We start from the raw sequence: 61,605 nt of genomic DNA on the forward strand, positions 1-61,605 counted from the left end.
AACATTATGTTTATTTCTAAGACCCGAAACACATGAGCCAAAAGAAGAGACAGTGATTCGGTCCAAAGGACTTGATCAAAAAAGAGTCAATTTAAACCAACTCCTGGCAGCGCAAGCTAGGGACCGCAGGCAATGGGCCACTTTGGAAGTGGGTCCAGCGGTTGCCATGGTCTGTTCCTTCCTGGCTGTCTGCTTTGCCCCTATGGGACTAGCGTCCAGAATTATAGTTATATTTTTGTAGTTACAGTATCTTCTGTAAACTAAGCTCTTTAAGAAAGGCCACATCCCTGCTGTTAAGCATTTTTTATTAATAATAACAACAATAGATTACTATGTATGTCCCAGTCCTTCCTCTGCTTACAGCATATTATTTGCTTACCTGTTTACAGCAAATAAAATCCGTACTGTCCCCTGAAATGATTCCTGTTTGCTACTATAGCTTCTTTTGAAAGTATGGTACAAAAAGATACAAAATGTGCACAATCACATCACCCAAATTAACAAGAACTAAAACAAGTAACAGTACAGATTCTTTGCAGAAAATGATGAGGACCAGTAAACTTTAGTGGGCTATAGAGAAAAAACACATAAGCTTTATTAAACAGAGTGTGGTTATATTGGCTGGAATAGGACCAAAGAGAATGACAGAAAGCTTTTTGAAACTCCATAAGTATGCCAGGAGCTTATTGCAATTAAAAGAGAAACAAAATATATTAAGGAAATAACAAATCTCACTAAGGACACAAAACAGTAGTATAATTAGTATATGGAAAAGGTGCATTAATAACAAAGTCTTTGGTTTCCACACACTAAAGAACATTGTGCAAGAAAAAGGCACACACACACATCATCATCATGTGATTCACATATTGTTGCTAGAACATCTGGAAGCCACCAGGTTGGTGAAGGCACTGGTAGGTTGTGGTCCAGGATAAATTAAAGTCTAACATTGGTCACAGAAGCAGCACAACCACTGCAAAAATGTAAGATACTGTACTAACTCACAGGAATCAAGAAACTAGGAGTGACAGTAAGCAAGGCTTGCAATCCCATTGGAAAGTAGGGCTGCAGAATCAGTTTCCAAATGCCTGGAAGTGCCACCATGTCAAATCACAGTGATGGAAAGCCTGGAAACTGGAAGAAGGGTAGAGGTGGAGTGTGTTGTGTGCCTTCAAGTCGTTTCTAACTTATGGCGACCCTAAGAGGAATCTATCATAGGGTTTTCCTGGCAAGATTTGTTCAGAGGAGATTTGCCATTGCCTTCCCCTGAGGCTGAGAGCATGTGACTTGCCCAAGGTCACCCTAATGGGTTTCATTGACAAGCATGGTCTCCAGAGTCATACTCAAACACTCAAACCACACTAAAGAGAAGGAAAAGAGGTGCAAAAGCCCCTCACTTGTTCTTGTTCACTCATGATTTTGAGAACTAGAACATCATTTCTGTCTGGGGTCCACACAATGGGCTGAAGACATGTGAATGATACTGGCTGAGAAGGACAAGTACATGGACAAGAAAACCATGGTAATTTGTCCCTTCGCTGGTAGAGGCCTGAGGGTGCCCCCTCAAAAAAGCCACAGGGGCCACATGCCTCCATAGGCTGCACCTGAATGACACCTAGAAATCCAACAGGTTGACCTGGGCATGTCACACATTCTCAGTCCCAGTGGAAGGCAGTGGCAAACCTCATCAGAACAAATCTTGCCAAGAAAACCCCATCGTAGGGTCGCTGTAAGTCAGGAATGACATGAAGGCATACAACCAAAGTCTTCAAGTTGGGAAAAGACCCATTTCTTTCTACCTCTCCTATACAGTGGTACCTCGGGATACGAAATACCCAGGTTACGAAATTTTCGGGATACGAAAAAATCCCATAGGAAATCATTGTTCCGGGTTACGAATGTTTTTTCGGGATACGAAGAAAATTTTTGGTGCTTTTTTCGGCTTTTTCGCACGAAACGCGGCTTTTCCCCATTAGCGCCTATGGCAATTCGGCTTGCGAAGGCTTTTCGGGTTACGAAAGCGGCCGCGGAACGAATTAATTTCGTAACCCGAGGCACCACTGTATCTAGGCCCTTGGCTTCCCTCTCCCTCCAAATGCATCTGAGGAAGGAGACTTTAGGGCCTGAACAGACAGGCCAAAATAAAGCTGCTTCGGGTCACTTTGGAGATATGTTGTTTAAATGACACACACATTGAAAGTCAGAAACTGCACCAAAGCTGTGTTCCAGTCCTTAGGACTGGAGTGTGGCTTTGGTGTGGCTTCCGTCCTCTTAGGACACATGCATCATTTAAACAGCATACCTCCAAAGTGACCCGAAGCAGCTTTATTTTGGCCTGTCTGTTTGGGCCCTGTGAAAGCCTGCATTTATATTTCTGTGAGGGTGCGTTTGAGCTTTATGTTTGGAGGTGTCCTCCATTTTGTAGCCCTTTGCTTTTAGGACATTTTGTGGTGCCTTTGTAACCCTTTGGACCACGAAAGCCTGAGTTTATATTTCTGTGAGGGTGTGTCTGGGCTTTATGTTTTGGTCATGTCCTCCATTTTGCGGCGCCTTGTAACCCTTTGGTGTTAACTTAGTCTTAGGACATGTGGTGACCCTGGACATGACCGCCTCAGGGACTGCCTCCTGAGGAACCCAGAGAGCTCCTCGGGACTGGACTGGAGGTCCCTCGAGCCCTTAGCCCCGCCCCGTGACGTCACACGCCGTGACGGCTCACACCGCCTAGAGGGGGCGCGCGCGAGAGAGAGAGAGGGGGGGAAGCCAAATGCGCGCGAGCCCCTCTTCCTCCCATTCCTAGCCAATGAGAGAGCGAGGGGCAGAAACCAGGCGCGCGTGCTCGCTTCCGCGGGGGCGCGCGAGGGGGGTCCTTTGAGGTAGTGGAGAAAACAAAAGAGAGCGGGTGACTCACCGAAGTCCAAGAACTGCTTGATAGAGAGCGGCGAAGGGGAGAAGCGGGAGTAGTACTCTATCTGTTTGGGGACGGGGCTCTTGAGGAGGGCCCCGCATAGCCGCATGGCTGGCTGGTGGGTTTGGGTGGGTCGGTCGGTCGGTTGGTAGGTGAGGAGGGTGCGAAAGAACGAAAAAGCGTGCGGCCGGGCGCCCAGCAGCAGCAGCAACCGCCCCCTTGACGAACCGGCCGAGCAGCCCTCTGAGGCGGCGCGTGCGGAGTCTCACGCGCGCAAGGCGCCCTCAGCTGTCACAAGAAGCGGCCCCCCGCGGCATCAACACGGGCTTCCCCTGCCTCCTCGCCGCCGTTACACAAGCACACCCCGCACTGTCACATCCAAGCGCTCCCGAAGCCAGGCCTCCTGACTGGGCCCTGGTCGCCCAACATCCCCAACCACCGGGCCACCTTCTCCCTTTTCTGTTTTCCTCCTCTCTCCTCCTTCCTTCCTGAGGCTCAAGCACCGCCTTGCGATTAATAATAAGACGCCGCGCAGGCGCCGACGACGACGACCCACCGGTTGAACTTTTCCCGAGGCCTACGCTCGGGAGTCTGGTCTTCTTCACTGAGGAAACTCCATGTAGCAGCTCCTCAGATGGACCGCGCTCCTCCCTCCACACTTTTAAAAACATACACTAAAACAACATATTAAAAACCATCAACATCAACGTTAAAACGTTTTTACAGGTTTTTACGACAATATAATACCACATCAATCTTACTATAAACAAACATATCACCACAGTTTGACTTAAACATCTAAAAATAAAAGCGACTTCCCGGTCTCTGTTTCTTGAAGTATTTCTACCTATTTATATTGATTATCCATGTTCATATATATATATATATATATATTCGTACTCATCCCTCCATATTTGCAGAGTTGATATTTGCGAATTTGATTAATATGTCCTCTCTAGGAATATCTAGGTCCCCCAGGGCAACTCTGTGGTCGACTTTAACTAAAAGTTGCACTGAAAGACCTAGAGATAGATGTCATCTCAGATAAAAACATGGTGTTTTTGTTATTTGCCATTTGTCCATATTCTTGTGCCCCTAACCCTAGCAGATATCGTGGGGCAAGTGTGTGTATACACACACACACACACACATCATTAAATTTGTAATTTTTCCCCTTCATATATTTGTTTTATTTTTTTCTTATATTTCCTAACTTTATCTGTTTCTTTACTTCTTTAATCTATTTCTATATCTAATAATAATATTTAATAATAATATTTAATAATAATAATGTTTAATAATAATATATTATTATACCCCACTGTTCAGCCAAAAGCCTTTATTTTATTTTTTTATGTTCTTACCTTTCTGTCCCAGCTTTATTAGTCTGATCTTTATATATTAATTATTTTTTCAGTCTAAGTTGTATTTCTTTTATTATTAAACACCATTCATCATTAAATCTTTATGTTGTTTTATTTCTGATTTGCGGCTTTTGACTTTTGCAGATTTATATTGACTTTGGATTTTCCATAAATAATTTGTGATTATCAATGTTCATAAAGATACACACACACACACACATCCCTCCATATTTGCGGCTTTGATATTTGTGGATTTGATTATTGACGGATTTTATTAATATGTTCTCTCTGGGAATATTTAAGTGCTCCAGCACAACTCTATGGTCAACCTTAACCAAAAGTCACACTGATGAATCTAAAGATTCCCAGAGAGAACCCTCCACTAAGCATTTGTAGCTCCTCCAGTGCAGCTCTATGGGTCAGTGTTTGGCAGATGTTGATCACAGAGTTGCACTGGAGGACCTAAAGATTCCTAGAGAGGTGTCCTCTCAGATAAAAACATAGTGTTTTTGTCATTAGTGGTTATTATTATTATTATTATTAAGCTTTATTTACACAGCGTTGTACAGTACATGCAATCAATTAAAATAGATAAAATAAACCTGTGTATGGTGTACATTCTACAAAAATAATTAAACTTAATACATATTAATACATCTTAACATTCAAACAATAAAATGTGGCCAACAACAGGTTAAAATAAACTGGATAACAATGTGGAGGGATGAGTGTATTTGTAGCTCCTCTCAGTGGCGTCACCAAAGTTAGCGTCAGCTAACATTTACCTTCTATACCACACCATACAGAAGCCTTAGTAATGCTTTTGTAGTAATTCATAAATCGTGATTCCTATATGTCACTGAATGTAATGGTAATAGTTGTGACATAAACAACTAGCAAAATTAAAATTATACTTGCAAATTACAATGTAGAGAGATCTTGTTGCACCTTTGAGGCTTAACTAAAGAAAGAAGTTGGCAGCATGAGATTTCGTAGACTTAGGTCTGCCTCCTCAGATGCGAATTATAATATCATGAGCAGAACCTAAATGTATTTAAGTATACATAGTTGCATTTGCATAAACAAAATTTGGTAACGTGATATTTTGAAAGATTTTTTTAAAAATAAAGATTTAATTTTAAAATGTTTTTGAAATTTTAATTTAAAAAAAAAACTGAGGCTTTTCCTTTCTCCTCTCACTGAGCATCACCCCACTCCTCACCCCATCTCTTCAGCATTATAATGGGATGCAGGCAAATGCTACAGCCTGTTTCTGCCCGAAGGCATATGTTTGAGGAGCAATGGTATCACCCCCTCTTAGGGTTCCCTTTAATGACACCACTGGCTCCTCATGGAGGGAGAGAAAGGGCAGGCACAGCTCCACCATGCCTAGTCCAGAAACAGAAAGGGCCCTTCCACCATTCTAACTGCCATCGTCCTGCCCCTCAGAGGGAGAGAAGATGGAGCAGGCACAGCTCCACCATGCCTTGCGCCAAAGGCAAATGAAAGGCCTTCCCTTCATCTTCAACTGCCATCGCCTTGGCCTCGGAGAAAAGACCCAGCAGTCTCTCACTGCCATTCCCTTCTTCTTTTGGGGGGTATACATACCCATACACAAATAAACACTGTTTTATTTTTAATGCCAAATGCAGCAGGACTAGTACCTTGGAGTCCATAGCCAAACAGCAAAGCAAATGGTTCAAAATTCAGGGAAATATTAGAATGCTGCAATATTGCAGTTGTGCTGCAGTTAAATAAATAAATGAAATGAAACCAACAAGAACTGCACAAACCACACAATGGAGAATTGAGAGAAAAGCAGGGAGAGAAAGACCCATAAAACAAAAAGCATACATGTCATGCATGGTACACAGGGCTTAAAATGAGAGTGCTTGTGAAATGTGATGAGGGTAGGGTATTGCTAAAGTTAAATTGTGGCTTCCTGTTTCTTGTTGTCTGCTTTAAATGCTGTATGAAAGTACATACACAAAGCTCATTGACCACCACCAGTTATGGGAAAGAAGGTGGTCTCAAGTGCTCTTCAGCACCAGAAAACAAAAAACACAAATGAGGGATGCAGTGCTATTAAACTGGCATTGCACTGTGTTGCACTGATGGTGCAAAAGTAGGGGGAAAGTGCTTTTATTATGGACAGCAGGCTAGTGTGATAGACACCATAGACGACAGGGTGTACTGATCGGACTTGTTCATGAAGTATGGAAGATAATATTTTCTGGGCATTCCCAGCAATCTCTAATAAATGCCATGTCACAGGAAGTTTTGGTATTGCCACTACCCATTATTTATCATAAAATCATAGAGTTGAAAGAGATCACAAGGGAACCTCAGCTCCACTGTTGTAGGAACCTCATCTGCAAGGGAAAAGATGCTTATATACTCAACACTCCTGGCAATAAAGGATAATCTTTATGCTACAAAATGTGGTGAAATGTATGCTGCAGAAGTGAGTAAAGTGTAGCCTGTGGCCCACAGGCATTTTCAAATCCATTTTTGTGCCCCTCCCAAGCCCATGTGCTTCCCCACATCAACTAAAGCAAAAGCAAGCTGCCACTGATACTTAATTGTGTAATCTTGCTTTGGGTGCAGTTTGCCACCAAAATTCATTGGCAAATTCAGGAGATTATTGCATTAGCTTCGCTGCCAGGATAGACCCGGGATGTAACTTTCTTAAGGTGGGTCTTATCGCATTCACTCATCGCTGGGCAATTCACTGCAACCTGAGCTTCATTCACTAGGCTTGTACCACATCTTTTCAAGAATGGGGAATTCCCGTTCTTGAAAAGCTGAAAGAGAAGCCTGGGTTGCATATGGGCTGCATACTGTCGGGCGATGGGTGAATGTGATAAGATCTGCCTTAAGAAAGTTACATCCCCGGGGTCTATCTTGGCAGCAAAATACAATGGATCCTTGTTATACGCTGGGGTTTGGTTCCAAGATCCCCCGTGTATAACAAAATCCGTATATGCTCAAGTCCCATTAAGTATAATGACATAGCAAAATGGTGTCCCTAATAAAAAATGGAACATCAAGGTAAATTTATACTTTTTTGGAACATTTTCAAACCGTGTATGCTTGAATCCGTGTATAAAAAATCCGTGTATAAGAAGGATCGACTGTAATCTCCTCAGCTAGAGTAAAGCTTTGGGTGAATATCCTTTGGGGCCCTTGTGTGACTTCAGCCCAATCTAACCAGACCCAAGAAGTGGGAACTGGAAAGTGCTGCTGCCAGCAACCACTCTGTACATAGCCATGTGTTTCCTGAATACTGGCTTGGGACTTCAGAGCCAGGCTCTATAGGATGAGGTGACTGGGACCTTTCAAAACTTGTACTGTTATTATATAGAGGATTCAAGGAACATGTGCATTGAGTATTAATGTGAGAATCATGTTGGGTGACATCAAGAGGCTGTTGCCGTTGCATGATGATTGGTACCTTTTGTGCCTGACTGTTATGGGTGCATTATCAACAAGCTATACCATGATTCATTGGTGCAGTTCCAAGGATAATATGGACATGTTATAATTGTCCGCATTGGTTTCTGTGGCTGTTGTTGTACTACAGTACTAACTCTACTGTAATAAGAGTAGAGACATAGGTTCAATACAGACCGGCACTTTGTGCCGGCCTGTGGACAGAGCCACGCCACAGCATCCGCACACTGGTTGCCGTGACTCTGTCCCATCATGATGACGCATGCTGTTCTAGGCAGCACATGGCATCATGATGCTACTCCAGTGCAGTGCCCAAACGGCACAGCATGGAAGTAGCATCATCATGCCCCGTCGCGGCTATGATGCCCTTTCCAGGGAGCTAAAAAGAAACCCCCTTTTTTGCTCCCTGCGGAGGCCACGGCGTATAGCTGCCACAGCCCCAATCCGGGTGAAAAGCAACGGCATTCCACCACCTGTCTGTACAGCCCCATAGTCATGTTAGTCTGAAATATCAGTATGAAAAGGGATCTTGTAGCTGTGTAGAAGAAATTGTAGTATAAGCTTTCATAGATTTGGTCTAGTTGTTCAGATGCATGGAGTGAAAACTGCCATAAGTTCACAAAAGGGTTACACTGGCATCAAGTTGGATGGCATCTTTGAAACTAATTGTCCAAGTAGGGAAGGGGCTCCCTTCAGTGACAGGATGAGGTGTCCCCATCTGCTCAGACTCTGGACTGCGACATAGAGGCAATCTGTACCACCCTGATAGATAGCAAAACCAGACGAAACATTCCATTTTTAAAGGTGCTTACTTGGAAGTTTCATTGAAATTGTCATGTTTGTATCTCTTCTTCTTATCGTTTTTTCATCAGTCAGTTGAAGTGCTAGTACCACAGAGTTTTTCTGTCATATTCATGACATTTTGGTGCTTTTAAAAATTCTGCCATTTCTTAACTTTGCTAAGGTATATAAAATATATATGTTACCTATATATGATATTTCTTGCAATACATTTTTGTGTTGGATCAGGGTTATTTAATTCTGTTCTGAACTAAATTATTCATTGTGACTGTTCTTCATCTGTAAGCTCTTAAGGAAAACATATTTTTCTTCATAACCTAACACTTAATGGCCTTGTGAGCTGGCCAGTGGGCATTTCATGTAATCTATTTCAGTTAATAAATTTGAGAGGCATTTCATAGAATCATAGAATCTTAGAGTTGGAAGAGACCACAAGGGCCATTCAGTCCAATCCCCTGCCATGCAGTAACTCTCAATCAAAGCATCCCCAACAGATGGCCATCCAGCCTCTGTTTAAAGATTTCCAAGGAAGGAGACTCTACTACACTCAATAGGGTTAAATTGTAGGATAACATCCAGAACAAGAAGAAGAGGTTACTACACATATTGCTCTAGGTATTATAAGCTGTGTACAGTATTGTATTGTATAGTTATTGTATAGCTATTGCATAGTTCATAACATCTCAAGAATTCCCCTCAGGCATCATCAAGTTCAGAATCTCAAAAACGGAAAATAATACTTCCATTTGTAAAATTAATAATACTGAACAATAAGATGGGGAGTGTGCAAGGCAGAAGGGACAGAGACAAAGAAAAATGATTGTTTGAAATAATATGCTACAAAATTACAAAAAACAAAACATAACCGCCAAACCTAAGGAAACAAGATGCCAGGGAATAACACAGTTACCCACCCCTTAGTAACATGGTGCATCTGTCTCTAACAAATTATATCTTCAGTGTTCATTTTTCTCAACAATATTCTATGAAAAACTACAAGGAAAAATACAGTTCTTTTCAGTTGGATTATAGCAATAAATGGTCAAAAGGTATAAGAACCACTAGGAGATCACTTTCTATATATTTTCCAAAGAGAAGAGACAATGTCATTATTCATATTCTCCCAACTTTAAAACCCATCACTGTTTTTCAATCACTTATTCTTTTGCCTACGATGCTTAAAAGATTGGCAGAGTGCTGCTGAGAGGAACAGTCAGCTAAAATAATGAATACACAGTAAAGCCTATATATTGCAATGGGGAATCTTTGGCCCTCCAGATATTCTTGGACAATAACTTTCATCATATTCATGATAATAGGCCATATTGTCTGAGGCTGATGGGAGTTGGAGAAGCTGATTTGATATAAAACAGATTAAAATGTTATCTTTGACCTTTTTCTGAAACTGTGACCTTTAAATATACACAGGTACTATTTGTTGATATTCTGCCATGGAGCTGAGGCTGTCTGCCAATTTTGTAAGGTCAGGAGCATGTAGCTCTTCTGTGATGTGCAGCAAAATCTAGTGGCGGTAACTCACAGGGCAAATATTTATTAAAGATGAATATTTTCCTTTTACTTTTGTGCCTTTCCTGATAGATACAGTACAAGTATTAGTATATTTCTGTTGTACTTCAAAGGAATACAGTGGATCCTTGGTATGTCTGAGAAAAGGAGGGCGTCTGATCATCCTGCTCTTGTGAAGTCATTCCAAAGGCAAGTGGTTTTACATGACCAAAGACTTTAACCAGAATTAAGCACCCAGCTGCAGACCAAAGTCATTTGGGTGTCACCCCCTCTGAAGCGGGTGTGATCCACACCCTCTTGTGACACCACTCTCTAAACCCATTTTCTTTGATTAACCTTGAATATAAGGACAAAGAAACTAGAATATTATATCTGGTTTCACTCAGTTCACATATACTAATATTCCACTTCATTAATTATAAACATGGGAACTAGGAAGGTCAACAGTACGTTAATGAATCCCAACTGTTTTCTGTGATCATACATAGTGCATACATGCAATATGATAAAGAGCCAACGTTGGAATCACATATTCCTCTCTGAGAATGCACTGAACCAGGAATGTGAATAAGGTGAATGTGAAAACTTGCATAAATGTTCATGTGAAAACAGCTGTAGCAAGTTATATTGATTCTATGTCCACCTATAGATTTCCCCTTATGGCGTTCTGCTATTGAAAGCAGCTTTACTCTTCATTCTACCATATAAAGAGCATCTTCTGTCCATTTCTTGTTTTCCACTTCAGGTTTTTTTAACTAAAAAGCATAATTTTGCCAAGTGATTTGCATCATTTCTATCTAAGAATTCAATTGCTGGGAAAGGAAAAAGTAATCAGAACTACAAATATTAGCATTACTGAGAGACAGCAGAGCTGTAGAGCCTTTAAACAGTATAATTTAAATGCACCTCCTGCCATCTTTTCAATGGTAACACAACATGGAAGTGTTTTTTAATCACTGTGCTCTACACTTCTGGCTAAAACATCCAGCTGACATACAACTTGAAACAGTTTTACCTCCAAGACTAGAGAAAGCTTAGAATTCTTATTTGAAACAAACCAAAGGATTAAAGGTGAAAAGAGATTATGTTTGTTTTGGAAATAAGTCTAAAATAGTTTGTATTGTTGATCTTCAGAAGTCGCAGAAAAGATAATATTTAGTACAATACTGAGGGGACAGAACAAGTTGCTTTTATTTGTACTGATGGCTTCGGGGGAAACATTTAAAACACAGGAAAGAGCAGAAAAGGAGACTTACACTGTTCCTTTTTTGTGTAGTGGAAGAAATAAATAAAGCTGCATATTTTTTAAAAAGGGCTTAATTCTAGATTAAACATTAGGCCATACTTGTCATGTAACCCAATTTATTACTCCTTTACATGCCTACCCAAAATTATGTCCTATTAAATTCAGCAATGCTTAGTCCAAGCTGCCTTGAAGTCTATTGTCTAATGTTTCAGAGGTAAAAGTGAGTTTTCTTGTAAAATGTTTAACATGCAAGCCATTAATGTAAAGAAATATGTTCCGGTTTGTGAAATAAGTGAGGTGCATGGTCTGTTATGCGCTTGTCCATAAGAAAAATTATAAACCATAAAAGCATGTCCATTAGTACCTTTATTATGACAAACCAAATAGACTCAAAACTGTGAAATCTCCAGATCTCTTCATCAGGTAAAACCTTACCCACCACCAGGAAGCAGGGCTGGGGATGGAAAGAGGGCAGAGAAAATAATGACTTGATACTGAAGTATTGATCTACCAGCAGTAGTTTTAGAACAGTTTTCTAGGGAGTTTTGCCTTCCTTGGAAACACAGTGGGTTTTCTCAGTAAGGACAGTTACAAGACAGCTTGCAACCCTTAAACGTGCAGGTGTAACTTATTCAAACTGGTGTGTCATTGTAGATGTTTGCCACCCAACCCCTGGAATAATGAGGCCAGACACAAGATATATGGGGTAAAACAGGGCCGTTTATTGACCTATTTATTAAATTCTTAATGGAACTGCAACTAATATCTTAACCAAAACCAAGTGTGGGAGAAGCTGCGTCTGGTGTCTTACCACAGACCACTTCTCCAGCTTATCAAGGATGATAACACCTGAGCCCTCGATGACAATCCAAATATTGGGTTGTTCATTGGCCGCTCGCATAAGGAAGTCTAACCAGAAAACCCCCCTTCCTAATCTGCAAAGATGATAGTCGGGGTATTCCTTTTATCCAGACCTAAGGGCCATTTCTTTCTGCCACCCACCTGGTTGCAAGGCCGGTAGACATGTTTCCAGAAACGTCCCTTCCACCCAAACAGTGTCTAAGGTGCTTGCCAAGATCCAATCCAACATTCATGCCAAAATCAAGTATTAAATCAGTGCAATTAGAATTAACATAATTTAAGCCAAATTAATCATTATTTATACACCACTCAAACCCATAGTGCTGCTAGTAACAGTGTAGGGTAGGCAAAATACCCATGGAAAAGGGGAAAAAATTCCTACCTGGCCCCTAGGCAACCAAGTAAACTTCACACTATTCCAGCGGCAGGTGGGCGGGTCGCTGAATTGCTCAGGAATGAGATTGCTTGGGGGCGACGTGCCAAACTTGCCCCAAACCATGCCCCCAGCAGCCTGTATGCCACGCAACCCTGCCATGGCATGGTTTAAATCCTGGTCTCCCCCCATTGGGAGGGCAGCAAACAGCTCATCCCAACTCCACAGCCTGCAGCATGGAGGGGATGGGATGGCCATTATGCTGAAACACCCAGTTAGGATCCAGTACTCCAATATTATTGTTGATCATATTTTTCAGATCAATGTATGAACATCATTCATAGTATATGAAGACTAAAAAGATGCAATATCCCTATTAGTAAGAGACATGGGTACAATAAAAAGTCAAGTATATTCATTCTTATTGGAGTCAACAAGTAACAGCTCTATCACTCTTCTGTCTCCAGATCTGTTACACTTCTATCTTGTATTTCCTTTTCTTCATATACTATGAATGATGTTCATACATTAATCTGAAAAATATGTTCATTAATAATATTGATGAACCTATTGAGTGAGTTAGAAGAAACAAAAAATAAATAACAAATGTAAGTGATGCCATCACACTGCAACAGTTTATATTCACCAGGTAATATAGCTTAGTGTAATCTTAATGTGGCTGCCACCACCTAAGGGGCTCACAGATTTTTATTCTTTTTCAGAAATCAACTTGATTTCTAAAAATAGGCATTAGTTATAAACTTGATACGACGAATTTCAAAATTTGGCATGTATTGGATTTGAAATATTGTAAGTTAAAATTATGAATTCCAAAAAGTCTAATATTCAGGTTACCATGCCTTTTTCTTTTAAAGAGTTGAAGAAAAATTAGTGCTAAAATGCTAAAAAAGAAAAATTAGTAGAATTCCCTTTGTCATGACACAGTCAAAACGAGCTTATTCTGAAATTTAGCCATTATTTTTCTTTTGGATTCCATTTAGAATATGCAACTTTTTTTTATATAGCCCATAATGCTGAAAAGGAGGATTTGTTTTTGTTATTGTTATATATAACAAGGAAAAGAGTAAATAAAATTCATATTTTCAAATCAATTTTCAGTTGTTCGGGGGTATTTTAATACTGCATCTTATTTTACTGAAAATAACTCACAAGAAACCTAGATTGCAACTATGGACCCTATCGCATGGGGTTAAAACCTCAGCTTACCTTTCCCGAATTCAGTGCTAATTCTGGAGGCAGCAGGGTCCTATCACACAATTGCTGCCCATGTCCATCCTGGATGCAGTCTGAGTCCTGTAAGCCACTTTGGCAACCATTTTTAGAAGTCTTTTTCAACACAGAAGCTTCTGACTTATGGCTGCCAAAGCAGCTTACAGGAACCAGCTGCATCCAGGACAGACCCAGACAACTATTTCTGTGTGACAGGACCTGGCTGCCTCACAAATTAACAGTGAATTTGGGAAAGGTAAGCCAGGGTTTTAACCCCATGTAATAATGGCACTAGCACATTTGGACATGTCACTTAGGGGCAAATGAACTGGTTTGCCCCCACCCTCACATCACCCTGTCTTTACAAGGCATGACCAAAGTCCAGTTTGAGTGTGGATTGTCTTCACATGAGAAGGCCAGTTTCACACCAAACCCAGGGCATCATTCCTTTAAATCAAAATTTAAAAACCTTACCTTTTGCTCTAGATTTCCCAGGAAAATCTGGAGCAGTCCACAGTTATGCCAGGTGACTGTTTACGCATGCATCCCATTGTGCCACCCGGCAGCAGTACCGCTGGTGCATTTCACTCTCTCAGAGGTCACAACGAAGTGTCCAGCCCTGTGATCAATACTGGATGCCTTATTTTTTACCGTGGAGGGAGTAACTCACTCTGGCCGTAGACAGCACAGCAGGATGCACATGTAAACAGCTGCCCGTATTGCTCTAATGTGCTCAGATAACGGAGGAAATTGAGGCAGTTTTGAGGAGCAGCTCAAAATACTTTGGCCATTGTAGACCCACAGGTCAGGTCACAGTTGCTAACAGTTGCTCCTCAGGTCACAGTTGCTAACTGTCCAACAGTATAAAATGCAACAAAATGAATTACCAGGATGATCAGAGGTCTGAAAACCAAGACTTATAAGGAATGACTAAGGTAGCTGAGTATGTTTAACATGGAGAAGTGAAGACTGAGAGGTGACATGAGAGCCATATTTCAGTACTGAAAGGATGCCACATAGAAGATGGAGCAAACTTGTTTTCTAAGGCTCCAGAGGCTAGAACACAAATCAATGGATTCAAATTACCAAGAAAAGAGTTCCGCCTAAACATTAGAGAGAATAGTTTTTTGTGCGTTTTTCGGGCTATGAGGTCATGATCTAGAAGAGTTTATTCCAGACATTTCATCAGCAGCTGTGGCTGGCATCATTCTCTGAAGATGTCAGCCATAACCACTGGTGAAACGTCAGGAATAAACTCTTCTAGAACATGGCTTCATAGTCTGAAAAACCCACAAAAAACCTATGGATGCTGGCCATGAAAGCCTCCAAGTTCACATTAGGGATAATGTTTTTACTGTAAAAGCTGTTCAACAGTGGAATAGAATACATTGAAGGATGGCAGACTCTTCGGAGTCATCTTTGGACACATGTTTAGAAGTATTTAAAGAGAAATTGGATGGGCATCTTTCAGGGCTGCTTTAGTTGTGTATTCCAGGTTGGGCTAGATTGTTGCTCCAACATTCTCTTATTTTTCTATGATAACATGCAGACATGGTACAGCTGTGTATTGATTATCAACAGTAACATAATCAAATAAAGAACAAAACTAATAATAAACATTCAGGTCTGTCATGTGGCCCCATGCCTGTTAACCTTCTTCCCCTGTATAGAAAATATACAAAGTGGAATCCCTGAATGGCTGAGAATGGGAAGAAATCTACAATGGTGAATTTAGTATGCCATCTAGTGACCATTTCGATTGCAACAGAGACAATATAAATTTCTCATCATTTTAAGAGAAATTGCCCATTTCAGGCCAGTGTTATCATACAGAAATTATTAGGTTAAATGACTGAAAAGAATGGAGTTTTATTTTCTAGATGTCTTCTAACTGATTATAAAGTACAGACACCACCATATTACACTTAACTTTTATTTCTGCATGAAAAACTACTAATAGAATTATTAGGCACAGTGCTACTTGTAGTTGTCCTCTCATCTTTGTTTTCCATATTTGTTGACAGATTTTAATGAAAACTAAATCAAAATTTAGTAATAACTGAATCCCATTTTGGGAGAAAGGTGGGATATACATCCAATAAATAAATCAATAAGTAAAACAAAGCTAGAATATATTCTTTCACTATAGTTTGAAGCTACTCTTTCAGTATGCCATTGTCATGCCCTTTGTAGAAGCTGGAGACTCAGAGGAGGATGCAGAGGAGGCCAGCCTTGAGCCTGGCTCCAGTTCCTCAGTGCCTGTGCCAGCAGAGACTACTGCCAATGGAGACAGGCAGGATTATGTTCCTCTGTTGTTGGAACATAAACATGGATTAACATTATATTGATGGGTTTCCCTTGAAGTATTATTGACATGATTCGGTCATACAAAACATGATTTGCATTTAATCCTTTGAACTGAATTCTATGACTGCTTTTGCTATATCTCTCCTTACTATAAATGCCACCCCATGTCTTCTTAGATTTTCATTTCTGAGTAAAATACTGTGTATTTATCTGATTCAAAATGTCCTATTCCACTTTAGCTTGCTCACCCCAAGTATTTCAAAGTTTATATATATATATCATTTCTTTTAAGTGTAGCTTCCCCTGATTCATGCTTCTCATATTCAATGTTCCTATAATAATGTGTTGTGCATCTCTGGACTTTCCTTTACCTCTGAATATGTCAACAGCTGAATGTCCTTTCTCAATTGTCAACAGCTGCACTGACTACCGGTTTGTTTCTGTCCACAATTCAAAGTATTGATAATGACCTGTAAAACTCTGTACGGCCTAGGTCCAGACTATTTTAAAGACTGTGGCTCTTTACAGACCGCCAAAATACGGCGGTCTGCCGGCGCTGCTCTTTGCTGCGCGAGGGAGTCGCTGCGTGCAAACCACGCAACTCCCTTGCGCAGCAAAAAAGGAGCTCCAAAATGGAGCTCCTTCTCGCGGTGCGGCTATGATGCTGTGAAGCGCCGCTGGCGCACTCACGGCGTCATAGCCACCACGACACGTGGGGAAGCACAGCATCCGCTACATAAAAATGGCGGCGGCCGTCTGGAACGACCGCCATCATTTTTTACGCGCAGAGCGCATATTAGGGTTAGGGAGGTGCGGAAGCACCGCATCTCCCTAACCCTAGTACGCGCTCCGCACGTACTTTAATGGCGGTGTGTAACTCGCCTGTATCTCCCCATATGAACCTGCCATGATCTTCAGGGGGGTGCTTTTTTCTTGGTTCCAACACCATCACAGACATGTTTGGTGAGGACCTGAGAGAGAGCCTTCTCAGTGGCTGGTCCCAACCTTTGGAACTCCTTTCCATGGGAGGCTAGGCCCCAACCCTGGTTTCTTTTTGCTGGCAAGAAAAAACGTTTCTTTTCTAACAGGTTTTACTATAATTTGTAATTGTGCCCAGGGAAGCTTCTTATGGAATGTTTGCTTGGGAATGTTTTTAATATTTTTAAAGGATTTTACATTTTTAGGTATTCTATTAATATGGTATTTTAAAATTATATGATTTTATTGTTGCTTTTACACATTTTCTGTAACACACCTTGGCTCCAACTTGAGAAAAAGGCAGCATATAAATACAATAAAACAAATAAATAATAAACAAGTTTCATTTTTGTAAAAATGAGAATGATCAAATTTTTCTATTCAAAACAACAGGAGTCTATGCATATTTAACTGGGGGTTAGCATCACTGAACATAGAGGGACTTACTTCTGAGTAAATGTGCATTGGATTTGGCTATGAAGACTATGTATACATTTGAAGCAAAATTCCAGTGAAGTCAGTCAAACTGACTTCCACAGAAATATATTCTCACATTATTATTATTATTATTAAGCTTTATTTATATAGCGCTGTAAATTTACACAGCACTGTACATACAATCTTTTAATTAGACGGTTCTCTGCCCTCAGGCTTACAATCTAAGAAGACACGACACAAAAGGAGAAGGGAATGGTTGTGGGGAAGGGGATCAGGTCCTGGAGTTCATCTCTCGGAGATTAACTCCATTCATACTAATATTCCACTTTAACTACCATGCTCCCAACCTTTGCAATCCTGGGACTGGCAGTTTAGGGGGGCTTATTCAGAATTCTCAGCCAGAGTGTTTCAGTGCCAAAACAAACTACAAACCACAGGATAAAACCATGACAATTAAAGTGGGATAACAACAATATAGTTATCTGGTGTGAATGAAGCTCAGGTATTAACTAGATGATGTTAGATATTTGTTTGTCCTGTTATTCAGTATCCAAGTAGTAAAGAAACACTTAAAATATCCCAAAGACCAGACATGCTCTTACTACATGGCTTGGGCCCAGAGTACTTGAGGGAACGCCTTCTTCCCTTTTGTCCATCCCACACACTAAGGTCCTCTGGAAGAAATCTACTACAGCCAAAAAAATCTAGGCTAACATCAGTTTCCCAGAGGGCCTTTTCTATTACTGCTCCAAAACTATGGAACGACCTGCCGGAGGAGATCCGTCACATTCCCACTCTGACAGCTTTTAAGAAAGCACTGAAGATGGATCTCTTCCGGCAGGCCTTTCCAACTTAGTTACCCTCCCCAGATATAGAGATATTTGTCCCCTCATCTGTCTATTCTTCCCTGCCTATGTTTCTGCCTATTTTTTTTTGTTTAATGTCTTTAATGTTTTTAATATTTTTAATGTTTTTATACTATTACTGTTTAATTCTGTTTTAGTACTGGGAATGGGAGGCAGTAGGTCTAGGGTTTGATTTTTTTTTTAACTATTGTAATTTGATGTGTTTTATTGTTGTAACCCGCCCAGATTCTTCGTGATTGGGTGGGCTAGAAATAAATCTTTATTATTATTATTATTATTATTATTATTATTATTATTATTACTACTAATTGCAATTTTGCAATTTGTAAAGCATGGAACAGTAGTGTTGTCTGAGTACTGCACAACATATGTGATGCATTTCCAGGCAACAAAGTAGAATACTCTGTCTGTGTGGGAAAGAGGAAGATGGAGAAGCAAGCTATAACAAGAGAAATTATTTTTTGCTTTGCTGTGAGTTTTCAGCCTTCATGATTCTGCTTCTGCTTTGTGAAGACAAAACTGTATATATAGTACAGACTGAACTTGCAATGATATCAAGACCTGCTAAATAGCAAATAGGTTGAAATCATCACCTAATTAATCTATTTATTAATTATATCATGATGGCAGTTGAATTTTTCCTCTTCACTTTTTTATACCAAGCTTTCTCTGGGCAAAAAAGAGTAATAATCTAAACTGGGTTATATAGAAGCATGACAGATGGCTTGTTGAAGCTGGATGTTCCATTGAAAATCAGAGTGAATGTTTACTCTTTTCTAAAAGTTGCAAAACCATACTTTAATTTATGGCTGTAAGGACCTGGTGCATAGCAAACTGTCTGTATCCAGAGCAACCAAATCGCATATGAAAGATTTCTATTGTACATAACACACAAGCAGTGGTTCCTCCTGCCATTGACAACAGCAGGTAGGCTCATGGTAACAGTGTAATAGACAAAAGATAATGGAACTGGAATGCTGAATCTAAAGACCAACAAACAATCCAGAGATAATGAGTCAGGGAAGCTATGGGTCACAAGAAATTGCAGGAGAATCTCCATGGCTCTATAGGCTGGCTAAACGCTGCCTCTTGTTGCTTGACAGCCTTGCAGACATAAGATTGGTTATTGTGTTTCAGATGATATTGATATTCCATTTACATTCTTCATGGCAAAATCACTGAGACCCAGTTTCATGGACATCTCATATCTCTTTGTAGACACATACATTAAACTTTAATATGTGTTTAAAGAATAGCTGTAATAGCAACAGTACATTCAGAGGAGTTTCTTTTATAATAGTAAGTTCATAGGGTAGTTTGTACAAGGGTGTAATGTGCTTCACAGTGGCTAATTTTCTAGACAAGAAGCTATTCAGTTGAGAAAAATTCAGATGATAAGACTCCTACACATGGTTTTGATATTCATGTACAGCGAAATCAAATGGAATAAAACTACTGATATGCCTCCAACACACTGTATGTATAGGGTGCCTTAGCTGGGTGTTGTTTGCACTCAGTACTGATTCGCCAGCAGACCTTGAGAGACCAGAGTGTGCATATGACTCCAGATGCCATCTACACTAGCACTGTGGTTGTGTACTTTTAATGGTTATATAGAGGAAGGAATTTCAGCAAGTGATGTTTGGCATCCACCATGTAAGAAGGAAGATGTGCTGAAATTCCCTCTTCCACACAGTCAGTAAAGGTACAGGAGCCCTGGCCAGTTTTCACTCTGACAATCCTAATTCACACTCATAGTACTGGAGGAAGTTGTGTGTATTTTCATACATTTCAAACATTTTCATAATGTTGCTTTTGATAGCATCAATTAGAACAGGTAACCCCGTATACATCAAAAATATTGCACTGCAATATTTGTGTCCCACTATCACCATACTGCAAATGTGTGAGGACTTTATCACACCAGCCTGCCATCCTGTTACAATTGCGCCAATTTAAGAATGGTAGCATACTGGTTTGGCATCATTTCTTATAACACTTTTGCCATGATAGCACTATCACAAACTAGAGTGATCTGTTTTGTTTCTCACTCTCAAATACTGCCTTTCAGGAGGAAGGGGGGGGGGAAGCAATTGCAGCTGCTAACTGGCTCCCAAAGCTGGCTGCTATGTGAATATGCACACAGCAGCCAACTTCAGGAAGTTGTTGGCAGCCATGATCACTGTGAAAGGGAGAGGAGCAGAATCATGTCCACTCACACCATGTGACTGAGAAGAGGAACTGCAGCCAAAGGGACCTATCACACATAGGCAATAGTGGAAATAGCAGCAAAACTGAGAGCCTATTGATGAGTTTAACCTGTCAATGAAAAGATGCACTACAGTAACAAATGGAATGCAAGGAAGCATCAGGATGGACGTGATGATATGTGATAATTACCAGCCAAAGATACTTTTATCCTGTTAAAATCCCACTTTTCTATGCTCATGTGATAAAGTCCTGAAGGTGGTGGGGCACATTTGTTTTACCCTGAGATCTGTTGATATAAGATGGGTTAGAAATACATTCATTCATTCATTCATTCATTCATTCATTCATTCCACCTCTCCAATGAGATTGAGGTGGCTTACAACAATATTAAAACATTAAAATGCAATAAAATACAATGTCCCATAAACCCACCTACCATAAACAATAAATCCCATAAATTTGGTTATTACATGGTTTAAATGCAGAATGGTGGTAGGACTCATGTTTCAACAATGTTTTTACAAATAGCACTTCATAGCAAAGCATGAAATTCTGTGTATTTATTTATCCATCCTTCAATGTATATTTGACTAATTATTATTCAATATTTACAGATGTATTGCATGGTTCACATTGCAAAAGAAGTCAGTAGCATTTTCATAAAAACCTTGGATGATAGATGCTGCCATGTATTACACAGCACAAACAAAAAGCATTATCTCACATATTCCAGTATTATAGTTCTTATGACAAGTATTTAAGACCCATAAGGGAGTTTATCTGGGGAATACATTATTTTAAATTAGGGCCGGGAAATGTCTAATTTAAAATAATGTAAGCTGCTCTGATAGCTTTTTGGCTGAAGAGTGGGATATAAATACTATAAATAACTAATAAAAATAAATAAAAATATTTCTGTGGAATTACAGAGGGGCAGGGAGAGTCCACTCATCAGCAGATGATTTTTCTTTGGTGACTATTAGGACATCAGCCCTTAGACACATCTTTACACATTGTATAGTGCAGGGGAAGAATTCCCCACACTGACAGGTGTGACAAATGCATGTGTTGTCTTGATGAAGAGCACATAGTTGTCAAATGTAGAATTTGTTGTCCTCATACTTGTAAAAATCGTGAGAGCTGTTTAAAATTTTGGGTTTGCAAGTAAACAGTTTTGTCAGTTTGAAAGCCTTCCATGATATCAGCATCCTCTATCTGTAAATCACCAATAGTATTGAATGTCTTGTTAGCTTAGCTTGGAACTTTGGCAGTATCATACCTGCAGATGAAGCAGCTGATTGAATAGTTTGTTTAACACATTTCAGTCAAAATTTTAAAATGCATTCATGTTGAGCATGTTGAACTCTTTCTCATTTGGTGTTGACAGCACTGGTGTCTTAAGCTGAAGGGCTGTAGACAAACAGCAGAAGTGAAGAAGAAGAAAAATATCCAGAAACAAAAACCTCCTCAAAAGAATATTCCTGAAGTGGACAAAAAGCCCCCTCTGAATTTTCTCTCGCAGGTGGTACAGAATACTGGGTCTACTTTGGAAGGAGAAATTCTAGATGAAACTATTTCTGAGCAGGTAGTTCAACCATCTGCTCAAGGGACATGCCTTGAGAGTACGAAATATTCTAGAGAAGCAGAAAAAGGAGATTGTTCAGTCTGAAATACTCTCCTATGTTGGGGTTATAGGCATATTCACCTAACTACAATATGTATTGCATTCAATACCAACAGCATTGTCTTGATCTCACTGTTTAAGGTCTCCTTCCAGTTATGATGTTTACAATCCACATAACATGGGCCATGTGATCATGTCATCTGTATCATTTGAGCCAATGTATTAAATTGCCTTCATATCATGATTATTTGCCCTCTCAAGTCTGCAATTCTTCATCATTATTCCCAATCCTGCTTTCCTAGCTACTCTAGACTACTAAAGTTCCAGGCCATCAGTCCAGCACTGTAGAAGACACAATTTCCAGAAAGACCCATTTGGGTGTTTCCTTCAGAACACAGATATTATATTGTTCCACCATTTATGGTTGTGCAGACTATAATGTTATGTACTATTTCTACACTATCTACATTACTGATACTAATTTTAGCTGTGATCCTACTGTTTCATCAGTGTTATGGCTAGCATAAGCATCAATGGCTTTGACTACTGTTTCTTTTTAGGCATTGGTGTTATTGGCTGGCCAGGTTTATGGTTCTCTCCACAGTATTTCCTCAATATGCATTGCAAAGCCTAGTCATTTTGACTTGACATCTTCAGATGACTTATCATTTCCTTAATTAAATAACTTCTCTGAGCATGGGCAGGCTTCAGCCTTATTGTAATCTCAAACAATACCAGAGCTGACTCCCATTATTCATCACCGTTTGCTTCAGAGAGCCTTCTCCTACTTTCTCCATGCATCAGCTTCAGAAGAACCTCTGTCAGAATATCAGTTCAAACCAGAATTAATACAATAGCTGGTATGCAAAGGGATCTTGTAGCACCTTTGAGACTAACTGAAAGAGAGAAGATAGTAGCATGAACACTCAAGTCTGTGAAAGCTCAGGCTACCAACTTGTCTTCAGTTAGTCTCAAAGGTGCTACAAGATCCTTTTGCATACTGATTTTCCAGAGTAACAAAGCAATGTCTTTGAACAATTATTGATATGACAGATATAGATCAACTTCTGATCCTGTGGTGTAGGATCAGTCCCATTATTTATTTCAGGAGATATGAGTAGATTCGGTCTTACTGATTAGAATGAATGACCCTGTTTTCTCATCAGCCCATTGCTTGTCAAATATGTCTGTTGCTTTGCCCTTTTTGTTGATGGATGAAGCTTTAAGGGCATCTTATGAAAAGTCTTGCTCTATTACTCTTGCTTCATTTTCTGTCAAGATCTGACACTGAGTACAGGAAATTTCATAGCTACAGTTTAAGCATCCAATTTCCTATTCAATTACTGCGATCTAGTCTTCTCTGAATAAATCATCCCCACACCTCCCTATAAAGAGGATAAACACTTAGATATTAGATATCATAAGGCTTATGCCACTTCAGCATTCTCCCTGAAGATTTTGAACCATCAACCCCGTTTAGATAGAAACCAGTTCCTTTTACAGGATAAAATGGATTTGTTAACAGAACGTTTAACTCAAGATTTTTTAAAGGCTGCTTATTCATTTTATGCTGCAATGAGCAATGTGGCATATGAGAAGATAAATTAAGCAAGATGTTCAACAGATTCTACTTCAGTATCTCTAGTTGAGTCCATCATGCTGTGTAGACAAGTGTGGTTCTCAAAGGTGCTTCAAGATCCTTTTGCATACTGATTTTCCAGACTAACACAGCTATGTCTTTGAACAATCAATGTGAAAGATAGAGTGCTGAAACTCCTTTGGATCTTTTACCCTAATAATGAAAAACCAGCTAGTTTTGACACAATGCACAATTTATACTCACATAGGACCCTACCACACGGGAAATAAAGTGCCCAACGGGGTTGAGATCCCGGGAATATCCCACAAAAGTGGGATTGTTTGCAGACATGTCGGGCTAACTGATCATTAACCCATGCAGAAAGTGGGCTAAATTGGGCGTTTTTTACTTTTGAGATAATCGGGTTAAGTTCTGCATAAGTGCAACATCATCTGAAAATCTTCCACACGATAGATCAACTTTGCCAGAAGTATGTCTTTTTCTTCCCTGATTTTCCCCCATCTGATAATCTCCCTAGTTCTCTGACTCACTTGATCCTAATTCTATCTGACTCTCCTCCTCTTCCTCATGCTCCTTATCTCCACCTTACAGCACCTCCCACTCTTTCTCTTCACCAGTCACCAACCATGTGAGCATTGATGCAACGTTGTAGTCTTGTTACTCAGTCTTCATATATGCTTATTTATATTAATTATATAACATATTATATCATGAAAACATAAAAAACAATATTAGTAATGTAATATCACAGCTGCTCCTTTGGTGCAATATAATATAGAGGGATAATGCACCTAGTTGTAGACTCTTACAGCCAGCCTTACACCCAAATGTGGAGTCTCTCAAAAAGATGGCTTTGGATGATCATACTGTCCTAAACTACCCACTTGGGTGCTCTGTTCTATGGTTTTGCCTAACTTACCAAGTATCTGTTTTTGCTTCAGCTAGAGCTTTATTGGAGAATATGTGATTTAAGATGGTTCTTCACTAGTTACAGACTTTGCTAGAAGCAACTGTGTACTCTATGGGTTAATGCTCATTATCCAATATAGCATAAAGGCAAGGTAGCCTTATGGCCAGATACAGTGAATCCTTGATATCTGCTGTGTTTTGGTTTCAGGATGCCCCATGAATACCAAAATCGATGGATGCTCAAGTCCCATTAAATACCACGGAATAGTAAAACGGTGTCCCTTACATAAAATAGCAAAACCAGATTTGCTTTTTGGGATTTATATATTTTTGGAATGTATTCAAACTATGGATGGTTGAATCCATGGATAAAGAATCTGTGGATATAGAGGACTGACTATATTTTTCTTGTATGAAGTTATTTCTGATTTTTACTTTCATGAAGACATAATTTGACTATGTTTTATCCAAGTCCAGTATCAGGTTTGGACTGTTCCTTTCATTCTTTATCTTAAATTCTGTTGTTAGTTTTGATTAGAGTAGATTCATTGAATCAATTGACTTTACCAAGGTGTTTTGTCATTCAACAGTTGATTGGGTCTATTCTGCTTGGGATTAACCAACATGATGCTACCCTTTAGATGTTGAAAAGATATTAGCATTATATGGTAACCATACAGCAGGATTTAGACTCACACAGAGGTTATTTGTTTAACACTAGAAACTAGATTGGAAATCTACTTTTACTGAAAGATTTATCAAATGGGTGATGAAGTCTATAATGTTGGTATATTGGTTAGCAGTTACCTATCTTGGGTTCTGATCATTCATCTAGAGCAGTGGTTCTTAGCCTGTGATCTGTGGACCCCCAGAGGCCCACAGTGTCCTCACAGGTGGTTCATGAAGGCCAACTCTCCCCCTTTCACCTTCCTGTTGGACTTGGGCTCAAACTGTTGCTGAAAAGTGGAGAGTGAAAAAGAGAAAGAGGAGGAAAAAGAGAACTCCATCTCTCCCACCAGCCCAAGCAGCAACAGCACAGCTCTGCCTCCCCTCTCTTGAGCATGTCTCTGCCTTCCTAGCCCTTGGCCAGTCCCAGCCAGGCATCCCTCCTCATTCACTGGCTCTCTGGGTCCTTCCCTCCTTTCCACTTCCTTTTGCTGGAGTGCCAAAACTGTGCGAAGAAACTGTGTTGTGCAGAATGATCATCTAGTCATATGTACTTTTCCTCTCTCTTTTGACACATGAGTAATTTTAATATTCTATTGTGTCAGCTGAATTGAACAAAGAGAAATAGGCGTACGTATAAAAGAAAGAGGGTGAGGCTACTATCACAAATTCTCTAGCTGTGGAAGGTTCTCTACAGCTAGAGAAAGATACTCTAAATTAAGGTAAGTGTTATAATGTATAGCTGGTCACTTGATGAACCACATGTAAGCAACCTCTTCTGCCTGAGTGTCATATGTACATATACCTAATGAAATATGAGCACATGAGGATAAGATTGAGTGAAATTAATATTAGCTTATTTGCATTATTAGTATGATTCAATTTATCATCTTCTGATAAGGAATGAAAACAGCATGGCATCTAAGCAAGCCTGACTCTTTTGAGCACTTCTTTAGCACTTCAAAATTTCCTAGAATCATTTTGGAACCACAGCAAAGTAAAATACACAATCAATTTGAATCAATAGTTACTTCAGTCTCTGAAAGTTATCAAGTGTACAAAAGGTTTACATACTTTTTACATATTTTTCTGTAGAACAGCATAGATTATTTTAGCTCTTTTTTCAGCCCCCCAAAAGACTCTCTTTCTCGTTAGCCTCTACATAGGTTCAGATGTTATACATTGTGGTAATTATTTCCAAATCACAAGTGCAAACACTCACCCTGATTGGAAAATTAGCAGATTTCAAACTAGAGTAATTTGTCCTTAATGAGGAACTTGTTGAACTGAATTTAACAATTATCTCACTCCCTTTGCTGGCTGAATGTTGTAGGCTTATGGGAAGAGATCGCACATTCATCTATGTATTTTCAGCCAAAAGGAAAAGGAAGGAAGGCTGTAATCATATGAATATTTACTTGGATATATGTTCTATTGAACTGAATGGCACCAAAAAAGAACAAACAAAAAAATGAAGTTGCATTTGTAATCTTTTATTAGGATAGAGACTAAGAACAAGACAGCATGCAGTTCAATAAAGTCAATAATTGTCCCAAGTGGGAAGGGATACATGTACGTATTCAGTTCTTTGGTTTGCTCTCCTATTCTGCCTCACAGAAACAATAGCACCTAGGAAAATAAATGTTTATTGCTACTTCTTTTTGCCTGCCCACAATTGGCACATCTTAGTCAACTTCTGTACCCAGCATGCATCAAATGCCAGTAAAACTATTCACGTGTTTAGGATCAGTTTTTAAACAGCTTACGTTACAGCTGAGATAATATGAATTGTGATTTAGCTATCATAAAGAAAATATAAAATGCATTTTTGCCTTTCCTTTGGTCTAATATAACTATTTGAAATTTGGGTGAAGATCTATAATTTCATATATAATTTCATGACAAATTATGGCAACTCTGTCATGATGTTGGAAGATATGTCATCCTGTAGTCCAACTTCAAAGTGTTTGTTTTTATTCACCATGAGAATGTCTTTGCCAACCACCAACTAAATTTACCAATCCATAGATTGTTCATGTGAATTTATTCCATTTGTTTTAATAATACCATTTTCATTTCCACAGTTTGATAGGAGTGCCTTTGCAAGTACAGCAGTTCATTGATCAGAATCCTAACAGAGAGAGGCAGCATGCCAGATAATGCGTAATCAACACTTAAATGTCTGATACATCGTTTTCAAAAATGTTGCCGCCAACATCAATCTTGCTTTTCTGTTTCTCAGTCTTAGTTTCCTGGTCTGGACCAGGTGGTAAGTCCAGGTCATCATATCTTTTCCTGTAGACAACTCTTGAGATCAAAGTTATTAGAAACATTTCCACAATGAGCAGTTGCTGGTTTATATCTGACAAATAAGAAAAAACATGACCAGTTTAAGGACAGACAGTGAATTAAAGTGAGCTCAGACCTGCTTGTAGTAAGTTGTTGGAAAGATAAATGTTTATGTAACTGAGCAATAGGTGGACTTTCACACTAGACTTGCAAAGAAGGAGCAAATTTCAGGTTGAATTTCCCCTATCTGAAATGCTTGGGGCCAGTAGAATTTTGGATTTTATCAGACTTGGAAATATTTGCACATATATAATGAGATATCTTGGGGATGGGACCAAAGTCTAAACATGAAAATCATTTATGTTTCATATACGCTTTATACACATAGCCTGAAACTAATTTTATACTCAATATTTTTAATTATTTTGTGCATGAAACAAAGTTTGTGTATACTTAACCATCAGAAAGCAAAGGTTTCACTATCTCTGCCAGTCATCAAAAATGAATTTTGAAGCACTTAGGATTTCAAAATTCTGGATAAGGGAGACTCAATCTATATTCACTTGCTTTCTTGAAACCCCAAAATGTAGAGAAGTGTTCTAATTCTAATTTCATGACAAATTATGGCAACTCTGTCATAATGTTGGAAGATAAGTCATCCTGCACTTTAATTTTAAAACTGATTGTCTTTATTGACCACGAGAATGTCTTTACCAAACACTATTTACCAACCCATAGATTGTTCTTGTGAATTTATTCTATTTGTGCTAATAAATTATTATTTTCATTGCCATGATTTGATAGGAGTGCCTTTGCAAGTACAACAGGTTCATTGATCAGACTCCTTTGGGCCGAAACAGACCAACCCAAAGGGGTGGCATGATGCAGCCACTGAAAGAGCTGAGTGGGCACCGCAGCAACGCATGCCGTGGCCTCACTCTTGCATTTTGCTGCCTCAAAAAAGAAGCAGCAAATTACTGTTAGTTTTTGCGGCATCTTTTCCACCTCTGCTGCGGCTTTTTTGGTGTGGTGCAGTCCATGTAAATACTGCACTGCTGGAATGTGATGCCAGCACATGTGTGGTCAGTCATGGAGGTGAGCCCCATCTGAATGCCACGGCCCCATGCTGCCAGGAAACCACCGCTTATTGCTCATCTGTTTCAGCCCTCAGTTCTATTGGTGTTTGAGACTGGATCTGTGGAGAATCCTCTTTTAAGAGGAGACCTGGAATTGTCTGTAGGTGTCTAAGAGAAAACACGTATAATTGCCCAATGGCTGATCTTAGTCTGGAATTTGGCTTATAAATATTTAAATAAATAAAATAAATGTTAAAATAAAAAGAAAATAATAATTTTATCAAGCTTGCTTTTAAGTTACTTAAAAAAAAAACCAATTAGTATTTTAAGTTCTATATCCCCCCCAAAGCTGTTAGCTACTATTATATTTGTTTTTTTAAACAATCCCCCCTTTCTTAAAAGTAATTATATTAAGTGAAAGTAACTTAACAAAGCAATGCTGCAGGCCACCAATCTTGGTATAAAACTCATTTTTCTTCCATCCACTTCTTTGTCACATGAGCACCCATAAGAATTCAAGAGACCCAGCATGTCAGATATTGAACTATGCAATGCTCTCCTCCTACCTTCTACGGAGGTCTCATTCCTGTAACTATAAAAGTAACTAACAAGTTATAATTGCATTGCGAAAGAGTAATATTTACCTCTGTCAAGTCACAATCATACTACAACTTATTTATGCTTTGATTATTGTTTAAAAAGGAATAATCACTAGTAAAAGCAACTAGTTGCTTTGAAGCTCTGGCTATATGCTACCATAAAGCAGCATCTCTAAGAAGCTGGATGCAAATGTAAAACAAATAACCGTTAAATAATCAAGTGTTACCTTGTGCATCAAATCCCATGGTCTTGAACACACTTATCTAGAAGCAAGTTCCATTTGTTTCCGCATGGGAATTACAAATAAGTGTGCTTGAGACTGCAGTCTGAGAGTGTTTTCATACATGAAACTTAAAATTGTCTTTGAGCTTCTTTCAAGCTACTTATGTGAACATTTGATTGCTGTTAAAATGATATATAAAATGTAATACAGATATTTGTAATTCAAATGAGCAGTCTGGCCAGTGTAGCTTTTACATTCGCATTACTAAGCAACTGAAGCAAAGACATGAGGAAAACATTCTTTCAGTACAAAGCTATAAATGTTTACATGTCAATGAATTATAATGAATTCAGTTGAGGCATCTGAAGCTAGACAGTGGATGAATTCAGACAGGATGGATATGATGGTAACTGTCCCTGAAAGCATATGGCTCTTTCTACATTTTAATTCCTAATTCATGTGATGTATACATACATCATAAGTAATGATTCTCATGGTCTTGCACCACCCCAGCAGTCGTTTTTATTTTGTCTTGTGCAATAAAAGCAATAATTTCAATTTGTTCCAATTGTTCTCCTGGTCAGCCATATTTTCTAGATGATTTCTTTCATGTTTGGCCATTGGGGATATGTGCACATGCAGCCCTCTGGTATCCCATTGTGCCAAAGAGTAGCAGATCTCCTAGTTTTCTCACCCTAACCCCTTTCTCTCTCACTTTACCTCTCCTTTTCCCTCATGGGCATTCACAAACTCTACCTCAAAAGTTTTCTTATTTTAAAGTTTTCTTATTATTTTAAAGTAAGATTTTAAATTTGTTAATTGTTTAATTGAAGATTTAGGGAAGGATGGGATATTGGGACATGGGATTGTATGAAACTTTTAACTTCTAAACTGCCTTGATTGTCATTGACAGAGAAGTGGGATATAAATAAAGTTTTATTATTATTTATTATTAAATGTGTGAAGCAGGGAAGGAGGGAGAAGGAAAACCTGACGTGATGGATCTTTACCTCTTTTGAAGTAATTCAGGGGAGGGAGGGGGGCAGGGGATTTAAAGAGTATGAGACGGGAGGAGAAAGATGTGAAGTGTGTTATGAGTAGGAATATGGAAACTAGGTGCAAAACCCAGCCAGGTTCTTTCTGTCTGCCGAAAGAATGGGGAAGCGGGGAGCAGGGGGTGTTAAAAAGCTACTGATCCAGATCAATGTAACCCCAATCCCATGGTGCATTTTCTCCAAAGTAAACATTTGCTAACTTCTGCGGGGTTTATTCCAAATAGATTTGTGACGGCAACCAGAGGCACACTGACAAAGGAACAAGATTTGCCCCCCTCCACCTTTCTGACTCCTTACATCTGATTACTTACTTCTGTCAAGCTAATAAGGCATTGTACAGTTTGGATATTCCAATGATCTTGGAGGAAGGGACAGACAACATTGATAGATGACACACAGAATCATCACAAAAGATAATTCACATCTCCATTATTTCCAGTTTGAGAGAATTGAAACAACTGAAAGATTGTGGAAAATATTAGAGACCATATGTTATGGGAATAAAGAGAACTTTTTTGAGAAGCAATTTGAGGCCTCATTCTCACTACCTTTTAAACCGAATTGTGAATCAGTTCAAACTGCTTAAACAACCCTGGTTCCCATTTAATCTGAAATGCTGAAGCAATTCCGAGAGGGGGTCCATGCACTAGACTCATTTAAACCGCATCTTTTTGACACTGTTTTTTTCCGCTTCTTTTTTGATAAATCAAATCTGCACAAGTGTGAACCACATGCGGATCGGAATCAATTCAAATTTCCCCTTCAGCCGACTGGAACTGAATCATTTTGAACTGATTCATTTGTGAATGGGAACCACAAGTGGATTGATTTGGAGGAAAAAAAATTGATCGGGGCAAATGTTGTGGGAACCACGCTCCACTGTTGAATTGATCCATTGATTTTGATTGCACACCAATTTATCTGTAAGTGGGAATGAGTCCTGAATGGCTATACCGATTTGACATGAAACATTTTAAAAAATTTTGAAGCATTCATAACTATGGGAAGTATATGTCTGTATATAGTTTTGCCCACTGTGAGATTAGTAACTGGTTCTTTCTCACATCTCTCCTCCCAAATGAGCAGGTCTAGCAGGCAAGGCGTAGGGTAGGGATGCAGATTTGCATTTTCAATTCATGTGACTTACACGCTCCTCTTGCTGAAGATGAAAGTGGAGGTACACAAGCAATTACTCCCTCCATAGCCAGTATGTTGATGATGGTTGCTTGAAGCTGACTCAAAATAAGGACAAACTACAGGATGAGAAAGAATGATTATACAAGACAAAAAGCCACTTTTCTTTGAGAGTAACTGTTCTTTAACACATATTCCATCCTTAAAATAAGTGGATAACTTTTCCTGGGGAGAAGACACACAAAAAGGTTGTGCCTTTGGAGTCATCCCTTAGGAATAGAGCTGGGAAAGCAATTTTGGATAAGAATGATTATAAAGATATGCTGAAGCTGTTGATATGTTTCAGCTGTTCTAATATTTTTTGGAAAATTAATAGTTTACTATTTTTGTTAGCTAAAGGTGGATATTATATTATTATAATTATGAGCTCCATCCAGTGTTTCTGCAATTGACTTCTACATGCACAGTTCCTTTCCTCTCCTTTTCCTGTATCCCATTTGCTTTGGATGGAATGGATCTTGGAAGCACACAAGAGGCTGGAGAGGGAGTGGGAATATATTTGTTGGCAGACAAATGAGATTGAATTTCACCCACTATTATTTATTTATAAAATATTTGATGAAATTATGACTGTGGTATGTTTAGGGCATTTATGTCTGGTCTGACATATTCATACTACTGTGATATTTATATGATGATTGCCATGTTATTTTGATTGCTATTGTGAGTGGCTTTGAGAATAATTTCTATAGACGGCAGCATATAGATTCATGATGAAAATAATGATAAATATTTTTGCCCTTGATTTACAGTTAATATATATCTATGGCATTTCTTGTTGTTGAACAATATGTTTTTGAGGTTTTTTGTGGAAAACAAAATACTATTCTTAGAAGAAAAAATCAATAATTCTGTTTCATCATATGAGCACTGCAGAATTATGGGCAACAACACAATTACTAGTATTGTAGTAATATTCCTCTGTTAAAAAAAACTTTTGTGTAACCTTAAATGGATGCAACCTGTAGTCTAAACAAACAACCACACTAACTATACTTGCTGTTGCATCAGAATGTATTCATATACTGCTATCAGATTCAAAACAAGGCCCAGTGTGGTTTTATGTTTAATAGGCCTAAACTTTTCACAGCTGATTCACTCAGAAAGCATAATGGCTCAGAGGTGATATGAATGCCTTCTCCCCAGATGAAATCCACAATATCATAGTGGCTCTATCCCCTCTGAACCTTTTTAAAAAAAGTATTATGAGTTGGATCTAGATTAGGGTACCTGAACATAGATTTCACTGATACCTGTAGCAATTTGAGTCTATCAGTATACAAGAAGAGCTAGGTTGGATCAGAACAAAGGTCTATCTGACCAGCATCCTGTGTCCACAGGGTTTAACTAGATGCCTATGGGAAGCCATCAAGCTGGATATGCAGGCCATAGCCTTATCCTGCTGCCTCTGAGGCATACTGTCTTTGGTCCTGGATTATGATTCCTGATTAGTAACTATTGAAAGTCTTCTTTTCCGTGAATTTGTCCATTTCTTCATTTAAGCTACTCAAGTTGCTTGTCACCATCCCATCTTGAGAAAAAGGAGGACACCCTATTGTTTTAAATGAGAACAACATTCAACTGTTTTACATTGTAGGCCAGTATCAGCTTTCGGCAAGATGGTACTCTTAGATGTTTTGAACCATAACGCTCCTTCACCCCAGCAAACATGGTCAACAGGCAAAGATGATGGGGACTGTAATCCAATACACCTGGAGGGCACCAGATTAGGGATGGCTATCCTGTATCTATTTAGGAAGCAGCCCCATTGAACTCAGTGAGAGCTACTTATGAGTAGATGTGTACAAGATTGCACTGTTACTCTGTTCTGAACCTCATATTCATATGCATGAAATGGTTTGACAATCCCATTTTGATTAACACTTACCATATTATGTAGGGGTATATCCTAGAATCTGAGTATTGTATTGCAGCAAGATAGTCCCACCACCACCACCCACAAAGCTTCCTCCATGTTGAAGGAAAGGAACTCAGCAAGACTTATACTTTGTAAAGACATCATGGATTGTAAATGTTTCTGTTATTCAGATTTATTGGGGGAATTATCATACAGTAGGAATGGGCTACAAAGATAATTTTTTGGACAATACCAATCAAGCATTTATTTATAATAATAATAATAATAATAATAATAATAATAATAATAATAATTTTTATTTATATCCCGCCCTTCCAAACGATCAGGGCGGCTTACAAAAAGTATAAAAACATGATACAATCATAAATACAAGATTAAAAAACGCACAAGTACAACAGCTTACAAAAATAACAAAATAAAATAAAATAAAATAAAAATGCAAATAAAAATAAGAATAAAAAGCCCCCATAGCCCAACCTCATGGCCACGGAAGAGGAGGGAGGCCCACAGGATCTTTAATCGGGGAATGCCTGCTGGAATAGGAAGGTTTTGAGGTCCTTCCTAAATTGGGCCAGGGTGGTAGATGAGCGGAGCTCTATGGGCAGCGTGTTCCAAAGGGCTGGGGCAGCTATGGAAAATGTCCTCCGCGAGGTGGAAGCTAACCTAGCCCCAGGCACCTTCAGTAATTGCTGCCCAGATGTTCTGAGGGTGCGAGGCGGAATGTACGAGGAGAGGCGATCCTTTAGGTATCCTGGGCCCAAGCCATTTAGGGCTTTATAGGTAATAACCAACGGCTTATATTGAGCTCGGAAGCAAATGGGCAGCCAATGGAGATCTTTTAGCACCGGTGTTATATGGCTGGCCCTGGGAGCACCAGTGACCAGCCGGGCTGCCATGTTCTGCACCATTTGCAGCTTCCGAGTTTGGTATAAGGGTTGCCCCATGTAGAGTACGTTGCAGAAATCCAGTCTCGAGGTTACCAGAGCATGTACAACAGTTTCTAGGTCCCTCTGGGCCAGGTATGGGCGCAGCTGGCGAATAAGCCGAAGCTGATGACAGGTGCTCTTGACCGTCGCATTCACCTGAGCAGTCAGGTGAAGCGACGAGTCAAGAAGCACCCCCAGACTGCGCACGGAGTCCTTCACAGGGAGCGTGACCCCGTTCAGGACAGGTGGAACCACCGCCATTCCTGGACCAGGGGAACCTATCACTAGTACCTCCGTTTTCTCTGGATTCAGTTTGAGTCGGTTTTCCCTCATCCAGCCCATTACTGACTCTAGACAGGCCACGAGAGGAGAGACGCCATCCCCAGTCACTGCATCAGTCGGAGACATAGAGAAGATGATTTGGGTGTCATCAGCGTACTGATAACCCCGCGCCCCATGTCTCCGGATGATCTCTCCCAGCGGTTTCATGTAAATGTTAAATAGCATGGGAGACAGAATGGCTCCCTGAGGGACCCCGGTTTTATTTATTTATTTTAAACATTTTTACTTCCCTTCTTTTCTTCTCCCTCCTCCTTTCACTTTCTTCCCCTGCAAAATTTCTCTGGACAGAATCCCAAATCTATTCGCAAAACCTGTTCTGGCATTTCCTCCAAACTAGATATGCAGGGGATGAATGGGGAGAGGAGAATCCAACAGAGTCTTATGTAATTGGTGAATTACACAACTGAATACAGTTTTCAGATGCATCTTTTCAATTTTCCACATCAAAGTCTTAACTTTCTCACCTGATAAAGTGCAAATTTAGGAATAATCTTCTTGCAGTTAAGGAGAACTCGTACTTGTTGAAACATAATTCCAATTGGCCATAAGGCAATGATTGTAAGGACACCGATGAAGCAGTTAATCCATAAGGCACCTCCACTGAGAGAAAGCTGAAAGTCAAAATGACTCAATATATAGATCACTGTTTTCAAGCAAAGATTACTCATGAAAGAATTCAAATGTGTGGTCCCTTTTAAAGCTAAATCATCAATGAAAGCATTGTATGTTTGCATCTACAGTGTATCTGAAGACTGTTGTGAAGAACCATCCAAGGCATAAATAAAAGAAACAATTGTTCCAATTAGAACAATAAAGGTAACAAAATAATGGCTAATCAAATAATGGATAATTCCATTTTACACACTCAGCTTTTTCCATATGAATAGATGTGAGGGTCAACTACATCAGGAATCACAGGGTTAAACATTTCTTCCCTTGAAATCAAAATCTCATCCCCAAATCCATTTGTTCCTTCCAGGAATGAAATTTTATTAGGTGCCTGTGGGTTTGTCTTAGCATAAAATAGTAAAATTAGTGTAAGCAGAAGCATTTTTTGCTAAGGCAATTCCATTGGATACAGTCCAGTGAAAACTCCACCACCCTTTCAAAGGCCTAGCAATACTGAAATTGAAATTTGGCTTGGAGGAGGGTTAAACATGAACTTCTTCTGTGGATGGAGTTCTTCACAAAGTATCTTCTCAAATGTAGCAATGATTGATTTCAGCAATTTCCCCCCTCTATTTTTCCCCCAAAAAAACCAAGCAACCAAACATTCTGTAAAAAATTCACATGTGATTGTTTTGTGTAGAAACCAGAATCTTCTGTGTTGAAAATAATATTTCAATACAGCAACATTAATTCCTGTGCAAAAAATACTGGGTTTGTGCAGAAAATGCTCTTTTCTATGTAAATCTACCATTTGTGAAGTTTAAGCAGAACAAATCCCCAATTACAACATTTTCTGTGCAGGGATTAATATTTCTGCATAGAAACACTATTTTCCATGCAGAAAATGCTGTTTCCTGTGTGCAGAATTCTGTTTTCTGAATCAACCAACCCCCCTCAAAATAACCATGTGCAAATTTTGCACGGAATAAGTCATGAACTGCAAAGATTCTCATCAGTCCAGGATCCTTCTCCTCAGGGTTTCTTGATGCTAAAAAGACATGCTTTCTGACAATTTTCTGACTATTTTTAAATATATTTTTCACCCCTAACTTCTCCTTCATGTGCTGCAATCCCAATCCTATTTTCCCACTGTAGCCTCGGTCCAGTTGCTCCCTCTGAATATTTCTTGTCTAAGAAAACTGTGCAAAATTCATGAGGTCAACATAAATCAACAAGTGACTTGAAGATGCAGTTTAAATAGTAAAATTCTGACTTAACAGTGGTCCGTGCTCCTCTCCAAGATAATGGTGAGTTGTGCCTACATTCCAAGAGTCATTTTCTTTAACTCAAATCTGTTTAGTATTCAAGTATTTGTTATTCAGCTCCGTCAGTTTTTGATATATACTCCAAACATCCACTTACATCAGAAAGATTGTAGTTTCCATTAGTCCAAAGCACTATCGATAGGAACATTAGTACAGGGCGGAGGAAAGCAAATTGAAAGGTCCCCAGTTTCAGTAAAAATAATGTTCTCCTGTCAAATTAAAAAAAAATAAGGAGGGGAATAAATACCGTTTCAAAATCTAAACAAAGACAGACAATGTTTGTGATTCACTGACATCACTGAATCTATGGAGCTTAGCGCACAGCAAAATAAAGCGACTTAAAGCTCATGAATTCAAGCCAAAATTGGGCTGCGCCCTCGTGTTATCTCATAGCTTTTGCCTCCAAAATTGTCAAAGTGAGTTCAGGAACCAGTATTGGAGCTGGGCTGTATCCAGATGGCAGTTTTGGGGGCAAAAGCAATGTGATAACACCAGGGGGCAGCCCGAATTTGGCTTGAATTTGGGAGTGGTAAGTCACTTAATTTTGCTGTACGCTAAGCTCCCACTGAAAAATCCTTATGGAATCAAATTAAAATGACTGTCTCAGTCTATGACATAAATAGCAAAGAATAATGACATTTTGAGGCCATGGAAACTCCCAAAATAACAATGTGAAATGTCCTGATATCTGCTGTTCTAAATGTTGTGCATTTAACATCTTTGGGCTGTAATTAAGGGAATGTCTATAGGATATGAATAGTGTCATTATATAGTTCAGTCACTAGTATATCTTGATGGAATCACGAGTTTCCATTTCGGTGAAAAAATAAAGTTTTTGTTTAGCTTTCTGATTGGTTTATCGCCTAAAATCCTGTCCAGCATTTAATAGGGAAATGTGTGAAAAGATCATGGGGCAATATTCACTGCCTCTTTCCCAACATTCCCATGGACACTCTCTCGCATGTTAGGCAACCAGTGGATTTTTAGCTTGGTTCTTAGTGCTAAAATGTCCAGATGTAGAACAGAATAAAGTAGCTGTTATTTACTGAGCATCACAGAGAAGACTGGGAGCGACTGTTTTTGATTTCTCTGGGAAGCTGAGATGGACTACATATGCAGGATCATTTCATCTGTGAGGTTTAACTTAAATCAGAGTTCACTCTAAAAATGTGTTTTGAATGTATGAGTATGAATACTATTAGAGAGAATGCATCTGAGCCTATATAGACAGGCCTTCACATAATTGGAAATGAGCCCATTAACAACCAAGAAGTCTTGATATCTTGCATTTTAAAAATGTTACTGGATTGTATTTTTTATTTAAAAATAGCTGCTGCATTTGGCCCATGCACTATGATTCCCACTCCGGCTTGTGAAATAATCCACTTATAATGGCTAGGAGCTCACCTTTGGATTATTTAGTCTTGTATTTGAGCTGGTAACAGCTATCTCAGTACTTCACAAGTACTGTGATTGTCTCTAACTTTACATTTTCCTTCTGGAGTGGGCCCTTGATTTCCACTGGAGTTTGGTTCCAGGATCCCACCAATGGATACCAAAATCCATGGAGCTCAAGTCCCATTATATACAATGGTGTAGTAAAATGATGTCCCTTATATAAAATAGTGAGCAACTCATAGGTTTTTGGGGAAATATTAAAAAATATGTTCAAGTTGTGACTGGTTGAATCTGTGGATGCCAAACTCATGGATACTGAGGGCTAACTGAACTGTGTAAGGCAAGGCCTGCCTTTCCTCATTCCCACTCTTCAGCACTGCCCTAAAAGTCTTTGTGTCCTGTGACCCTGTTCTGGCAATCCTATATATAAACACCCACCCACAATTATGTTTTTCCTTCTTCTCTTTATTTAGCTCTCCAACCTTCTTCACTTTGCACTGCAGACACTCTTGTTAATGAAAGCAAGCTGGTATTTAATGTACTCTGTGCTATATTAATGAACTTTGGCTTAATATAATTGCTCAATTAATACAGCCATAATTGCATAATAATGATATAATTACAGTGACAATTTTATTCCTGCAAATAATTACAGAACTATAAACAGTACAAACAAGTGTACAAATGAGCTGGCAGATCACCTCTTCTTGCCTTCTCAAGGAAACTAAGAAACAGTTCAAGTCAAGAGCATGGCAAGCTTCTGACACAGGCCAAGATCCTGCTCACCAGTTTTGTAAAGTACAATTATACCAGCAAAGCTAAACCAGAGTTACGTTGAATTATGCTGTTGTACAAAAAGTCAGCTGTGTGCAGTTGCAGGTGTCCTGTTTGTGCTAGCAACCACAGTGCTGTACAAACACACAGTTGTTTGTACAACAGTTAAGCCAGCATAACACCATTTGCCCAACCCTTATTTGGATACTGCTCTTGTATAATGGCACAATGTGTTTGTGCAGTGATAGTTATGCCAGTGTAAGGTACCAACTGGACTGGACCTAGAGGCATGCTTTTGTAATTTCTCTGCTCTAAGTCATTCTGAGAGCCAAAGCAGTCCTCCTAGGATGTCAGATCTGTCATGGGTTTATTACAAAGCAGCTCCATGGTGCTAAAGAAGGGCATTGTAATCCTTCCTTCCAAGCCATTTTCACAACCCATATACTACCCTGCAACAGACATTTTAGGAAAGTTTGATAGTTCCATAGCAGAGCCTTTTAGCATCTGGGAAGAATTTCAAGCTAAGATATTTTTCAGTAGTGGGAAGCATGGATGCAGAGGAATCATTCACATATTCACAGATCTGAATTTAGTATTGAAGTTTGCATGCTGATGGTCCAGGTTCAATCTGCAGCAATCCTAGTAAGAAGAAGCAGATACTTCAGTTGAGATCTTGGAAATCTAGTGCCCATCCATAGTGGGCAATAATGCTGTAACTAGACAAACAGACTTGGGATAAATAGCTTTCCATCTAGTTGTGAAATTACTCTCTACTCTTCAGAAGAGCTTTATCCCAAGTCTGTTTGATTCAACTTGTTTTATCTGTTATTCAGCTCACATTTAAACCTAAAGACCTGATGTGTAGGTAACTAAGTATTTAGGATGGGGTATCATACTATCAGCCGCACAAATTACCCTGTGATTAGGACATCATAGAAATGTCAGATGATGACATTTCTTTGTTGGGAGCAGCCATTCTCATCAGATATATCATACCCACCACAGGAAACTGAAGTTGGGAAACTGTATCAAATCCAATAAGCATTTCAAGATAGCAGCCATCTAATGTTTAAATATAACAGGTTTATTTGCTTTTTAGATGTGATTGAGATATGAAATCTCTGCTATTGAGATGGCTACTTCCTACTGTGCACCCACTGGATATCAGTAGCATCTCATTCACAAAATTCTTCACAAGACAACTTGTCTGCCATTTCCAGTATTCCTTTGGAATGCACTGCTACAGAGATATTCGGGGAGCATTATAACGCACAGTGTCAGTCAGCAAAGGGGCAAAGGAAGGTCCAAAAGTCCTAGCCACTTGCCAGGTATCCTATATAAAATGGCTGTTGAACATTTGCTAGACAAATGTTGGTCTTCTGAAACACTTAGGCTGCATCCAAACTGCAGAAATAATCCAGGTTGACACCATTTTTAACTGCAATGGCTCAATGCTATGGAATTCTGGGAATTTTAGTTTGTTTTGGCACCAGAGCTCTCTGACAGAGAAGTCTAAATGTCTCACAAAACTACAGTTCCCAGAATTCCATATCACTGAACCATGACACTTATGGAGGTGCCAACCTGGATTATTTCTGCAGTGCGGATACAGCCTTAATCTGTTGCCTTTGTGGTTGCTGTACAACACAGTACACTTCTGGCCAAAGTGAAGATATGACCAACCTAATTTAGAACCTGCCCTTTTCTTGAAATAACATCTTGATTATCCCAAAGTCTTTCTGGATCAAATGTTTTGCTTTGCTTTCCAAATGTCAAGCTGTATTTGGCAGACCTACTAGGAATCGGCCATTCTAATGTAAGCTCATCTTTCAGTGTGCTTGCCTTTTTGTGTTTGATGTATGGAAGATGCAATCATCTAGACGCCTTGGCAAGGCAACGACAATAACAAGATCAAGATCAAGGAGAACTTGAAACAGTGGCGGCTGGCAGTATCACTGTTAGTGATGCAATGAATCCATGCTGAATCTTAGTCTGAATTTTAAAGGAGCTTCCCAAGATGCTGAACTAGGTTCAAAATCTTGCATTGCTCCTGTAGTTTGATTGGTAGCAGATTTGCTGTTTTAGGATATTATTGCGCTACACTTTTAAATATTGCTAATTCACTTTTACTACGCTGGCTGCCTCCTGTTGCATTCTGGGACTTGTAGTTTAAGAAGGGGCCTTTAGAATTCACTTCCAGAGAGCTCTTGGGCCTCACTGAACTATAAACCCCAAAATGCAACAGGAGGCAGACAGAGCAGAGAAATTAAAGTGCACTAGCAACGTTTTAAGAGTGTAGTGCGACAATCTACTTACTAACATTTATTTATTATTTTATTTAAAATATTTATATCCTACCCTTTATTCAAAGGTCTCAGGGCAGTGTACAGTAAAATCAATCTGACAACTTTAAAAGGCTGCAAAACATCAAATAATTAACAAATTAAAAGACAGGTTAAAAGAGTTAAAAAGTGTTTAAAATTAAATTAAAACTATTTGCATTATTTTTGTTTGTTTGTTTTGTAAAAAACAATTAGGCTGCAAAAGCTTTCATGAACAACCACATTTTCATGGGAGCAACCAGCTGGCATTGGCTTGAAAAAAACTACTTTCATTCTATAAGCTCCAGAACCTTCCATCCAGCTGTCTAATTTTTCCCTAATTTTCTTATCAAGAGACCACCTTGGGGATAGACAGAAGCACAAGAAATGATGGAACAGTCCTCCGTGGAGTATAGCTCAATACCAGTATTTAAGAAGCTACTGCAAGAACTAATACTTGTGCACATTCCATGTGGACAGAGGCACAATTTTCAGGCAGAAATGAAGATCTGTTGTTTTACTGTGTCAAGATGTACAGGACATTGTCCTGCCTTAGCATTCTGAACTGATAGGTTTCAAAACAAAACTCACCCAGTGATGCGTATATATGGAAGGCAAAGGCAACAGCAACAACAAGGACCTGTGCTTATCTTGAAGTGGTCATTCTCAAAGCGCCTGAGGAAGAGTTTTTGACCTCCACATTCTTTAATCATCATAAGCAGAAATTTGTGGATAACTATGGCAAAAAACCTAGCAAAAGAAAAAAGAACCCAAGTGTTAACATTGTCTGGTAGCTATGTTCATCACAAACATGCCTCATACTATGTACGGGAGGGTGTACAAACTTCCACACCAAAAAACTCATTGTTGGGTGGGAGTAATGTATTAAGTAGCCTAGTACTCAGAAACAGCACAGAATAGTGTATTTGGTACATCTTTTCATTCACTAACCCTAACCTGATGCTCTTCTGCTATGCTGAGCTACAACTTCCAGTCAATGGCCATGTTCCCTGGAGAAGATGGTGGCTGAAGTGTTCTGTTAATCAGTCTTTCTGCTGGTACTTGAATCCTAGTATCCAGATGTCCTTTCTCCGCTCTCTGCCTTCCTATCTCTGTCTTTTTTAATAATAATTTATCCAGAGTACACTTTTTTCATATATAACATCATTATTATAGCAACACCTTTTGGTTCTACCAGTTCTTCCCTGTGTTGATTCAAGCAGCAGATTTGGGAAGCACTTTGAAATGGAAACAAATTGGACTTCCAGGTGGGGACAAATGGCAGTTTGATGTCCCTGTGTGATCTCCAAAACAGGGAAAGCTTAAGCGGCAAAATTAGCTGGCTAGGAGGCAATTTCCAGCTAGCAAATCTCTCTCTGGACATGTGATCCAAAGTGCTGTTCCTTGGAGGGAGACTATGGGATTTGTAGCAGTCTGAAGTCTGATTAGAGCTTCAGGATTAATACACACTCATTGGACCTCAAAAAATCTGCCCTTTCTCAATCACCTTTAACTATTTAATTCACAAGTGAAGAGAGATCTTCTTACTGGTGGTGAAATTAAAGCCTCTGAGGATCTCTAAACAAGATCTGAGACAATAAGGCTATTTGCAAGATTTTAGCTTAAAAGCAACAAGTTAAACAAGCTAAACAGGAACATGAGATTTCTTACTTTTAGATGACTGGTCCTTGAGAATATTAAATTTTGGTAAGCAAAGAGGACAGACAGTTATGAGAAGATAAGTTTAAGAACAACCAGGCAGCTTCTTTGGAACTATAGGGACTAATGATTCCTAACTTTACAAAGGAAAAAGAGAGAAAAAAACTGGAGAATTTGCTTTTTGTTTTTAACCCTGTAATTGCTGGATTTACTGAAGATGGAGAATGTCCTTTAACAAAAATCTTACAGAATATGTTCAAGGAGATCAGATCATTGAGAAAACATGATATGGAAAAACTGGGAAAGGGATTGAAAAAAGATATGAAGAATTTTTTAAAAAAAATTAAAGAATCACTAAAGCAATCAGTTAAGGTTGCAATACAAAGTAATGATAAAGTGGAAATTTTTGAAATTAAAATCACAACTTGGAGATGGAAGATCTGGATGATTTTGCATTGTTAAAAGATTCTGGTTTGTTAGTAGACTGTGTTAATGGAAAACAAGAATATAGAAGGTCAAGGTGAATTGATGGATGCAATTGTTTTTAAAACTGACCAGAAAGTGGAATATTGGAGTGTTGTCAAGATGAATGTGATTGTATGTTGCTACAAAATCATTATCTTAAGATATGGAGTGGAACTGAGAAGGACATGTTGTAATGGGAGAGACTGAATTTGTTATTGTTGGTGGGAGATTTCTGGGATGAAAAAGAGTGTTTTGCCCAGAATTAGATTTCTATCTCAAACAACAAATATTTTGATAACTAATGTATTACTTAAACAAGGGCAAGGGGATATATTAAAGTTTCTTAGACGGGGGAAAGCCAAGAGTTAAATACAAAGTGAAGAACAAGTTAGAGTATAAAATGATAAAATAAGTTAAGGACTTTTGGCTATAATAGATAGATGGATTAATGGGAAAATATGCAGTCAAACAGATTGAGAACTGAAGTATGCCATGATTTTATAAAGAGGATTGTTATAAAATAAATTTCTAGAATATGATGTATTGTTGTTAGAAGATATCAGATAAATTGATCAGAATGCATAAAGAAATTTATGATGTGGGGTTTTAAAAATTTATACTAAATTAAAAATTTTATGTTTCACTTTATGAATGATAGATGTAAAGCTGGAAAAGAGCCATGGACGATTAATTTAGTATATGATTATGGCAGAAAGTTTGTTATATGTGAAAAGATGGAGGAAGCCAACACTACCCACTATGGAGGAATGGTCATGGAAGTTAGTAGAAATGGAAAGTTATTTGATCTATGTTTGTTAGTGACATTTCATTATTAGAGTGGTTATTGAAAGAAGAATATAGCTGTAATTTTTAGATAGAGAGGAATGAATAACCATATGCTTTTATAACCAGAGAAACGAAGACTGAGTGTAATCTTTTTCTTCTTCTTTTTCTTTCACTTCTTCTTTTCCCCTTGTATTTTTATTCTTATTATTTCCGTAATTTTTAATGTACTTTTTAAATTCTTATTTTAAACACTGAAGAAAAAAAGCAAAGGGGAAAAAGTAAATTCTCATTTAGATTCTTCTAGAGTGGGCTGAAGAATCTTGAGTTCTTGCAGGATGTATCTTTGGGGTTTGCCAGGTGTGGTTGCTTCTGTGTCCATTTGTTCCATTCTTTTGCAGCCATTTCTTGGATCAACACAAGAGCTCTTCCAAAGACTTTTAGAAAACAAATCAAAGTCCTTGGATCTGAAGGACAAATCTCCTCCTATTTTAAAGGGAGCTTATTTCCACCACACAAGAATACCTGTGTAATGCCATTGGATTAGGTTTGGAAAATGAACTTATTTCTTTTTTTTTCTCCTTTCAAGTTATTAATAATACACTGGGATATATTTTTATTTCATATCACTAAAAGCCTTTCCAAGATCTCAGTCATATAAAACAGCTGCCGGGCATTATAATATATGCTTCCAGTGTTCTTAAAATTGGCATTCATTGAAATCACAATTCAAGTCCCACAATTAAAAATCAATTCAATCAAAAACCAGAATGATCAAAAACAAAAAGGGAAAACGAGAAGAGAAGATGTGTTTTTGAGCTCAGTACCAGCAAGTGGCATAAGTATATAAAATGTATATAAAAAGTAACTAAACAAATCTTGAGAGAAATGGCAAAACATAATGGTAAATGGAAACTTTAAATAGTTTCCTATAGAAAGTTTGAATACAAGCAACAACGATGACTAATGGAGAACACTAAAGAAAATAAAAAATGAAGATATTAGAGTTATAGGTGACCTGCTTGATGAAGAGAGCAACCCATGTGGGATGGAGAGACTCACTGACTTAATTGGAAAGACATATTGGGTCCATGCAGCTGGAATGAATAAACTGTTAAAGGATATAGTTAAAAATATGAAGGAAAATAACGTAACACCATTGGAGAGGATCATCAAAAAGATGCTAAATGAAGGCAAAGGTATTATTGGATTTATATAGAGAGTAACATTAGAGCATCAGTTTAAAATCGTAGACATTTTGAAAGGAGTTTGGGAAAGGGATCTAAATTTAACAAGCAAAGATATACAATTGTGGATACAAGAGGTTAAGAGAAACAAGCACACTAGAATAAAAGAGCATCAGATGAAATTAATAGGGTGATGGTATAGGATCCTTTCTCATTTAGCACTTTTCAATAAAAATCTAACTGCTAAATGTTGGCACTGCGGTGGGTCCAAGGGTTTTTACATGCCTGTGTGGTGGGACTGTCCGTGTGTTCAGAGGTTTTGGGGTGAAGTGATAAGAGAGGTTAATAAAATTATAGGCAAGGATGTTCATTTGAGCAAAGAGGATTGTATAACATTAAATTTGAAGAATAGGGGACTGAAGAATAATGAAGAGAACGCAATAAAGAATACAGTGGTACCTCGGGATACGAAATACCCAGGTTACGAAATTTTCGGGATACGAAAAAATCCCATAGGAAAACATTGTTTCGGGTTACGAATGTTTTTTCGGGTTACGAAAAAACTTTTGGTGCTTTTTTCGGCTTTTTCGCACGGAATCGCGGCTTTTCCCCATTAGCGCCTATGGCAATTCGGCTTACGAAGGCTTTTCGGGTTACGAACGGTGCCACGGAACGAATTAATTTCGTAACCCGAGGCACCACTGTATATTAAAAGCAACACAGGCTGCGATAGCATCGGGGTGGAAAGAAAGTAAAAATTGGAACTTCACCAAAGTAGAGAAGTATTTGGCAGATAGCCTGTTGTTTGATATTATTAGAGATTAAAATATACTGGAGAAAGGAAAGTAGAAGTTTGGAATTTGGGTTGGGAAATCCTGCTTGAGAAGTTAAAGGGAATACGGAGTATAATGAAGTCAATAATGTAATTAAATCCCACATACAGTGGGCCCTCTCCTTATGCGGGGGAAAATTTGCCTATGCTCAAGCATGGGACTCATGCATGTGGCAGAGCAGCGCGCATGCACCACAGGCGCACACACCATTGTTTTCTCTCCCCAAGTGGCTTCCGGGTAAGTTGGAAGCCTTGTAAAATGTGCCCGCGCATGGCGCGGGAGCACTATATTAAATGTTAGGTATTAATTGTAAACAGTGTATTGATTCTAAACTCTGTCAAGCCATGCGGGAGGGGGGAGGGGGAATGGGGCATATGCAACATTGTATATATGTTAAAATAAGTTAATAAAGACATTGCACACACACAAAAATGGCTTATCCATTAAATGATAATGGATAAAGTTCACAATATATTCCAATATCGCATTATGTTCCAGATACCAAGCGTACTGTTCTTCATCCTTCCTTTTATATGTATGAACTGGCAACCCTTGACACACAAATCTCCTATTTGGGGATCAATTCTATACTGATTTTTTTCCTGCATTTTTTTTTTTAGAAAAGATTTTCATGGTGCACCATTAAGAAAGGACTTGTCCAAGGTCAAAATCTTGTTTTGTAAGATATTAATCAGAAATGAAGACATCCCCTTGCTTCAATCCAGATGTCAATCAAAGGAATATAGGAGCTTTTAGAGCACAAATTAAAGAATATAACTCTCTTCACATACATACAGTTCTGCAACATTCAGTTCTTTATTTAGCTAGTATTTTCTACACTACCATCAGAGTCTGAGTTAATGTTATTTTTCTCACATAACAAAACCTGATGAGGGATTTCATTTCTATAGAACAAAGGGGAGTTCAACAAAATAACTATATGTTTTCTTAGTGCTAGCTGTTGTTAACACTGAAACAGCCCTGAGTTTCGGAAATACCTGTAAGAACAGGAAAAAACACATACACTGCTGCAGTAAAATCAGTAAACATTGTTGAGCGAGGAATCCACATCCCAATACATGATGTTGTAGCTATCACCTAGTGAAAAAAGAAAAGCAGACGTATTGGCTCAGATAAAACAGCTTTATGAAATTATAGCGGAGGAGATTCATCCTTTATAACAGTGGTTTTCCAGATGTTTTGGATGTCAGATCCCTAGAATTCCTACTGTTGCTTGGCCAAACTTGCTAAGTCTTCTGGGAGTTGAACTCCAAAACACCTGGAGGGTTAACATTTGGAAAGCACTGCTCTATAGGATGAAGTAACATTTCCACAATTCTAAAATTTGATCAGAGCTATAAAACAACAAGAAAAAAAGCACTCAGAGAAACATATTTCTCCAATACTGGGGTGCCAGGATCTCTCTCTCTGGATGTTTTTGTCTCTTCTGCATGCTCCTGTTTCTCTCATGATTAAAAAATAACATATCCCAATGCTCTGGATAGTCATCTTTGTGATTAGTGGGAAATTAGTTACTCTGCAAATTAGTTTTGTTAGTTTTAACCATGTTGGAGAGAGACACTGGGAAGGCTTTAGATCTCCCTATGACCAGAGACTGGGAGGGATTTAGATCATTAAATAAATAAGTAAATAATAAAGTGAAGAATAAAATAATAAATAAATAAATAAATCCATCCATCCATCCATCCATCCATCCTTTGGATTCAAAGCCTCCCTTGATCTACCATCCTCCTGACATTGAGGCTCCAACATCAGAGATCCAATATTGGATCATCCTCTCTGAAGAGTGATCTCTCTTCCAAGGTTTGATGGGGAAAATCTGATTTATCTAATAGCCTCAGGGTTGCCCCCACAGGTAGATATAGAATTATAGAGCTGGAAGAGACCACAAGGGCCGTCCAGTCCAACCCCCTGCCATGGAGGAACACACTATCAAAACATCTCAGACTGATGGCCACCCAGCTTCTTAAAGACCTTCAAGGAAGGAGACTCCACCACTCTCCGAGGGAGTGTGTTCCACCTCCTAATGTTGAGGTGGAATCTCTTTTCCTGTAGCTTGCATCCATTGTTCTGTGTCCTACTCCCTGGAGCAGCAGAAAATAAACTTGCTCCATCCTCAATGTGACACCCCTTCAAATACTTAAACAGGGCTATCATATCACTTCTTAACAGTCTCTTCCCCAGGCTAAACATACCCAGCTCCCTAAGTCTTTCCATGTAGCGCACAGTTTCCAGACACTTGATCATTTTGGTCACCTCCTCTGGACAAGCTCCAGCTTGTCAACATCCTTTTTGAATTGTGGTGCCCAGAATTATTACGTCCCTTGAACTAGATACTATACTTCTATTAACGCAGCCTAGAATTGCATTGGCCTTTTTAGCTGCTGCATCACACTGTTGACTCATGTTCAACTTGTGGTCTACCAGGACTCCTAGATCCCTTTCACATGTAGTCTTGTTAAACCAGGTGTCCCATATCCTATTAACTTATTCTGCTTAAGTGCAATACCTTACATTTCTCCTTGTTGAAGTTCATTTTGTTAGCTTTGGCCCAGCTTTCTAATCTATTAAATTCAATGTGGATTTTGATCCTCTTCTTTGGAATATTAGCTAGGCCTCCTAATTTGGTGTGTCATCTGCAAATTTGATACGCATGCCCTCTATTCTTTCATCCAAGTCGTTGATAAAGATGTTGAATAGCACTGGGCCCAGGACAGAACCCTGTGGGACCCTAAAGGTCACTTCTCTTCAGGATAAAGAGGAGCCATTGCTGAGCACCTTTGGGTTTGGCAAGTCAACCAGTTCAAATCCACCTAACAATTGCATTGTCTAGCCCACATTTTACTAGCTTGTTTGCAAGATATATAGATATAAATATAGATATAGATGTAGGATTTCACACTTCAACCAACTTTTAATTAGTGCTAAAACCCTTTTCTATCTAAGGAGGGCAATCAAAATGGTGAAAAGCATGGAAACCATGCCCTCTAGAGGAGCAGCTTAGGGAATTGGATATGTATAGCCCAGGGAAGAGGAGGTTAAGAGGTAACATGACATTTATGTTTAAATATTTGAAGAGATGTCATATTGAGGATGGAGGAAGCAATGGATTCAAACTACAGGAAAAAAGATTCCACCTAAGCATTAGGAAGAACTTCCTGACAGTAAGAGCTGTTCAACAGTAGGATACACAGCCATGATCTATGGTGAAGTCTCTGTCTTTGGAGGTTTTTAAACAGAGGTTGCATGACCCCTCTGTTAGGAGTGCTTTGATCGTGTCTTTCTGCATGGAAAGGGGCTGGACTGGATGTGGTCTCTTCCAACTCTACGATTCTGTGATTTGGTTTACACCCTGTCTTTCTTCCATTAATGAAATTTGAGACAGCTTACAATAAAATAATAAAAATACGTAAAATGAATTAAAAATGCAATTTTAAAACACAATTGTAAGCATTTTAAGTAATGCCCAGTTAAAAAATGGGCCAGAACACATGCCCAGTTAAAAAATGTTTGTCACAGTGAGCAGGATCAGTTACCAAAGGCTTAAATGAACAAAAAAGATCTTTTCCTGCAAACAAATGGAGCTGGGAAGGAGCTCTATTTAGCTTTCCTAGCAAGTGAGTTCCAAAGTCTGGTAGTGGACTTCTGCATGCAAAACATGTGCTTGCTCACTGGTCCATCCTGAAGGGGAATGCAGCACCCAAACATTCATAATAGAGACATCTCAGATTCAAATTCTTTGTTCTAAATCTGAGAACTAAAAGCATTTCAATGTTAAGCTTAATTCATTGCACTTACTGGAGCAGCTGCATTTATCCAAATAAAAATTGATCTTTTGGAGGGGGGAATTTTGTGGTAGATGTAGAAAACTTCCTCCACAAAAACTAGGTTGGCAGTCAGTGTCATTAAAGTCAGCATGGCAAACAGCAATATTCCTGTCAACCCGAGGCCTAAAAGAACAAAAAGGAACTTAAACAACACCTACACCTCATACAGTAAAGTAGACTTTAATCTGGTAAAAGCAGGCAAATATGCTTATATCCTGCACTCATATCACATTTTCTTGCAGAATTCAGAAAGGGCTTACAAGTTAGGCATTTTATGATGGCAGCTGCCACACAGCAGAATTAATGCAGTTTGACACCCCTTTAACTGTCATGGCTCCATCCTGTGGAATCCTGGGGTTTGTAATTTGTTGTGGCAGCAGAGCTTTCTGACAGAGAAGGCTAAATATCTCACAAAACTACAAATCCCAGAATTCCAAAGCATTGTACCATAGCAGTTAAAGTGGTGTCAAACTACATTAATTCTGCAGTGCAGATGCAGCCATCATCACTTAAAGAGTGGTAAACAATGTACCTGAGTTTCTGCTATGTCTGCCATATTTTTTTAACAAAACAAAAATATTAGCATTTCTAACAAAAAGAAATTGTGCTGTTAATAAATTAAGGTAAGGTATGTAACATATAGGAGAGCCAGTGTAGCATAGTGGCTTGAGTGTTGAACTACAACTCTGGAGACTAGGATTCGATTTCCAGCTCGGCCATGAAATTCACTGGATGACCTTGGGCAAATCACACTCTCTCAGCCTCAAGGGAAGGCAACACCAGACCTCCCCTGAAAAAAAGTCTTGCCAAGAAAGTATAGGTTCGCTTTAGGATCGCCATAATCTGGAAAGGAAGCAAACAACAACAAATGTGGAGAGAGTTGGGGTGATATTGGAGATTACTGCACTATATTCTTATAGTGCTGCTGTTCCAATTTAGCTGCTCTGACCGCCTCCTGTTGCATTCTGGGTTTTGTAGTAGTGAGGCCTAAGAGTTCTCTGGCTGAATATTCTAAATGCCCCTCCCTAAACTACAAATCCTAGAATGCAACAGGAGGTGGCCAGAGCAGTTACAGTGGAATTGTTGGGACAGAGAGTCGCAAGGAAAATGTACAATGTGGGTTTTAATAGTAACCAGGCATTAAAGGGTTACTGTGAGCCATAATGATTAGGCATTTAAGCAGAAAGTGGCATCAAAAGATATTCAACAAGTGCTATAAAGTAATGTAGAATGCTGCCAGTCTGAAAAGTCCCTGAGGAGGGTATTCTTTGTGAGACCAGAGGGAGAGGCAAGACCTAGTAAGCCTCACGGAGCCTTTGCTAGAGTAGTGATGAGCATTTGACCTCAGAGTGGGTTGTTACTAGTGTGGATGGTGGTTGGTGTCGATGTGTATATTGTTGTACACAGTGGAGCTTCTTCTAAGAATAAAAGCCTCATCTGAGAGAAGTTTACAGCGTCTCTTTGCTCATTAAGAAAGGGAGGTAAATTGAATGGAATAGGCCATTGTTAACTAAGGCACAGTACAGACTGCCGAAAATCGGCGGTCTGCCGGCACCTGTTTTTCCTCCAGAGGGAAGCCGCAGCCACCAAACCATGCAGCTTCACTGCAGAGGAAAAAGAACCCGAGAAAAGCGGGTTCTTTTAAAGCCTCAGGGGTGACGTAACAAGTGCGTTAGTGGTGCACTTGTTACATAAGTGACACATGGCAACATGTGGATGCTGCGCAGTGCTTATGTAACAATGGCAGCGCCCGTGTACACAGGGCATTGCCATTGTTACACCGTCCATACGTACTAGGGTTAAGGACCATGCGGTTGCCGCGCAGTCCCTAACCCTAGTATTGGCCCTGGTACACCCTTATTGGCAGTATGTACTGGGCCTAAATATACTAGTAAACAAAACAAATATCCAAGAAAGGAATAGTTGAACAAATAGGTGTAGTAAAAGATAGCAAGGGTTTGTTCAGGGATGTGTAGAAAAACATTCAGTAACAAATATATTCAGTGTGTAATCAGTTAACTACTGGTGAATATAATCAGTGTTCGCTTATGTTTTCAATTAATTGAATCAGTTATATTTAGAACCAGGAAGCATTGCTTCCAGCACTGTAACATCCAGCAAGACTTTCATAGGATCAAAGGGCATTCTCACTTTTTTCCAGGAATATTGTGAATTTTTATTCATAAATGAGGCATTAGATACTATGTCGATACCAATTTAAAAGCAAGCACCCTCCTATTCTACAACTGTGGTTTTAACAGGTTTGTAAGACATATTGTTCCATGTCTCTTATCCTATTTATGATTTATTTAAAAAAAATATTTATTTGTTGTTGTGTCATTTCTGACTTACAGTGACACCAAGCCATATGGCTTTCTTTGGCAGAATTTGTTCAAAGGCGGTTTGCTTTTGCTGAGAGAATGTGATTTGCCCAAGGTCACCCAATGGGCTTCTATGGCCAAGTTGGAATTCAAACCCTGGCATCCCTGTGTCCAACACTCAAATCACTACACTGGCTCTCAAAATATTTGTAGCACATCCTTTATTGTGGAAACATTTCCACATTAAAACCATGAATAATTTAAACAAGATAAAAACATATTAAACAAGGCAACTTTTAAAACAGTTTTAAAAGCTACAACAATTTAAAACCATGTGCCTGTACATTTCAAAGTTAAGTCTAATTCTGCATCAACCTCAAGATCTTAACTTCATTTTTCTACATAAAGTGGATTATTCACCCAAGCAAGTGAGCTCAAAATTTTATACAGCTTGTCTAACTGTATTTTCCACAAGTGCCACAAAACCAGTTAATTGGCAATAAATCTTATCTAAGATTGCTGAGGAATAAAATAAGTATTGCAACTGTAAATCATTTACTGGGCAAGCACCTCATTTCTTTCTTTTTAGACATCATCTCACTTTGATCATAGCAGTGTGTAACCTAATGAAAAGGAATTAGTTTTTTTTTATATGTTAGAGGAAATGGATCTCCAGCATCGCAGCTAGTTGAACACTTAAGGGTTGTATCCAGTCCTTTCTGCCCACTAGAGGAATAGAAACCACTAATGGAGTGACTTCTTCTCTCACGTACTAATTGCTATCTGGATTCCTTTCAAACCTTTTCTATACCATTAGGTTACACTTCAAAGAAGTGAGCTGCTGCTGCTCCTGCTGCTGGTAGGTTTGCAGAAGAGTGTAAAGCAAGGAGTCCCATTACAAGCCAGTTGCATAATATGGGATCAAATTAATCAGACCCTAAATGGCTTGGGTCCAGACTATCTGAAGGACTGTATACGAGCCAGCCCAAGTGCTAAGATCGGCAGGAGAGGGCTTTCTCTCAGTCCCATCATTTTTGTAGATGCGGTTGGTGAGGACTCGGAAAAAACCATTCCCTGTGGCTTCTCCCAGACTGTGGAACTCCTTGCCACAGGAGACCAGGTTGGCCCCCTCCCTGCTGTCTTTCTGCTGGCAGCTAAAGAAATTTTTATTTAGATAGGCGTTCGATGGGTAAATTTTATTTGAGTAATGTGGTATGCTGTTTTAATGTTTAATGGGTTTTACTGTTTTTAACTATGCTGTTTTAAATCTATGTTTTAAAGTTGGTAGTATTTAATTATTTTTACCCTTTGTAATCAATGTTTTAGCTCTGTCTTTTAAAAAATATATTGTAACCTGCCTTGAATCCCATTATGAGAGAAAGGCAGGATATAAATCCTGGAAATAAAATGAATGAATGAATGAATGAATGAATGAATGAACTAGGGTTGCCAGGTGTCCCTTATTATATAGAGAGGATGTTCCTCATTTGGAGGACAGAAAACTTGTCCCATTATGGACTGGCAGGTGTCCCTTATTATAAAGAATTTTTATTTGAGAGCCAGAAAGTTTTATATAGACTGAACAAGATGCTAAAAAGCACGTTTAGGCCCTTCATAAAAACAGAAATATGAGCGGCATATAATTTATGAATGTGAACAATATGTTCATTTTAGAGAGAAATATAGGGCTAAGTTAACTGAAATAAATACTTTCATTTGGTAGAACCCAAACTGGTTAATAGCTATTTTCTGATTGCCAACTCTGCATGCCATAAATTTAACTTTATTGTTGTTTTGAAAATGTTTTATTTATACACCAATTACAGGTTTGTTTCTATAATATTATGTTACAGTTCTTTAAGACATTTTAGTGTGTGGTCCTCCTTTTCCATAGTCTTTGTCCACACCAGACACGGAGGAACAATTGCATACTTCATGAGAATGAAAGAAAAGCTCCAACAACTAATTGCTAATCTGGCTGGTTAGAGAACAGTTCACATAGTGATAGGCCAGAAGCATCTTGGAAACTCCCTGTTTTGATTCACATACCTGTTTAGTTCCATATTGCTCATCTCCCATCAAAAGGAGAAATTTGCACAGGTCCTCCTGAAACAGGTTACTGTGTTACACCTCTTTAACTTTGATGTTACTTCACTTTGACATTACTTTGCCATTTCCTCCGTTTAACTTTGATGTTACTAATGAATGGAATGCTGCCTACTAGTAAAAGTTGTTATGTACAGGTATACCTCAGTTAAGAAATCCTCGGACAAAGAAACTCTTTTTTACAAAGTCTTTTTGGACTGCCCATTCCACATTTTCCCTTCATTCTCTATCTATTCAAAAGAGATGTGTGTATGTGTGTGCGCACGCGTGCACGCACACACACACACACGTGTTTAGCAGTGTTGGCATTGGGAGGAAGATGAAGGAGGTCTGGAGTAGCCCACTTTCAATGCCAGCCTACAGCAGCACATCTGCCGTAAACAATGCAATAAAGCTTGAGGTGGGAATGAACGGGATACTACTCTCGCTTAGTGCTGCTCAAATGATGGTCTCTGGCCTGGTGCCTGTCCCTGAACCATTAGTTGCTAGTCCCTGGAGAGTCATTAGGAAACAAAGAAGCAATTGTAGCCAATGCACACAACCTCTAGCACACTATAAAAACATTTGCTGGTCCCCAAAATCAGAGTTCTTGAAACACACTGCTCTAGCTGTGTCTTCCTGCTTATAACAGGCAAGGTAAGCAGGAGCTACCTCCAGAATCCTTTAGGGAGCATGTGAATAGCTAAGGTGCTTTCTGCACCGGCATTTGGGACGTCCGGAGGATGTCCCATTTTAAAAAAGGGGCGTCTCTTTTAGACGCCCCTGGGCCTAGTACGGACTCCGTTCGTACAAGATGGCGCCGGCCCTTCTACATGGCCGGCGCCATCTTTGCGTATTGGACGCTGAGCGTCTGTACGCGTCGCGTCTCTTGTGACGTAGCGAGTGCGCCCCTGGCGCCTCGCTACATCGCAAACGCGACGGAAAAAGAAGCTCCATTTTGGAGTTTCTTTTTCGGTCCGCGCGGGAGTCGGGCCGTGTGAAGGCTCCGGCTCCCCCGTGGACCTACTGCCGGCGGCGGCAGAGCGCCGCAAAGCGGAGGTATGTACCCCGCCTAAGACAGAGAGAAAAGGGGAAAATAGATATGTCTGCCTCACCAACTATCCCCAGTATGAAGTCAAAGGCTTTCATGGCCGGCATCCATAGGTTTTTTATGTTGGTTTTTCAGGCTATGTGGCCATGTTCTAGAATTTATTCCTGACATTTTGCCAGCATCTGTGGCTGGCATCTTCAGAGATGATGCCACCCTGAGGCCCTGCCATCAACAACAGAACAATACACAGATTAACATGGGAATCACTCCTCCTCACCCAGGATCACACAGTATATGTGTGTGTGTGTGTGTGTGTGTGTGTGTGTGTGTGTGTGTGTATATACCCACTCTCTTCCAGATTAGCATTCTCTGAAGATGCCAGCCACAAATGCTGGCAAAACATCAGGAATAAACTCTTCTAGAACATGGCCACATAGCCCAAAAAACCAACAAAAAACTATCCCCAGTATGTTTTTAAAAAGCATAAATCTGTAAATTTGGCCACCAAAGTGAAAATCATGAGACAGGCAGAGACTGGTGAACCAAAAAGTCATCCATACATGCATTTGGGGGAAAGCTTTCAAATGGTCCATAGAAACTTCAAAATGTTTTTATTTACTTGTGCAAGACCTGGCATAGGTCATTCATTTCACACATGCATATTGATAATTTTAAAAAAGTTTGCCAAAACATTGACCTGCTGTATTTGCGTATGTATAGGTATGGTGTAGGAACCTATCCTTATTCTTCTCATATTATTTCTGCTTCTGGTACTAAATTTTCTGTTAAAGGAGTAGTGCCCAGGAACACATCTCTTTTGTGTTAATCAAGGTATATCTGTGCAGTATTTAACACAAAGTTCAATGTTCCTTTTCACTCTAAATGTTAAATGTTATTGTATCTTCCCAGTTTCAAGAATCATTTGAAAAGCAGGTCAATTCAAAACCATTAGTAACACACAGACACATACACATACTTAACATGTCTTTAACAAGTCTTTTTGATCATTCCAGAAAACAACAAAAGAAGGTGCTCTTCTCATAGATTTTCTGTTTTTTATTAATCAACAGTTTGAAAACTTACTTTCCAATATTATTTTGGAGAATGGGCGCTCATCTGCAGAACAGACAGGATCTAATGTGCTATTCTTTTCCACTTCTTCCATTGCAGGAACTTCTTTTCAAGGACTTGTATCCTTGTTTCCTCTTTCAGCTTCTTTTTTCTCCCTGACTGCAACAAGCCAGCCGTAAGCAAGACCAAGAACAGCCTGCTTCTAGTTTCTCTTTGTTCTTCCAGTCAAGCTCCACTAGCCAAGTTCTGTGACTGACACGACAGACATTAATATTTTGACTGTCCAGATGCCCTGCTACTTTCAAAATCCACAAGATAACTGTTAACTAAACTTCAGTTAGCAAAACTCTAGGATTAGTAGCAAAATAGGATTACAGTAGTGACAAACTGCAGGCAGCTGAATAAAAAGAAGCCAAAACAGAAAGAGACAAGGAAATCTGAGACTAAAAGGGCTGTCTGATCTTACTAGGATGTTAGGTGTGCCACACCTTTTCCACCAACTGTTATCTCCCACATTGCCCTCCACAGGGTGCAAGGTTGAAAGGAGTCTGGTTTTGTGCGATTATGTTCTGTACAAAGAATGCCACTGTGCTTTATTGTTTTATTAACACCCCCTTTTGTTCGCCCATAACACAAACCTATGAACCATTCTTTTGCCTCACTGAGAACCTTCCTCTACTTGCAAAGTTCACCTCCTGAATTATGCAGCGAAAAACAGGTAATATCAGGCAAGCTGCAATCTAAGGCTGCACCTGCACTGCAGTTTGACATTGCTTTAACTGTCATGGCTCCATTGTGTGGAATCCTGGGAACTGTAGATTGTTGTGGCACCAGAACTCTCTGACAGTAAAAACTAAACATCTCACAAAACTACAAATCCCACAATTCCATACCACCCTCCAAGACAGTCTATTCCACTGTCAAAGTGGAATTCCATTGTCCAGCTCTTACAGTCAATAAGTTCCTCCCAATATTTAGGTGGAATCTCTTTGCTTGTAATTAGGAACCATTACCCCCCCCCCCCCAGTCTCTGAAGTAGCAGAAGAGAAATTCACTTCATTTCTATATGACACCCATTCAGATATTTAAAGATGGCTATCAGATCACCTCTCAGTTGTCTCTTTTTTTAAGGTAAAATTCTAAAATTCCTTCATTCCATGAAGGTCTTGGTTTCCAGACATTTTACCATCTGGTTGCCCTCCTTTGAACATGTCCCAGCTTATCAATATCCTCTGGCACAGTGGTACCCAGAACTGGAAACAGTATTCCAGGTGAGGTCTGGCCAAAGCAAAATAGAGTGGGACTATATAACTTCTGTATATCAGAATTCAAAGATGTAGCCTATGCATCTGAGAAAGTAGACTGTACAAAAGCTCATGCTTCCAACTTCTTTCATTCAGTTACTATCAAAGGTGCTTCAAGTTCTCTCTGTCAGAATACTATGCTCTTGTTAATATATCCTAAAGTTGCTTTGCCTTTGAACAGTCCCCATATAGGACATTAATAAAATAGCATGTTCTAGTTGAATGCACACTTAATCTTCGGATTTACCACCTCCTTACGCCCCAAATAAAAAATGTCAAGTACTCAAGATTGAACACTGAGTAGTTTACCATTTTATATAGGACATCTCACAAGTGCTGTGTCTGAAGAGTAAAAAAATGCAGTTATAATGAATTAAATAATGGTTTGCTGTCTTTCATGAGAACACAAAATAACTGCCAGAGACAGCTTTTTTGCTTTCTCTAAGGGTAAGTCTAGTCCATACTAAGAATGAGGAAAATAAATGTACTTTCTGTGTGGGGAAAAGTGCCAATCAGCCAAGTTGCTTATATTATTTTTGAGCTATGAAAATACTATAATATTGGATGAAAAGCACTGTGGGGCTAATTATGGACTATACACAAATGGGGAGGACATGATCCATCAATAATTGACTTAAAGCGAGGGAATCTGATCGACTAATAATTGACTTACCTATTGATTTGAAGCTGCTGGATTATATTACAACAGCTATAATAGTGCACTGGAGAAGAGCTGAAGGTGTTCCTATTCATGTGGAATGCATTTTTAGGACATAATATTTTGGCATCACAATGCAGAGACTATGTATATGATTTAAGATAGTATATATTTTTATTTAGCACCAGGAGGTTGAATGTTGCTAAAGACATTGTATTATGTTTATCGGAGACCTGTTTTAGGTCTACCTATGTTCTTATATATATTAACATATTCTCCTATTACGTTTGTATTTTATTGGTCTGTTAATTCCTGCATCTTTTTAGTTGAAGTGTATTAGTAATGGAGAAGAAAGAAGGAATGAAAACTGGTCACTTCTATCCTTGTCAGATGGGATATAAATCTTACAAGCTAAATATTATGGCCATAACTGAACACAGATAGGTGTGGCTGAAGTCACTGAAATTGGTAGAATTAAGTATGCCTTGCTGCTGGAGTGTGTATTGTAGCTTTAATTGTAAAACTGGATTACTGGATCACTTGCTGTCTGATAATAAAAATGTATTATATCATATGTGATTTCACTTACCAGTGCAAGGACCAAGGATTCTTCTTCTTCTTCCTGCATAAAGAGTAATACTGTTCATTACCAGTTTTTGGTCCCATTCTGAGCAAACAAACCTCATCCATTACACCATAAGCACCATCAGTCAATAGCAACTTAAAAGCAACAAATATAGAATTGTTATTTTTGTTTTCTTCTTTTGTCTCTTCCAGTAGCATGCAACACTGTGTTTATAGTAAACTGGTAAACTGGTATGCAAGAAATGTCATATATTGGAAAAATATACACCTGATGCTCCAGTAACACCACAGTTCCATGTTGTGGTATTTTAAACCATTATAATTGAACTCTACATGGAGTATTTAATACCTTAAATTACATGCTTCCTCTAATTTCAATCTAGCTGTTCTAATAATACCAGAGAGATTTGCTTAAAGTAATTTGAGAAAATAAAATTGTAAATAAAGGGCATGAATCAGCTTAAATTAAGCACTAAAGCATTATTTCTCTGAAGGAATTAAGCAGTTGTTTATATCCACCGCACTGGAATCAAAGGGACTTTTTTGATTTGAGCTGTTTTCCTATAATTGCCCGAAATATAAATGTTAACAGATAAGCTATTCTGGTGTACAGAGATTGACCTTTTCAAGTATGCAGTCTTTGGTGATTCTGCTTAAGTGCTTGGCAGTACTTAAATGGTCTTCATTTCAGCAGTGACAAAGGTACAGTCTCTGAAAGTTGGAAGGCTGATAAGATTTCAGATCTTTCTTTCCTGCTGAAGTTGTTTCATGTCTGAATGTTCTTCCTTGCATATTGAAAATCAATGGATCAATCACAGGGAAAGATACAAACTAGCCTTTTCTTTAATGTGCTTTGTTTCTGAGTGCAGTGTTCCCATCTCTCTCAGAGGAACATTCCACTATACAATCACACACACACTCTTTTTTAGTATAAAGAAGTAAGGCTCATTTCAGCAGTAGTCTTTTTAAGAGGCAAGCCAGAAGGACCAACACATACAGGTGACATCAGGATTTTGGACTAGTTGGGCCTCAACATACTCCTCATGAGATAGAATAGGTGTGGGGAACATGTGGACCTCTTATGGTTATTGGACTGCAACTCACATAAGCCCTGACCAGCATATCCCATGGTCAATAGTCATGGGTCTTGCATTCCAATAGTGCATAGAGCAGGAGGCATTTTTCATCCCTAGGAACAAGAGGAAAAGCTATTAGTAAATAGGGACAATTCTCAGCTAAGATGGACTTACTTATTTTCCTACAGTTCATGTCCTCCTCGATTTTCCAAGTCAACTGAAATATTAAATAGTTTATTTTGAGAAAGAACCCTCTGTAGCTGGTGATTTCCTGATCACTGGATTTTAAAGGTGCTATCCCCGATAATAAATTATATTACTCAGAGTGGTACAGCACTTTAAAGAGGCACTGTGCCAAAATGGTATAGCACCTCTTTACAGTTCTGGCTAAAATTCAGAGCAGATTTCCCACCCCAATGATACGGAACCCACCAGCTGTCACTGGGAAGATGTTTGGAGCATGCTGCTATTTTCAGTCAAGAAATACAATCTGCCGCATGTCAGAAAGTGAGCCACAAAAGCTGAGTCACTGAGGATGGGAAACAATTACCTTTCACTGGAATCCAATTCCCTTTAATAATTTTTGGAATTGTTAAACATGGCAACTGTATTGCTTTTTTCTGCAGTGTGTGCTATTAGGGCGCATAAACACTCCATGAAAAAGAAAATCTCCAACTCAGTACAGCATTTCATGGATGTACTTCTGCAAAATGCTGTACATTGGATCACCTTTGTACGAAGTTCAGAAAGTTCAAAACATAATTGCCAGGTTGGTTAGTGGCACATTTAAGAGTGATCATATTACACCAAGATTAGTTTCTGGGCAAATTACAAAGTGTTGGTTGTTACTTTTAAAAACCAAAATGGTTTGGATCCAGATTACCTATGGGATCACCTTCTCCTGTATTACCTACCTTATATGTTCAGGTCTTCTGTGGGTCATTGACTTCAGTCCTCTGGGTAACAATTTACCCAGAGGACATTTTCTTCAGTTGCCCCGCTAATTGTGGAAAGACCTGCCAGATGAAAAAATTTTGCTGGATATACTCTCTTGAGTTTAAAACTCCAGTAAAGACCAGTCTCTTCCATCAGGTCTGTCCAGATGATTTCTGAAGTATTAATTTAAAAGCATGGATTGATTGTTGTAACATGCATTGATTATACATGCTCTTTTAACTGATGTCATGTGTCTGATTTGTTGTTCCCTGCCTTGATCCATAGGCAGAGGTGAGCAAGAAATAGAATTATTATTATTATTATTATTATTATTATTATTATTATTATTATTATTATTATTATTATTATTATT

At 39.0% G+C, this 61,605-nt stretch overlaps 2 protein-coding genes across 8 annotated transcripts in view; both read right to left on the minus strand.

Moving 5' to 3' along the window:
• PDK3 (pyruvate dehydrogenase kinase 3) overlaps positions 1-3,419 on the minus strand; it is a 91,312-nt gene extending 87,893 nt beyond the window's left edge. For 4 of the 5 annotated variants that reach the window (XM_042460748.1, XM_042460746.1, XM_042460745.1 and 1 more), the window contains exon 1: positions 2,909-3,419. In XM_042460748.1, coding sequence (XP_042316682.1) covers positions 2,909-3,014 — 106 coding nt within the window. In that variant the 5' untranslated portion in view covers positions 3,015-3,419. The remainder of the gene's footprint in view (positions 1-2,908) is intronic. The other variant, XM_042460749.1, reaches the window with a different exon arrangement.
• Positions 3,420-26,842: 23,423 nt separating this feature from the next.
• On the minus strand, positions 26,843-56,853 carry LOC121924793 (organic solute transporter subunit alpha-like). Of its 3 annotated transcripts, none has more exons than XM_042456211.1 (8): positions 56,686-56,853; positions 50,117-50,268; positions 47,322-47,395; positions 41,962-42,120; positions 36,975-37,086; positions 35,408-35,554; positions 31,750-31,855; positions 26,843-27,721 (listed from the first exon to the last, which is right to left on the minus strand). In XM_042456211.1, exons 1-8 carry the CDS (start codon positions 56,765-56,767, stop codon positions 27,534-27,536), a joined length of 1,020 nt encoding a protein of 339 aa, XP_042312145.1. In that variant the 5' UTR covers positions 56,768-56,853; the 3' UTR covers positions 26,843-27,533. The 3 variants fall into 3 exon arrangements, with proteins under 3 accessions (XP_042312145.1, XP_042312147.1, XP_042312146.1); XM_042456213.1 differs by lacking the exon at positions 56,686-56,853 and adding an exon at positions 51,489-51,535; XM_042456212.1 differs by lacking the exon at positions 56,686-56,853 and adding an exon at positions 50,406-50,487.
• Positions 56,854-61,605: the final 4,752 nt, after the last annotated feature.

This window comes from Sceloporus undulatus, chromosome 3, assembly GCF_019175285.1.
Source record: "Sceloporus undulatus isolate JIND9_A2432 ecotype Alabama chromosome 3, SceUnd_v1.1, whole genome shotgun sequence".
NCBI classification, from domain to species: Eukaryota; Metazoa; Chordata; class Lepidosauria; order Squamata; family Phrynosomatidae; genus Sceloporus; species Sceloporus undulatus.

Bases quoted from the DNA above. Each gene is read 5' to 3' on its own strand.
- LOC121924793 (XM_042456211.1), bottom strand. From the start codon at position 56,767: ATGGAAGAAGTGGAAAAGAATAGCACATTAGATCCTGTCTGTTCTGCA. The intron at 31,856-35,407 runs GTGAGAAAGTTA...CTCATCCTGTAG, and splicing joins CTAAATTTGCACTTTATCAG to TTTGTCCTTATTTTGAGTCA. The intron at 27,722-31,749 runs GTAAGTCACATG...CTTATTTGTCAG, and splicing joins ATCTTCAGCAAGAGGAGCGT to ATATAAACCAGCAACTGCTC.